This window comes from Mytilus trossulus, chromosome 5, assembly GCF_036588685.1.
Source record: "Mytilus trossulus isolate FHL-02 chromosome 5, PNRI_Mtr1.1.1.hap1, whole genome shotgun sequence".
Taxonomy (NCBI): domain Eukaryota; kingdom Metazoa; phylum Mollusca; class Bivalvia; order Mytilida; family Mytilidae; genus Mytilus; species Mytilus trossulus.
The window spans coordinates 79,889,309-79,959,207 of record NC_086377.1 but is presented as its reverse complement, the minus strand read 5'-3'; the positions used below and the strand labels follow the sequence as shown (position 1 = coordinate 79,959,207).

The 69,899-nt window shown below is 33.6% G+C and overlaps 5 protein-coding genes across 12 annotated transcripts in view; 1 reads left to right on the top strand and 4 right to left on the bottom strand.

Moving 5' to 3' along the window:
* The window catches only part of LOC134719190 (basic salivary proline-rich protein 4-like), a 21,118-nt gene extending 18,618 nt beyond the window's left edge, over positions 1–2,500 (bottom strand). For 6 of the 8 annotated variants that reach the window (XM_063582163.1, XM_063582165.1, XM_063582164.1 and 3 more), the window contains exons 1-2: positions 2,273–2,499; positions 1,431–1,448 (exon numbers count right to left, since the gene is read on the bottom strand). In XM_063582163.1, the coding sequence (XP_063438233.1) occupies positions 1,431–1,448; positions 2,273–2,315 (61 nt within the window). In that variant the 5' untranslated portion in view covers positions 2,316–2,499. Of the gene's footprint in view, positions 1–1,430; positions 1,449–2,272 lie in introns of all 8 variants that reach the window. The other 2 variants (XM_063582166.1, XM_063582170.1) reach the window with 1 other exon arrangement.
* Positions 2,501–5,428: 2,928 nt separating this feature from the next.
* Positions 5,429–6,592, bottom strand: LOC134718344 (uncharacterized). The gene has a single exon (XM_063580840.1). It carries the CDS (start codon positions 6,590–6,592, stop codon positions 5,429–5,431), a length of 1,164 nt encoding a protein of 387 aa, XP_063436910.1.
* Positions 6,593–7,397: 805 nt separating this feature from the next.
* LOC134718343 (uncharacterized) lies at positions 7,398–14,085 on the bottom strand. Its single transcript, XM_063580839.1, has 6 exons — positions 13,896–14,085; positions 11,890–11,916; positions 10,505–10,594; positions 9,982–10,071; positions 7,812–8,675; positions 7,398–7,429 (listed from the first exon to the last, which is right to left on the bottom strand). The coding sequence occupies exons 2-6, from the start codon at positions 11,894–11,896 to the stop codon at positions 7,398–7,400; spliced, it is 1,083 nt and encodes a 360-aa protein (XP_063436909.1). The 5' UTR covers positions 11,897–11,916; positions 13,896–14,085.
* A 5,759-nt stretch (positions 14,086–19,844) lies between these two features.
* LOC134719189 (uncharacterized) lies at positions 19,845–25,856 on the top strand. Its single transcript, XM_063582161.1, has 3 exons — positions 19,845–19,892; positions 20,386–20,475; positions 22,346–25,856. The coding sequence occupies exons 2-3, from the start codon at positions 20,460–20,462 to the stop codon at positions 23,659–23,661; spliced, it is 1,332 nt and encodes a 443-aa protein (XP_063438231.1). The 5' UTR covers positions 19,845–19,892; positions 20,386–20,459; the 3' UTR covers positions 23,662–25,856.
* Positions 25,857–40,536: 14,680 nt separating this feature from the next.
* Positions 40,537–55,791, bottom strand: LOC134719188 (uncharacterized). The gene is made up of 13 exons (XM_063582160.1): positions 55,638–55,791; positions 52,725–52,778; positions 51,877–51,973; positions 51,350–51,438; positions 50,219–50,312; positions 49,386–49,456; positions 48,626–48,830; positions 48,123–48,193; positions 47,305–47,392; positions 44,670–44,755; positions 43,779–43,866; positions 41,867–42,722; positions 40,537–41,272 (listed from the first exon to the last, which is right to left on the bottom strand). Exons 1-12 carry the CDS (start codon positions 55,669–55,671, stop codon positions 41,870–41,872), a joined length of 1,830 nt encoding a protein of 609 aa, XP_063438230.1. The 5' UTR covers positions 55,672–55,791; the 3' UTR covers positions 40,537–41,272; positions 41,867–41,869.
* Positions 55,792–69,899: the final 14,108 nt, after the last annotated feature.

Below are 69,899 nucleotides of genomic sequence, written 5' to 3'. Positions count from 1 at the left end.
ACCTAAATTGTCGTCATGACTTCTATTTTTTTGCAAGTGTCTCATCCTGCCTTTTTTTTTACTCAAAACTCCTGTCCTGCCTATTTTTTTCAAATTTCATCCTAGCCCCCCCCCCCCCCCCCCCCCCTGCCCCCCATAAAAATCAAATGGTAGCTCCCTAAGGACTGATAGAAGTGATTGAAAATTAGAATTCTTATGATGTTATAACATACCAAACACCTTATAATCGATTTTGGCATGATAGAAAAAAAACCTGTTTAATGAGCATTCTACAAAGGAGTGTCGTAAACTGTAAGGACGAGCGAACTTAAGGCCCCTTCAGTGTGAATAAGGATATATTTATTTAAGATTACCTATATTCTAAAGAATAAATAGTATATCTTCCGAAAAACCAGTATTTTGAAGCAAACACAGACTTGCTTTGTAACTTCTTATCATGCATGACTTTATGGATTGCTGAATATCAATCAATTCATTCTAACATTACAACAACATGAAAGACTTAATAGTATATAATTTTAGCAAGTTTTATGTCGTTCGGTTACAAAAATGCGGAAACTTATTCAGCATTCCAAAAGATTCCAAAAAGCCATTAAATTAAAGGGTGCACAAATTTATCCGACAGGGTTCCTGTTCGGCTTTACCGGAAGTGAACCAAAAATATGAATAAGAACATGAATATTTACACTATGTGCCAAACTTATGTCTTGGTACTAAACGAGAAATAAAACCGTCAATTGTTTTATGGCCTTTTGTGATTAAGTAACCCATTATTCACAACCTTCTGACATATTCTATTTCTGTCGATTTGCATAAGAACTTGATCTACCAATTCGAACATGCACTGCAAAAGTTTTATATTTTTTTTATTGTACTGTACTTGATTAAACTGAATTTGTATCCCTAATTATATTATAATTTTATATAATGGCATCCATATAGCAAAACAAAAAAAACGTAACTCCTTATAAACACAACAGTAAAAAAATACAAGTTTAACATACAACAACAAAAAAACAAAGTCTTAGGGAAATAATATCTGACTGTACGTTGTGTGTTTTGCTCATTGCTGAAGGTCGTATAGTGACCTAGAATTGTTAATTTCTGTGTTATTTTATCATATGTAGAGATATTTTTCATACGGAATCCTACCATATCTTCTTTTTTATAAATAGTTTTAAAAGGTTTATCGTAAAAAAAAATGAAACGTGCAAAGTAAAGGGGTATCACCAGGAACAAAAAATACACAGTACTATAAGTGATCAACTATGAAACAGAAGATATGAGGTCACGAGGCTGATTAAGAAAAAGAAGTCACGGTGAAAACAACTAGTTTGTGAAATATTACATGTCACCTGCAAACAAAATAATATTTCTCTCACATTTACGAAAACATAAAATTCTTTGACGTATAATAAAATGTCACTTACCTTCAACTGATGCGATGACTGTAAAATAGAGAAAACACAACTATTTATAACAACTATAAAGTTATGTAATTCCAAGGCTTAGAATTACAAAAAAAGGCAGAAAAGTAATGTCATAATAGTCTTTTTATGAAAAAAAATATACACCAATATTTTAGTCCTATCTCATAAGAGTTCGTTTTTTTCACAGATTTAATCGTTCATATGAATATTCGAACCCAAATTTATATTTGCTATTGTAATTTTCTTAAAGAATAACATGCCGTGATTTCTAAAAGGACGATAGCATCATCACCTCTGTCCGAAGACAAGAAAAGCTTAAAACATTAGTTGTAGTAAATGCTTTCCTGGAACTTCATAGAACCAAGGAAACATGTCCGTATTGGGAAATTAAGATATTATATATCGTAACACAAACAAATTAAACATTCTAACAGACTTGTAAGTTATATTCCCGAATCTAATACAAATAAAAGTTTATTTGAATACAAAAAAAAACAAAAAAAGTCATGTTGAATGTCCTTTAATTGATACGTCAAGCTCAACATCGTCTGGAGTCTACTAAAAAAATATGAATAATTTAAACAGAAATTAACAGAGATCTGCTCTCAAAACATAACGATCTAAATAATCTAAAATAGACAACCACGGACCAGGTTCCTAATTTGGAACAAAAATATATGCTGCGGAGTTAAATTTGCGTTTTCCAGGAAATAGTACATACAATTTTATACATTAAGTTAGATTAATTCAGATACTGTACAATTTATTTAACTTTCCTAAGAATAAGAATAATAAAAAAACGAATTAAAAAAAATATATATAAAAAATTATAGTAGACTTACCTAGAAGGACTAAGCTAAAAATTGCAATTTTAAATTCCGCCATTCTGTTTTTTTAATGTTGAGTCCCTGATACAGAAAATAGTCTAGTATTTCATTTGTCCTGATTCAACCAAATACACGGATTATACCACGTGACAATATGACAAATTTTATGATGAAAAATGTATGATTTTTGTTACGAACTGGTCTTAGCTGTCGTGGTGAGACAGTTTAATGCTCAATCAAAAAGATCACATATAGTAACCACGGGTTTTATGTACCTTAACTGACGGCTATTTTTAGTAGAGATCATGTTAGATATAATGAAAACATTGTTCGTTATTCGTCATGAGAAATATCTGGGTGCTCGTGACGCAACACCTTATTTGGCACAACGTTTTGGAATTTGGAATCCTCAATGCTCTTCAACTTCGTACTTGTTTGGCTTTATACATATTTTGATATGAGCGTCACTGATGAGTCTCATGTAGACGAAACGCGCGTCTGGCGTACTAAATTATAATCCTGGTACCTTTGATAACTAAATTCAACTTAAATTACTTATTTGGTTCAAACTCGTAGTATAAGATCTTTCCTTTATTCATTATAAGACATGTTTGACATTCCTTTACATTTTGATGAACTGTTAAAAGTCGAGTTTCCCTTATTTGGGACAGACATGATATAAAATGTTTTAGGATATGGACCCAATAAAGATAAAATTGAGAATAAAAGTTAGGGAATATCCAAAAGAGACAACAACCTGACCAAAGAGCAGAAAACAGTCGAAGGTCACGAAAGGGTCTTCAACACAGCGAACAAATCCCGCATCCAGAGGTGTTTTTCGGCTGCCCCCTAAACAAAACTGTACTAGTTCAGTGATACTAGACGTCATACTAAACTCTAAAATATTTTAATGAACTAAAATTAAAATCATACAAAACTAACAAAGGCCAGAGACACTTGACTTAGGATAGTCTAAAACATGTACATGTAATCCCGGATATATTGTAATGACCGATACATGTATGGTTAAAAGTCAATTACTATTATTATGTATTAATACATGTGTTGAGGTCAGTTTGTGACAGCTTGACTCATAAAAAACGTTTATATAGAATTGAGAAAAAGGAAAAGTGACGGACTGTTAATTATTTATATCCTAAAACCTAACTAAATGAAATTATTTTCTGATCTCAAATCCGCATTTAAAGCCTTGAGTAACATAGTGTTGTGAGAATATTACATTACGAAAACTGCGTTCTTATGTTGTACTGTTATACCACTGTCCCAGGTTAGGGGAGGGTTGGGATCCCGCTAACATGTTTAACCCCGCGACATTATTTATGTATGTGCCTGTCCCAAGTCAGGAGCCTGTTAATTCAGTGGTTGTCGTTTGTTTTTGTGTTACATATTTGTTTTTCGTTCATTTTTTTACATAAATAAGGCCGTTAGTTTTCTCGTTTGAATTGATTTACATTGTTTTATCGGGACCTTTTATAGCTGACTATGCGGTATGGGCTTTTCTCATTACTGAAGGCCGTACGGTGACCTATATGTGTTAATGTCTGTGTCATTTTGGTCTGTTGTTGATAGTTGTCTCATTGGCAATCAAACCCCATCTTCTCTTTTACATTACTAATGGATTTAAGACTTTACACATCACCTGCATGGGAACTCAACATATCCTCAAAACAGAGGATTAACATAGGTCATGGACCTTATGCAGAAAGCTAAAGTTAAGATTTGTTCCGAACGGACGGATGTTTCTGTCAAACGAACATAATATAATAGTACTACGACTGCATTTCTTAATTTAAGTGGTTTTATAAATACAATGTACATTACTTTTGTGTAAGTCATAAGTCTAAGGTGCGCGGATACACCGGACTGCAACGTAAGTAAATAGTTGGGCGCTCGCAATCACGTAAAAAGTCGTTTAACCCTACCATGCACATGTGCCTATATGGAGTCATGAAATTGGTAGCCAGTGGTTGGCCAAATATGGGAAATAATGGGGTTGCAGTTATTAATTAACTCTTGAACTTATCAATTTTATTGTTTTTTTGTCCTTTCGGAAGGCTAAAACAATAACAAGACCGATTTTGTTTGTGTTACTGTGTTGATATGACGAAATCAGACAAATCGCGATATCACGGGCCGCGCGAACCCCGGGGACCTCACTTCATATTTGGCCAATTTCCATTAAAAAAAATTACATCATCAGATAATATTTGTTTTATTCAAGTCAAATTTGTATCAGATTGAAATAATTTTTGCTCTGTATCCATGGCAGTGGTTTTGATTCAAACTCTGCTATTTCGTAGTACAAAATCTTTCCTTTATTAAAAATAAGCTATTTTTAGAAAGCATGCGCAAAAATCACTGGACATAGGAGGAACTCTCAGAACAGGGGTTTCCCTAATTTTGGACACATATTACACAAAATCTAAAGAATGAAACCATACAAATAGAAAATTTTATTAAATAAAAGTATGTAATGATTTTGTTCACATAATATTATACAATTATTGGTTTAATCTGTTGAATGAAGTGAAGTCATAAGTCTAAGGTGCGCGGATACAATAAATAAAAGTGTGTAATGATTTTGTGCGCGGATACACCGGACTGCACCGTAAGTAAATAGTTGGGCGCTCGCAATCACGTTTAACCCTACATGTGCCTGTTTTGAGTCATTGACTTGTTATCCAGTGGTTGTATTCGGTTTCTGTCTGTCGTACTTGTGTTTAAAAAAAAAAAGAGATGTGGTATGACTTTCAATGAGACAACTCCCCACCGAAGAAAAAATGTGAAAGAAGTTAACAACTTTAGGTCACCGTTTCAGTAATGCGCAGAACCCGTTAGCATGAACCAGGCGTTCCATTTTCTAGTTAAAATTATTTCACATTTTCTCGTTAGATTCATTTCACATTTTCTCATGCCGGGACCTTTTTATAGCTTACTATAAGGTATATGCTTTGCTCATTGCTGAATCCCGTACGGTGACTATTTGTTGTCTTTGTGATTCCGTTCATTTACAACCGAAAAAATTGTTAAAGATGCCTTAAACTATACAAAATTAAACCCATGGCGTGACGCTATTTTCATTTTCGGGTACAAACAATGAAATTACCCATGATGATTGGTTGTTTCGATATGTGTTTGCTTTAGATGTCCTTAGCTAACGTGTTCCGAACCGTGTAATGGTGACGTGTCCGTGTATTTCTGTGTTCCGAACAGTGTGATGGTGACGTGTCCGTGTATTTCTGTGTTCCGAACAGTGTAATGGTGACGTGGCTGTGTATTTCTGTGTTCCGAACCTTGTAATGGTGACGTGTCTGTGTATTTCTTTGTTCCGAACAGTATAATGGTGACGTGTCCGTGTATTTCTGTGTTCCGAACCGTGTAATGGTGACGTGTCTGTGTATTTCTGTGTCCCAAACCGTGTGATGGTAACGTGTCCGTGTATTTCTGTGTTCCGAACCGTGTAATGGTGACGTGTCTGTGTATTTCTGTGTTCCGAACAGTGTTATGGTGACGTGTCCATGTATTTCTGTGTTCCGAACCGTGTAATGTTGACGTGTCTGTATATTTCTGTGTTCCGAACCGTGTAATGGTGACGTGTCCGTGTATTTCTGTGTTCCGAACCGTGTAATGGTGACGTGTATGTGTATTTCTGTGTTCCGAACCGTGTAATGGTGACGTGTCTGTGTATTTCTGTGTTCCGAACCGTGTAATGGTGACGTGTCTGTGTATTTCTGTGTTCCGAACCGTGTAATGGTGACGTGTCTGTGTTCCGAACAGTGTAATGGTGACGTGTCCGTGTATTTCTGTGTTCCGAACCGTGTAATGGTGACGTGTCTGTGTATTTCTGTGTTCCGAACAGTGTAATGGTGACGTGTCCATGTATTTCTGTGTTCCGAACCGTGTAATGTTGACGTGTCTGTGTATTTCTGTGTTCCGAACCGTGTAATGGTGACGTGTCCGTGTATTTCTGTGTTCTGAACAGTGTAATGGTGACGTGTCTGCATTTCTGTGGTCCGAACACAGTAATGGTGACGTGTCCGTGTATTTCTGTGTTCCGAACAGTGTAATGGTGACGTGTCTGTGTATTTCTGTGTTCCGAACAGTGTATTGGTGACGTGTCCATGTATTTCTGTGTTCCGAACCATGTAATGTTGACGTGGCTGTGTATTTCTGTGTTCCGAACCGTGTAATGGTGACGTGTCCGTGTATTTCTGTGTTCCGAACAGTGTAATGGTGACGTGTCCGTGTATTTCTGTGTTCCGAACTGTGTGATGGTGACGTGTCCGTGTATTTCTGTGTCCCGAACAGTGTCATGGTGACGTTTCTGTGTATTTCTGTGTCCCGAACAGTGTAATGCTGACGTGTATGTGTATATCTGTGTCCCGAACAGTGTAACGGTCGCTGTTTTATAGTTTGAGCTTTACTGATTGGTTGGTTGGTGATTTTACGCTGTATCTTTTACGCTGTATCAACCAAAAAAGGCTATATTTCGGCAAAATTAATTTCAAATATTATATTAAACTAAGACAGTTTTAAACAACAGACAAAAACACTTTCGATGTACTTAAACTTTAATTAAAGGCGAAATTACATAAAATTATAAACTCACCAATAAGATAAAATAAAATAATTCTTAAGTTTTAACTGCAACTTGTTCATACTCTGAAATATATTCTAATTTATTTTGAACATGAATACTGTTTAATAAATCATACAAATTATTTATTCTAAAATGTTCTCTCCGAATATCGAAAAACACTATAACATTCTGTTAAAACACGTTCAATGATATATTTGTTTTAAAAAGAAGAATGGGAGAGGGCTAGCTGGGCTGATATGCATAAAACTTCTTAAGTTAAGATATTCAATTGTAGTACTGATTTATCGTAGGACATGGAGAAAAATCCGTCCGTTCGGAACAAATCTTAACTTTAGAACTTTTGATACGGCCAATGGCATATACTTAACCACGGTCAACCCTTGGGGTATCTGTCATAGACGTAACGACTTCGTTTGTCTCAGTTATATTTTCTAACTTTTTAAAACTAGTATCGGTTTTCCCATGGTCGAATGCTTGAATAACAAAATGGACAAGATAGAATTATGATTACTACAATGGTTATATCATATCTAGATGTAAGGTTGTACACTCTGTAACAGAAATTGAAAACCTGCATAATGATTGAAGAACAAGGGTCCGTAATAAAATATACAATATTCCCAACCAATCGAAATAGAGACGATATCAATCTATAATTGTAAGCGTTTCTACATGAGACTTGCATATTATCTACTGACACGTGATCGAGAACGATAAACTGGCCTTTCACATCGTTGCCATGGAGTTGTTTCTCAGGCGAAAAAATGAAAGTGTCTTGCCCTTCAATTTCGTCGGTCGATATTTTAACCGTTATCATATTTACTTCAAAATTGTAGCTTAGATCAAGTGTGAGATGACTGCCATACACCACACTCGGTTGTAACTTAGTGTCGTCAGTGTAAAAACAAAAACGTGATACTACAGATTGTATACCCTGATCAATCGGACAAACTTCAGCAGTAAAGTGGCCAACAACTCTGTACTCTGTGTCAATTTGTCCTATATTTAGTTCAAATAGATCCTCGGTAATTTCAACATTTTGATGGTAGTCTATATCTAAGTCAACAATGTGATGTAAATGTTTCGTATTTTCACTATACTTTAGAACACCATACGGCGATTTTGTTTTCTTTACATCCGCAAATAATTCTACAGGTGTGTTCGATACGATCTTATTGTCAGGTGATAATTCAAGATGGCGATGAAGTGTTGAGCCATTGAAACTGAGAAAGTCTATTACGGAGTTTATTGTCATTGAAATTGCGATAACATCCGGTTCATATAAGGCAAAAACTGGAGTAACCCTATTTTCTGTCTGAGGTTGATCACTATGATGACAGTCTACAGAGAGGTCTACATTGGTATTAATTAAACTTCCACTAACACTGTATGAATGCCTTACAATATTTGGCGGGAAATCATTCCTTTCGTGGAAACATATCCCATGTTCGTTTTCACAAACATATGCTGAAACCGACCAAATCTTTCCATCATACATGTCTCGCATATATTTTGAACTTATGGAACTCTCTGTCAACCCTATTTCAAACAATATTTTGTTTTTATAATATTTCTTATCTCTAAATTTCTTTCTCAATTCAACTTTAACATCAAAGTTATGGCGTTTATCAGAACAATCAAAAGTTTTGTTTGCATAAACTCCTTTGTATTTAAACATATTTTGTGCTGAACCACAAATAGTAACTTCCGGCATGGGATCCATTGACACTGTCTGGTGGTCAGCTGACCTGCAGTTGAACTGACCATTTGTTGAAGAAAGAAATTCATATTCTGGAACTGAAAGCAATTTTGCCATTGTAATACTAATGCATTAAAGTAATATAAACAAGTAGTATACAAAGGCAATTAGTTATTATGGTTCCAAGAGAGTTCTAATAACAGTATCGTCATGCATCTAAATGTTCGTGGTTTATTTCCAGGCTGCACTCACGTTTTTTTATTGTCATAATTACGCATTGGTGATTTTTCACTACTTAGAATAATACAGTCAATACATGCTTAGTTTCTCGTTTTTATATAGATTAGACCGTTGGTTTTCCCATTTAAATTGTTTTTCACTTTTGATATTTTGGGCCCTTTATAGCTTGTTGTTCGGCGTGAGACAAGGCTCCGTGTTGAAAGCCGTACCTTGACGCATAATGGTTTACTATTATAGATTGTTACTTGAAAGAAGAGTTTTCTCATTGGCACTCATACTACATCTTCCTATATCTATTAGTTTTCTTGTTTGAATTGTTTTGAATTTGTGATTTCGGTGCCTTTTGTAGCTGACTATGCGGTATTGGCTTTGCTTATTGTTGAAGGTCTTCCGTTGACCTACAGTTAGTAATTTATGTGTCAATTGGCTATCTAAGTTGTTTGAACAAGTTAGCTAAGTCGTTAAAAGAAGTTAGCTAATTTGTTTTACAAGATAAATATGCTAAGTCGTTATAACAATTTAGCTAAGTCGTTATAACAAGTTAGCTAAGTCGTTATAACAATTTAGCTAAGTCGTTATAACAAGTTAGCTAAGTCGTTATAACGACTTAAAAATAAAAGTCCAACTTGACACTAACCGGCCTCCGTACATTTCAAGTTCTGTCTTTTCTAAGCATTTGAACAAAAAGAGATTTGTGATACATGTAAATAAGTCAGACAATACAACGAGGCTACATGTTCAGAAAACGAAATTATTTTTGCCAAATTGTAATAACCTCGTCCCAAGTCAGGTGCCTGTAATTCAGTGGATGTCAGTAATATCTGTTGTTCGTTTTTTGTTTCCGTATAAACATGGCCTTTGGTTTCCTAAATGAATTGTTTCGCATTTTTACATGTCAGAGCCATTTGATATAGCTAACGGTTTCTGTTTTGTTCAATGTTAATGGCTATACGGTGACACAAACCCACGTCATTTGGTTTCATTGGCAATTATACCTCTTCTCCTTATTTTATTGCACCTTTCTCTTTAACTACATCCTTGCATCTGCTTTACAAAGTTTTAAAGAAAAAAAAGGCAAGTAAACAAAGCTGTGGTGAAATATCTCATGTACAAACCACATCGGTACACGGACACGTGAAGTAATGTCAGATTTGTCATACTTACATGATTTGTAAAACATTAATATATTCACTGGCACCAACAGTATAACAGCGATGATAAGAAGAAAAGCGTTTACCAGAGACTTATGTTTACCTGCAAAAATATCATCACTTTATATTGTAAAAAACTTACATGTAAACGAATCGCGAAAAACTTATATAATCAAAATCGTTTTAGAAAAAAAATCAAAGTTACAACCTTTACATCATTCAGATGTACTGTATACCTGTGATCTTTTCAGATACACATTCATTATTTTAATGGTGGTTCCTTCGATGCAAGATGTTCAAAGATTAATGTTGTTTTAAAATAAATGCATGGGAGCCAATTCTTCTCTCTGGGTTTCAAAAGTCGTATATCTTATTATGAACACGTCTGAACTTAACATTTAGAATGAACTGCATCCTTGTATTCACCAAATAAGAGGGAGAAATGCAATCACAAAGCTGTGTGTAAAATATCATACAAAACATATCGTAAAATGCATACATGAAGTAATTTAAGATATTGCAATATTCCTACTTACATGATTTGTAAAATGAAAGCATGTGTACTGGCATCAGAAGTATAATAATGATGACGGACAGGCCGGTAAGTACAAGTAATTTGCATATACCTGCAAAAGATTGCTGAAAGTTAGCAAATCAAGACTTATAATAAATCATATTAGAAAATGTAATAAAATTTCAATACTTTTAAGAAGCTGCTGCTAATATTTGGTCAACAGTTTAAAATCATTTAAATGTTGATTCCTTCGATGTGAGATTTTATTTTAAAAAAAATAATGTTGTTGTAAAACACGTGGTGCATAACATGTACTTTTCTATATATTTTGTCAAGATCAGAGTTATTAGTTCAGTTTACTTGTGTTTTTTTATATGTTTTTTGTTTGATCATTTCTTTTTTTAATATTTAAACCCGCTGCATGTATATGCTCCTGTCCTAAGTCAGGAATCTGTTGTTCAGAGATTTTTGTGTGTTTCTTAAATGTTTCTCGTTTCCCGTTTTTTATATAGATTAGAAAGTTGGTTTTCTTTCTTAAATTGTTAAATACTACAAGTTTACAAGTAATTGTTTTTGGCCATTTGTAGTTTGTTGTTCGGTGTGAGCCAAGGCTTCGTGCTGATGGTCGTACTTTGGTATATACTTGTTTACTTTAACACATTGTTACTTGGATGGAGAGTTGTCTCACTGGCACTCATACCAAATCTTATTATTCATATCAGACTCGATATGCCTTGTAGGTTTAGCGGATATGTTTTAAAAAGGGCAAAAAAAAGTCATCTTTAACAAACGTTAATCAAATTGTATATAAAACAAGAATGTGTCACCAGTACACGAATGCCCCACTCGCACTATAATGTTCTATGTTCAGTGGACCGTGACATTGGGATAAAAACTATAATTTGGCATTCAAATTAGAAAGATCATATCATAGGAAACATGTGAAGTCGATTTGACTTCAACTTCATCAAAAACTACCTTGACCAAAAACTTTAACTTGAAGCAGGACAGACGGACCAAAGAACGAACGGACGCACTGACCAGAAAACATAATGCCCCTCTACTATCGTAGGTTGGGCATAACAAGTCACAAATTTATGTAAGTTAGTATTGATCGAATATGTATTAAGTTATTGCTTTTGGGGAAGATAATCATTCTAGCTGCATATTAAAATAATATTTAGAACATTCATCATTTGAAAAAAAATGGTTTTTAAACGTTAGGTAATATTTGATAACATCCGCCAAAAAGTAAGTTAGTACCTTAAAGTAAAACATGTGATTGATTGGAGGGTGCGAAACGTCAAGTGGCCAACATTTCAAGCTTGTTTAGGACAAACACACGCTTGGACTAATAAAAAAATTCTAGTAAGAAACTGAATTAAACACATTATAAAATTAACTTGCCTGCCATGGAAACACGACTTGATTAATCTATATAAAAAAAAAATATATGGTAAGACATTTCGTTAGAAATAAGAAACATGTGTTTGCGTGTCGTGTGGTCTGACAACTGATCAAGGCCAAATTCGGTTTTGGAGTAACCACTGTGTAGCTCACTGACGGATACAGGTTACCCGAAGCAGTGGAAACAAGAATGTGTACAAGAAGTACACAAATGCCCCTTCCGCACTATCATTTTCTCAGTGGACCCTGAAAATGGGATAAAATCTATAATTTGGCATAAAATCAGAAAGTAACATGTTTACTAAGTTTCAAGTTGATTGGACTGAAACTTCATCAAAAACTACCTCGACCAAAAACTTTAACCTGAAGCGAGACGGACGAACGGACGAACGGACGCACAGACCAGAAAACATAATGCCCATAAATGGGGCATAAAAACAAAAGGTATGGTCAAATACTTCTTATTTTCGTCATATCATTGGTGACAGGTATGTGATACTGAATCCGAATAGTGTAGCTACTATTTAGGGCTGATTGTTATCGCTAATTGGCTGCCTCTTTCTTCAAATTACCGGAATACTAGTGGAATAGAATGGTACCTATTCACCGAAGCATGCGACGAGTCCGAAAACACATTTATTCATTAGATGTTTCCGTAGAACAAAGGTATATCCCATTAAGCTTGAGCAACACTGTATTTCGTATATCTGTACGGGGATTAATTTAAATGTTAAAAGTAACAAAAAGTATATGCTTGTATAAAAAGCTGACAATCAACATCAAAATAGGTATTTTTTGCTATCATTGTTCGTTGGTTCGGGGTTCACAGTGGTAACTAGAGATGCGGCAGGCATATTCAACCGACTTTCAGTCTTCTTTTTATTTAGTACTGATGTGTCACTGTCCCAGGTTAAAGAGAGAATTTGATCACAGAAAACATGGTAATCAAGGACCCGCCACAAGATGTATGTACAATTGAGAATTTAAATGGGAAATGTGTAGAAGAGACAACAACCCGGCAATAGAGCACAAAACAGCCAAAAGCCACCAAAGGATCTTCATCACAGCAAGAAAATCCCGCATCAAGAGGCAGGCTTCTGCTGGCACTTAAATAAAAATGTGTTCAGTGAGAATTTGTGCCTATCACAAGTAACAAATTCGTAATTCAATTGATGCCGATTTGTGCTGTTTTAACATATTTTTTTTTTCGTTTATTGTTTTGTACATACATAAGGTCGTTAGTTTTATCAATTGAATAGCTTAACATTATAAGTAGTCATTTTGGGGCCTTTAAATAAGTTTTATTGTTTATTATGCGGTATGATTTTGCTCATTGCTGAAGGCCGTGCCGTGACGTATAGTTGTTAACTTAATCTACGTTATTTGATCTCTGATGGAAAGTTGTACTGATGGCAATCATCATGATCATACCACGTCTTCCTAATTCTATATAAATAACAATGACATTTGTAACGCTCCTCCATCAAAGATTTTGTTAGGCAAAACCGATTTTTGCCACCGAAATTTATGAAATAAAATAGACATCCATGTAAATCTTTCTCAGGATGATGTTTGTGTTTAAACAAACTGACGGTTAACGTATATAAAAACTTTTAATCAAATTAATGAAAACTTTTCACAACGTTACACAATATATATATATATATGACATATATCTCATATACTTTTTCTGACGGGCCTCGATGACCGGTGCCTCGATGGTCGAGTTTTATAAGAAGTCGAACTATTATATCACTAGCCGAAAACACTTGAACCCTTCGAGTTAACTTTAATTACTCGGGTTTCAACAACACGAGTTTACTTGGACCCCTCGAGTTAACCCTATGTACCCTAGTTCCTATTCTCACCGAGCCAGATTTAAACTCGACAAACCATTGAATGATGTGAAACCAATGAAATGATTATATTTTTGTGAGTTCAAATTTCGCACATGGCAGATGCGCACCACTGCAATCTTACTTAAATAGGATTGTAAGTTTTCATACCGAAGGTCGGTGATTTCTCCTGGCACTCCGTCTTCCTCCACCAATAAAAAACTGACCATCACGAAATAGCACAATAATACCGAAAGTGGCGTTTAAGACCAATCAAGCAATCAATCAGTCAATATGTTTACTGTAACGAGACAAATATTACTGCATTTAAAAAAAAAACCTACATCTTTAAGTGTCACAACTCTCCTTACTAACCAATATTTTACGTAAATCGATAATTGAAAAAGGAAGTAAAACTACAAAAATATATATTTAGCGCTGACGTTAAATGTATATACTTACATCTGGGAAGTTTGCAAATTTTCCATTTTTTGTTTGTAACTACATGTATATTTATACAATAATGAATATTGATTTATTTAAACCGACACTATCTATATCATGTAGATACATTTTTGTACAAGACACTTTTAAAGACATATTTTTATCACCATTTTTCTAATCACTTCGTTTTCAGTTTATATAGAATCAGTTGAATGTTTGCAACTAATTTCTTGAATGACTTGAAGCTAAAAATCTTCACATTGTGTAAAGTGGCTGATATTTTACGATATCTGTATGAAGAAAATCCGATTATCTATAACAGTTTATCGATTTATTACTGGTATTTTCCCTCCCTACGACAGTTTCACTCTTGACGAACGCAAGCTTTATAACGTCTCCTCTCACTTTGTGATGTCGCTGATAATGCATGCGCAAAAATCTCAAAGGCGAAAATTACGGAGCATAGACACAATATGCATCTGATGTACAGTAGATGTCGTTTGTTTATGTAATTTATACGTGTTTCTCGTTTTTTTATATAGATTAGACTGTTGGTTTTCCCGTTTGAATGGTTTTACACTCGTAATTTTGGGACCCTTTATAGCTTGTTGTTCGGTGTGAGCCAAGGCTCCGTGTTGAAGGCCGTACATTGACCTATAATGGTTTACTTTTTTAAATTGTTATTTGGATGGAGAGTTGTCTCATTGGCATGCACCCACACCACATCTTCGTATATCTATATGCACCATTCAAGAACAACAACCCTAAAATGAAATTAAGAATGAAAACGGGTAATGTGTCAGAGAGACGACAACCCGTCCAAATAACAGAGAACACCCATAAACTACCATAGAGAATATGTATAAAAAGGCATGTAAAAAAATCGAGAATGAAAAAGAGAGACAACAACCCGACCATAGATCAGAAAACAGCTGAAGGCAAACTATGGGTCTTCAATGTAGCGAGAAACTCCCGCACCCGGATGCGTGCTTCTGCTGGCCCCTTAATAAAAATGTAAATACTAGTTTAGTGATAATGGACATCATATTAAACTCCGAAATATACGCAAGAAACTAAAACTAAACATCATACAAGACTAACAAAGGCCAGAGGCTCCTAACTTTGGTCAGACGAGTAATTAATATTCATAAAGAACAGAGAATAATGGGTAACATTTTAAAGGAGTAGAGAAAAATGGCCGAAAGAGTACTGAAATAAAGATTTATACCCTCATATTCCACGCAATACAGTTACGTATTTGGAATGAAATCGTGATTGCGTATATTATTTCTGTCACATTGGCTTATAACTGCCTTATGACATAATTAATAGCCGTTTTATATTGTATTTTTTTTGTTGAAGTGCCAAGTGCCAAAATCTAAACTTTCTGCTGATAAGTTAATATGAGAATAAAATAAAGTGATAAGAAATCTCGTGATAAAAATTACAGACAGACAGACAAGACAAGACAAGACAACATTTTATTTAAGTCTCACCTCTTCATTATATAAAACATACAAACAGTTTATAAAACAACATCATAAAACATACAAGAGCCGCTCTAAAAAGAGTTATGAGAGACTATCTAAAATGTAAATACAGTATTTACACTAAAATTAGCTATATAAAATACATTTTCTTTTCAATAAAATGTCATTACAGATTTTGACAGTATAAAAGTACATATTTTCATCTGTGAATAAAAATATAAATTTATCGTCATCAGACATTTGCATAAAATTAACATTAAATAGAGATGCTTAATAAAACCAATAACAACGCAAATCTTCATACACAGGACAATTCATTAATTTATGTTTTTCATCTTCAATTAAAAGATTTTCATTACAAACACTGTTAAAACAAATTCTGTTTTCAACTAAAAGACCTTCACACTTTCCAGTCTCAATTTTCAAAGGAGAGGTACCACTTCTAAATTTGGCATAGGCTCTCCTATATTTACCAAGTATAATTTTTAATAAATAATTTTCTTCACCAAATTCATTTTGAACAGTCTGTAAGTACGTAGTTTACTAAGCTCGTTTGACATTAAATCAATAGACCATTGCTCTTTAAATCTATTGAAACAGATATTCTCAATATTTTTTATAACATGTTTATCAATAATCAAATTAGTATTACAAAAATGTTCCATATCAAGTTTTTTAAACTTTGTGTGTACTCTGAAATTTCAATTTTGCAGTTTATTATTGCATATATTATTTGCCCATATAAAAACTTTTTTGTTTATTCTATTATCACAAATTTTCATAAATCTACTATAAGTTCTAAAAATACATGTCCATTGTTTTACAATACATGGCATCAAGCCCATATCACCATATAGGGCTAAATTAGGCGTGTACTTTCCAACACCCATGAAAAAACGCATTGCCCTATTTTTTACAGCATTTATACAAGAGTATTCTTTACTTCCCCATATCGCAGCACCATATTCAATTACAGACATAACAAGAGTGTCAAAAAGCTGTGTAAAAATAGAAAATTCAAAACCACCATTTGCTTTGCATTTAGCAACTAGTAAACCTAGTGATCTGCTGGCTGATTTTGCTACAATTTTCGCCATCTCGTTATAATCCAAAAACTCATTTAATAATAAACCAAGATACATATATTTTGTTACAATATCTTACTGGTTTCCGTTCAACATACATACAAAATTTGTTTGTGTCACAGATTGTGTTCTAAAATGAACAATTTTTGACTTGTCCATATCCACAAATAAGTCATTTACATTACACCATATACTTAAAACATCTAATATTCTTTGAAGTTGGCTAATAAAACTACATCGTCTGCATATAACAATATACCTTTAAAGGTGTCATGTACACTGTATAGGTTTAAATTAATCAATTAAAACTATTTAACAAGTAGTCATAACAAAAGACTTATAAGTACGTAGACACAAATTAAATCATTTCTATTTATGGCTTATTAACTTCCTTGTATTTATTCTGTTGTGTCAGCTCTTCGCTATAGAAAGTGGTAAGTTATAGCAGGTCCATCTAATGAGTTGGAATATAAAAGTCTCCGGCCACGTCCACTCGGTGTAGTACTTCTATGTGTATCCATCGCATGAGTGAACACTTTTTCAACTGATTTTTATAGTTCTTTCTGACGTTGTACTGTTACACTACTGTCCCAGGTTAGGAGAGGGTTGGATTTCCCTTACATGTTTAACCCCGCCACATTCTGTATGTGTGTACCTGCCCCTAGTCAGAAGCCTGCAATTCAGTGGTCGTCGTTTGTTTAGGTGTTACATGTTTGTTTTCGTTTATTTTTTGTACCCAAATTAGGGCGCTAGTCATACCACATTTTACACAAACACACGTATATGATTCTTATATTTGATGAAATGTCTTACCATATTTGAAAATAAAATGATTTATTTTACAGATTCATCAAGTCGTATCTCCATGGCAGGCAAGTTGAAACTTCATTATGTATCTGACTAAAAAAAATATAAGCAAGAGTTTCACTCTTTTTTATGGTGTTACCTAATATTCTATAGGGAGATAACTCAGTAAAATCAGCTTAACGTTTTAATCACGTTGTATTGTGAAGGAAATGTTAATCTTCTCAATGTTCAAGATTTGCTATTTTTTTCAATGAAATTGTCAGAAAAAGTGATTGGTTATTTTTTTTGAATTTTATATATTTGTCAATAAACTTATGATAGATATTGTACCAGGACTAACTTTTATATATACGCAAGACGCGCGTTTCGTCTACAAGAGACTCATCAGTGACGCTCGAATTCAAAACAGTTAAAAAAAAAAGCCAAATAAAGTACAAAGTTCAAAGTAAATATTTTGTCAAAATTTTATGAAAATCTAACGAGCCAAATGCATTTTAGTTATGGTGTTTGGTACCACCTTAATTTAATTTCTCATCTCAATTTATTGAAATTTCCAGTACTAGGACCAAGTGTGTATTGGTCCTTAACATGCATGCAATAATGAACAATGGACGTTCGGAATTAAAAACAATCAATATAAAAAAGAAGATGTGGTATGATTGCCAATGAGACAACTATCCACAAAAGACCAAAATGACACAAACATTAACAACTATAGGTCACCGTACGGCCTTCAACAATGAGCAAATCCCATTGTTTGTACATGTTTGTACGTTAAGGTTCTCTCAAACGCTCTTGTCTATACTTTTATTTGATTGGTTTAAAAAAAAAACCATTGAAATTTAATCGTATGTGCATGTAGATTGTTAATCAATGAAAACCAAATTACAAAATTGCAATCAGACGTGAACATTTAGGAGATAGCTGTATTGTATTTTGAGTTCCGACGGCATCAATTGGGGATCGATGGTCGCAAATTAAGTTTACTGGCGACGCGTTAGCGGAGACAGTGAACGGGTATTTGCGACCATCAAATTTCCAATTGATGTCGTCGGTGCTTAAAATACAATACCTATCTCTATATATTTTCTAATGAAACTGACAAAAAATAACGTTAGAACATGTATTTAAAATCTGTCATATGCCGTCCGCGCTTGCGCGTATGTCCCATAGCATCAATTGTCAATTGATGACATGTCAAAAAATCATCCGATCTAAATGAACGTTAAAAACAATGTTGCATTAGAATACTTGTTTTATACATCGGCACTTAAGGTAAATCATCGAGAGACGTTAACCACCGAGGGTTGGAATTTAGACACGCCCATTGCAGCTATGTACGCCTACTTTTCGAGCTCTTTAGTATAAACATAAGAAAAGTATACAGAATTGCTAAGTACATGTTAAGTGCATCAAAGGTTTTACAACAACATTATCCTTTTATAAAAAAAATTGCATCAAAGGAACCAACAATATTTAATGGGAGAGTTTCAATGATTTCACACTGTTGACTAATATTACATTTGTAAAAGAAGTTTAAGGCATATATCCTAAATCAGGAGCCTGCTGTTTAGTGTTTGTCGTTTGTTGTTGTGGTGTCACCAAACACTGATAAACTGGCTCCTGACTTAGAAAAGATGCCTTAATCATACACATGTAAACAAAAACATGTAAACATACACTGAACGAACAACTCTGATCTTGACAATATATATATACGTACATGTTATATACATCAAAGGTTTTTATAACAACAATAATCTTTTAAGTATGTCCATCAAAGAAACCAACATTTATTATTGGGAAACTTTAGCCTGTTTATCAGATTTTAAAGCAGCTTTCAAAAGAGATGCGAAAGTTACCAGAGGGACATTCAAACTCATAAATCGAAAATAAACTGAAAACTGAGACTAAAAAAGAAAAGACAAATAGAAACACAGTAGTACACAAAACCCAACATAGAAAAAAAGACTAAGGAACATTAAACCCTTCCAAAAACTTGGGTTGCTCTCAGGTGCTCCGGAAGGCTAAGCAGATCCTGCTGCCCATGTAAGCAGACCCTGCTGGCCATGTAAGCAGACCATGCTGGCCATGTAAGCAGATCCTGTAGTGATACTCATGTTAGTACAAACCCTGACTCTAGTTCGGTAGACCACATGGGAAATATCAACTTTACCAACTCTTGGTTTAATAACTCCCAATCGTTTATAACATTTTCTAGAATGATGTATATTAAAGCTTTTGATTTGCTCACTTTCGGCAATATTTTGTAGGTATATGCAAATTACTTGGACTTATCTGCCTGATCGTAATTTGGTATATAGTGCCAGTAAAAAAATCATGTAAGTAGGAGTGTTGCGATATATAACATACAATGTAACTTCACGTGTGCATTTTCCCGTTTGTTTTGCATAATATTTTTCAACACAGCTTTGTGACTTGCATTTTTTTCTCTATAATATTAAATCTTCATTTTGTAAATACAAGAACGAGGTTCAAAAGTGTTTACAATAAGATATACGACTTTTGAAACACATAGAGATGACTCATCTCCCATTCATTTATTTAATAGCAACATAAATCTTTGAACATCTTGTGTTCAGCATCAAACGGCAAACATGCACTGAATTAAAGATTCCAAATTTGTGATAAGCACACATTCTCATTGAACTCGTACACATTTTTGTTTAGGAGCAAACTGAAGCACCCTCCTGTGTATGTATTATTAAAAGGTTGTAATCTTAAATATTTTCTGGAACGATTTGAGTACATACCGTGATTCCTTTACATGTACTTATAAGCTTTCAACGATATATGGTGACTTCTTTTTTGCAGGTTATCATAATTCACTTGTACTCGGCTTTCTTTTTATCATCGCTGTAATACTGTTTGTACCAGTAAACAAAATAATGTTTTACAAATCATGTAAGTATTATTTATAATGACATATAACCGCACGTGTGTGTGTGAACCGATGTGTTTTTGCACAAGATATTTCACTACAGCTTCTTTTTTGGTAAATGCAAAGATAAATAGAAAGGCTAAACAAGAATATTCTAAATTTGACATACAACTCATCTCCTGGGATAGATTTTCATTAGAAGCTTTTTTTTATTTTATTTGATTCAACTAACAGTATCGTATCTTTATCTGTGTGCTTTGGTATGAACACAATGAGATGAGGTGTGATTGCTAATGAAATTAATATCCTCTAGGGACCCAATGACGTGGTTTTTGTCACCGTACCTTCCACATTAATAATAAACAAAACGTTATACCTATAGCATGTTTAGCTATATTAGATCTGAAATAAATTTAAAAAAAAAATGCCAGCATTTCATTTCAGAAAAAAACCGGATAACAAATACTACTGACAACCACTTAATTACAGGTTCCTTACTTGGGACGAGGTAATAACAAAATAATGTTGTTTTTCTGAACATGTAGTCTTGATGATTTGTATGACTCATTTTACATGTTTATAAAAAAAAAAAAATTGTTCAACATTTTAAATGCTTTGAAATTGCAGAATTTCGAATATCTGAGTATCATGAATGAGAAGGATATTGGTTTTTAGCCGGATGTTAGTAGATATAGGAAGATGTGGTATGAGTGCCAATGAGACAACTCTCCATCAAAGTCACAATTTAAAAAAAATTAAACCATTATAGGTCAATGTACGGCCTTCAACACGAAGCCCTGGCGGCTCAACACCGAACAACAAGCTATAAAGGGCCCCAAAATTACTAGTGTAAAACCATTCAAACGGGAAAACCAACGGCATGTTTGGACTTTTGGATTGTTAGAAGTGAAAAACAAACTGCAATGTATGATTATGACAATCAAAAACTTGTGTGCGAACATTAAGATGTGTGGCAATAATGTTACTAGAATTCTTCGGGATCCATGCTATAAGACAAGATAAGATAAGATATTTTTATTCCAATTCAAGTCAATGAAGAGCAAAGTAATTTATTACAACTATTTGACAATTGACACAAAATCAAATACAAATATGAATATAATCGATGCTTAAGGTGGCTCGGGTGTCTTCCTCCATCTTGGATTTTAAATAAGCAGATATCTTTGGTCTATATATTTGATGAAATGTGCAAATTTTGAGAGTTGTATGTAAATTATGTAAAAGACTTTTGATATAAATATAGAAAATTGTGTGTTTTAACATAACTTCAGTTGTAATTTTGTAAAAACGCCTTGTTTGTGTTTGATTAGATTTTTTCAAACTTTGCCAAATAAGGGGAGATAACTCCGATAAAGTAAATTTTACAATAGAAAGTGTTATGAATTTACCTATTTTGATATTTAGCAAGAAAACAAGTTCGGTGACCCCATTTTTTCTTTTGTTTATTTGAAAGCATGTTATAAGAGCAATATTCTCACATTTTATCTTAAAGTTCTTATAGTATGTTTTCGTTTTATCACACAAAATTTAATTTTCCATGAATAATCTATACAAAATCTGACAATTTTGCGCAACCTGTAGCGTGAAAAAAAAACCCGGTGACCCATACTTTTTAATACAGTTTTGAAAAAAGCATGATAAAAGCTTTATCTTGACAAGTTATCAAAAAATTCTGTCAGTTTTAATTAAGACGCCCCAGCCACCTTAACCACATTCAGATCATATTAGTACAAAAAAACCAATTATAACTTATACTTACAGGCAAATATTCTCAACGGTTAAATAAATATTATCAATAACTTATTGCCTTTGTCTGCATATTGTTTATATTACTTTACTGCATTAGCATTGTATTGGCAAAATTCCTTTCAGTTCCAGAATATGAATTTCTATCTTCAACAAATGGTCAGTTTAAATGCAGATCAGCTGACCACCAGGCAGTGTCAATGGATCCAATGCCGGAAGTTACTATTTGTGGTTCAGCACAAAATATGTATAAATACAAAGGCGTTTATGCGAACAAAACATTCAATATTCCGGAGAAAAATCTTAACTTTGATGTTAAAGTTGAATTGAGAAAGAAATATAAGGATAAAAACAAATATCCTAAAAATAAAATATTATTTGAAATAGGGTTGACGCAGAGCTCCATAAGCTCAAATTATATGGAAAACTCGTATAATGGAAAGATATGGTCGATTACAGCGTATGTCTGTGTAAACGAACATGGTATTTGTTTCGATGAAAGGAATGATTTCCCGCCAAATCTTATCAATTATAAATACAGTGTTGATGGAAGGTTGATCAATACAAATGTTAACTTCTCTGTGGAGAGCTCTCAAATCAGAGCATTTCATCAACCTCAGACAGAATATAGTGTTACTCCAGTGTTTGCATTGTATGAATCAGATAGTGTCGTTAGTTCAATGACTATAAATTCCGTAATAGACTTTCTCGGTTTTAATGGCTCAACGCTCCATCGCCATCTTGAATTATCACCTGACAATAAGACCGTGTCAAACACACCTATAGAAGTATTTGCGGATGTAAAGAAGACGAAATCGCCGTATGGTGTTCTAAAGTATACGGAAAATACAAAATATTTGCACCACATTATTGATTTAGATATAGTTTACCCACAACATTTTCAAATTGCAGAAGAAAATTTACTGTTTGAGTTAAAAATAGGACAAATTGACACAAAGTACAGAGTTGTAGGCCACTTCACTGCTGAAGTTTGTCCGATTGATCAGGGAATACAATCTGTCTTATCACGTTTTTGTTTTTACACTGATGACACTAAGTTACAACCTAGCGTGGTAAATGGTAGCCATCTCACACTCGACCTCCGCTATAATTTTGAAATGAATATGGTAACGGTAAAAATAATGGCCGACGAAATTGAAGGGCAAGCCACTTTCATTTTTTCGCCTGAGAAACAACTCCATGGCAACGATGTGATTGGCCAGTTTATCTTCCTTGATATCGTTTCGTTAGGTAATATACAAGTTTCATGTAGAAACGCAAACAGTTATAGATTACTTTCACCTCTATTTCGATCAGTCTGGAAATACTTATATTTAACCACTGAAAAATATACTTCATGGCTAATTGAACTTTTGTATATAATTATATTTCCAGAGGCCGGTTGTTGCAAAGATTTTGATTGGGATACTTTTTTTGATTAAGGAGTTTCGCTACCCAGTTTCAAAATAATAAGTTTTTCGTAACACTAGTATAAATTGATAGGGGATTTTTAAAGATACCAAAACTGCCCTAAAAAATATAGGTCAATGTGATTGTTTTCGAGATATTAGCCATTGAAATTTGACGGGTAAATGTTCTCTCTTGATTTTTCATTGCTTTATCATTGACAATTTAATTAAGTGGTCAAAAACTATTAAAGAATAACAAGGATTTTATAAGACTTTTACAGATGGCTTAACATTATACATGTAAAAGGTTCATAAAAAGAAAAAGGGTGTCAATTGGCAATTTTTTTGAAAGCATTCAAATGGATAAAACCAGAGATTTTCAAAAATCTGACAAAAATTCCAAAAACATGACAAGCGAACATCCTTAATTATTAAAGCATTATATTTCTATTTTACCCGTTTTCTATTGGTCAGAGTTTGGCCATGGGATCACCACAATAAGTTTGAAAAAGTAAAAAAAAAAAACAATACAGTAAGATAAACTTAAGTCGTTGACAAATATTTATTGATTTATTTGACTTGACTGTGCGGGGTTATACCGATTAGCTTATTTGATACCAGTCCATTTTTAGACAGGTGCTTCGGGATGAACTCATCAATGAAGTGTCCGGTTATTCGTCCCTAATAATAGATCATCATACGCTCAGTTCATTTGTATATCAGTTTTTTATGGCACTGTTCGGTGATTAGAAATCACTTATAATTATAACGGTCAACATCCTTATCACACACATCTTCAAATAGAATATGTCCTTTTGCAATAAAAAACGTAGGCTCCGCTCGATCAGTTGTATAACATTGGTTGACTTTTGGCTACTCCCTTTCTTCTGTTAAACTCATACTTCATGTGGACGGATGAGTGGCTGTTTAAAGTTCAGTGGCAATTTAATTAATAAATGCATGTTCAGAGCTAGAATTAATGCCGTATAGTTGTCTATAATAAATTATGCTTACATCCATGTCTGGTTAACTGGTTAACGAAATTATGGTAAATTTTAAGTTACTGAATAGCTACCAAAAGATGTGATAAAAATAATTGATAAAAATCAGTCGACCTAAACATGTTGTTTACCTGAATCTGAACCCTACAGTAACAATAGTTTAAGGGGGTAGACCTTGGTCCAGGGAGATAACTCTTTAATTCAGTGATGCGTTTGTAATAGTCAAGTTTTATTAATGTATTTTAAGCATCTACCTGAAACAGACTGAAAATAATCTATGTATCCTAGAAGCTTAGAACCTATTTATGAAAATGGCTGACACAAACGTACTGATGATTTTAAGAGTTATTTCCCCTAACCTAGGTCTACCACCTTAAACCATAATCTTATAATGAACAGTTAACATTGTGAATCTATAAAATCTAATAGTTTGAGACCAAGCCAAGGAAGTTAAATCTTGGAGTAGATCTTTCAAAATTGGAAATTCGAAACAGAGATTTTGATTTAACAGTTTTGTGTGTGTGTGTATTCATCTTAAAAATGTGTTAAAAATTCCCCTGTATTTGGTCCTTGTATATTATTTTGTTTTACTTTTGATGCTCAGTCTATTTTTTTTATTATGTACAGCTGATGACGTGGCTGGGTATTTATACATCCCGATATTGTGTTATTGTGCAATGATCCATTTTGAGTTCTTGTCTTTCAATTTTTCTTATGTGCTTAATTTATCAGACATTTTGTGTTACTTTTTTGAAACAGTTATTTGTTTGTATAGTGATTTAGATTATATTACAATGTTGTCAAAATAATAGACTTTGATCCGAATGTCATACAAGTGAGAGGTTTTGCTAGCTATAAAACCAGGTTTTTATTTTTATTTTGTTTTTGTAGTTTTTTTTTTATAACTTCTCTGTTGTTTTTTGTTGTTTTTTGTAATTTTACTTTTTGATAATTACTATACAATACGTTTTATTGATGGTTGTATTATATTAATTCATCCACCGATTACGGTTTGCATTATAGACCATTACGTCAGCAACAAATTAACAACCAAATAACAACCTTGAGCTTATTACTGATAATAAGAATATGACAGTTGTTTTCCATTTGTTAGAAGTGTTTGAGCTTTTTATTTTAATTTTGTTTTTGTACTTTTTTATAACTCTTCTGTTGTATTTTTGTTATTTTACTTTTTGATAATCCATTGATATTTTACAATAAAATATGTTTTCGTGGTGGTTGGTTTTATTATATTAATTTATCAAAGGATTAACTAGTTTGCTTAACAGATCACTACGTCAGCAACAAATTGTAAATAATAAATGTAAAACAATTCAAACGAAAAAAAGAACGGTCTTATTTATGTGCAAAAAAGGAACGAAAAACAAATATGTAACACATCTACAAACGACATCCACTGAATTACAGGCTCATGACTTGGGACAGGCACATACATACAGAAGGGTGAAACATGTTAAGGGGATCCCAACTCTCTTCCTAACCGGGGACAGTGGTGTAACAGTACAATATAAGAACAAACAATAAATATAATTTGAAATATATAGTCTAGTTTTGATCAAGTACAGTAATGAACCGTTATTTTTTAACAGTTGAGTCTGGCGTGCTACCAAAATGATGTTTCTTACTTTCAAGTTGCCAATTTTCACGTCAAGCTGAAAAAAGTGAAATCGAAAAAAAGTTAAAAGCGAGCATTTTAAAAAGCAAGATGGGTGTGTTTTGGAAATTCAAATAAAACAGCACAAACATGTTAAAGCATAATATCCAAAAGACTGATTCACAATTAAAAATTGTACAACATACACATGATACACTTAACAGACTAAAAAAGCACACAAGAACAAAGGAAAGAGTGGCAAATAATACCAAAAATAGTTATCAAAAGTACCAGGATTATAATTTTATACGCCAGACGCGCGTTTCGTCTACATAAGACTCATCAGTGACGCTCAGATCGAAATAGTTAAAAAGCCAAATAAATACAAAGTTGAAGAGCATTGAGGATCCAAAATTCCAAAAAGTTGTGCCAAATACGGCTAAGGTAATCTACTCCTGGGGTAAGAAAATCCTTAGTTTTTCGAAAAAATCAAAGTTTTGTAAACAGAAAATTTATAAAAATGACCATATAATTGATATTGATGTCAACACCGAAGTGCTGACTACTGGGCTGGTGATACCCTCGGGGACGAAACGTCCACCAGCAAAAAGATATTCATGTCAACACCGAAGTGCTGACTACTGGGCTGGTGATACCCTCGGGGACGAAACGTCCACCAGCAAAAAGATATTCATGTCAACACCGAAGTGCTGACTACTGGGCTGGTGATACCCTCGGGGACGAAACGTCCACCAGCAAAAAGATATTCATGTCAACACCGAAGTGCTGACTACTGGGCTGGTGATACCCTCGGGGACGAAACGTCCACCAGCAAAAAGATATTCATGTCAACACCGAAGTGCTGACTACTGGGCTGGTGATACCCTCGGGGACGAAACGTCCACCAGCAAAAAGATATTCATGTCAACACCGAAGTGCTGACTACTGGGCTGGTGATACCCTCGGGGACGAAACGTCCACCAGCAAAAAGATATTCATGTCAACACCGAAGTGCTGACTACTGGGCTGGTGATACCCTCGGGGACGAAACGTCCACCAGCAAAAAGATATTCATGTCAACACCGAAGTGCTGACTACTGGGCTGGTGATACCCTCGGGGACGAAACGTCCACCAGCAAAAAGATATTCATGTCAACACCGAAGTGCTGACTACTGGGCTGGTGATACCCTCGGGGACGAAACGTCCACCAGCAAAAAGATATTCATGTCAACACCGAAGTGCTGACTACTGGGCTGGTGATACCCTCGGGGACGAAACGTCCACCAGCAAAAAGATATTCATGTCAACACCGAAGTGCTGACTACTGGGCTGGTGATACCCTCGGGGACGAAACGTCCACCAGCAAAAAGATATTCATGTCAACACCGAAGTGCTGACTACTGGGCTGGTGATACCCTCGGGGACGAAACGTCCACCAGCAAAAAGATATTCATGTCAACACCGAAGTGCTGACTACTGGGCTGGTGATACCCTCGGGGACGAAACGTCCACCAGCAAAAAGATATTCATGTCAACACCGAAGTGCTGACTACTGGGCTGGTGATACCCTCGGGGACGAAACGTCCACCAGCAAAAAGATATTCATGTCAACACCGAAGTGCTGACTACTGGGCTGGTGATACCCTCGGGGACGAAACGTCCACCAGCAAAAAGATATTCATGTCAACACCGAAGTGCTGACTACTGGGCTGGTGATACCCTCGGGGACGAAACGTCCACCAGCAAAAAGATATTCATGTCAACACCGAAGTGCTGACTACTGGGCTGGTGATACCCTCGGGGACGAAACGTCCACCAGCAAAAAGATATTCATGTCAACACCGAAGTGCTGACTACTGGGCTGGTGATACCCTCGGGGACGAAACGTCCACCAGCAAAAAGATATTCATGTCAACACCGAAGTGCTGACTACTGGGCTGGTGATACCCTCGGGGACGAAACGTCCACCAGCAAAAAGATATTCATGTCAACACCGAAGTGCTGACTACTGGGCTGGTGATACCCTCGGGGACGAAACGTCCACCAGCAAAAAGATATTCATGTCAACACCGAAGTGCTGACTACTGGGCTGGTGATACCCTCGGGGACGAAACGTCCACCAGCAAAAAGATATTCATGTCAACACCGAAGTGCTGACTACTGGGCTGGTGATACCCTCGGGGACGAAACGTCCACCAGCAAAAAGATATTCATGTCAACACCGAAGTGCTGACTACTGGGCTGGTGATACCCTCGGGGACGAAACGTCCACCAGCAAAAAGATATTCATGTCAACACCGAAGTGCTGACTACTGGGCTGGTGATACCCTCGGGGACGAAACGTCCACCAGCAAAAAGATATTCATGTCAACACCGAAGTGCTGACTACTGGGCTGGTGATACCCTCGGGGACGAAACGTCCACCAGCAAAAAGATATTCATGTCAACACCGAAGTGCTGACTACTGGGCTGGTGATACCCTCGGGGACGAAACGTCCACCAGCAAAAAGATATTCATGTCAACACCGAAGTGCTGACTACTGGGCTGGTGATACCCTCGGGGACGAAACGTCCACCAGCAAAAAGATATTCATGTCAACACCGAAGTGCTGACTACTGGGCTGGTGATACCCTCGGGGACGAAACGTCCACCAGCAAAAAGATATTCATGTCAACACCGAAGTGCTGACTACTGGGCTGGTGATACCCTCGGGGACGAAACGTCCACCAGCAAAAAGATATTCATGTCAACACCGAAGTGCTGACTACTGGGCTGGTGAAACCCTCGGGGACGAAACGTCCACCAGCAAAAAGATATTCATGTCAACACCGAAGTGCTGACTACTGGGCTGGTGATACCCTCGGGGACGAAACGTCCACCAGCAAAAAGATATTCATGTCAACACCGAAGTGCTGACTACTGGGCTGGTGATACCCTCGGGGACGAAACGTCCACCAGCAAAAAGATATTCATGTCAACACCGAAGTGCTGACTACTGGGCTGGTGATACCCTCGGGGACGAAACGTCCACCAGCAAAAAGATATTCATGTCAACACCGAAGTGCTGACTACTGGGCTGGTGATACCCTCGGGGACGAAACGTCCACCAGCAAAAAGATATTCATGTCAACACCGAAGTGCTGACTACTGGGCTGGTGATACCCTCGGGGACGAAACGTCCACCAGCAAAAAGATATTCATGTCAACACCGAAGTGCTGACTACTGGGCTGGTGATACCCTCGGGGACGAAACGTCCACCAGCAAAAAGATATTCATGTCAACACCGAAGTGCTGACTACTGGGCTGGTGATACCCTCGGGGACGAAACGTCCACCAGCAAAAAGATATTCATGTCAACACCGAAGTGCTGACTACTGGGCTGGTGATACCCTCGGGGACGAAACGTCCACCAGCAAAAAGATATTCAAACCAATTAGTCGAACAGAAAATGACAAAACAATGGGAAAAATGACAAAACAATGGGAAAAATGACAAAACAATGGGAAAAATGAAAAAGACCAAAAGACATATACGTTTGATGTGGAGCAGGATCTGCTTACCCTTCCGGAGCACCTGAGATAACCCCTAGTTTTTGGTGGGGTTCGTGTTGTTTATTCTTTAGTTTTCTATGTTGTGTCATGTGTACTATTGTTTTTCTGTTTGTCTTTTTCATTTTTAGCCATGGCGTTGTCAGTTTATTTTAGATTTACGAGTTTGACTGTCCCTTTGGTGTCTTTCGTCCCTCTTTTGAAACAACAGAATACAAAACTAAGAATTGAGCAACACAAACCCAACCACACACCAGAATTATGTGATATAAGGTGCTTTGGAAGGGTAAGCAGATCCTGCTCCACACTTAGAAATGAAATTTAGCGGTCCTGCGTTTTCATATAATTTGTTTTGTAGTTATATATGAAGTACAAAATGACCGTTTAAATTCGAAATGCGTATGTATAACAGTTATTCACATTTTGACTTCATTACAATTACTTTTGTAAGTTTGTTCATGATAAAAACCTTACTTTATATCAAATGATCACGTGTTTTCAGATATTGGTTGTGCAAAACAATATTTTCAGTGCGTACATCTTATTTTATTTTCATGGAATTTGAATTTATGATCACTGACCGCAACCAGTTTTGAGTTGACAATTTTTGACAGAATTTCAAACTACATTGAAAAGTTACAGATAGTTTATTCTCATAAAACCGTGCAAGTACAAAGGTTACAGAGAAGTTTAAAAATAATATACATATAAAACAAATTATGCATTTAAAATTTCAAACTCACACGGAATAAGCAAGGACACTTATAAAACACACAGCGTTATGTTATAATAGATGTTTTGCATTATGAAGTAAACAACGAGACTATGTCATGAGCCAATGTTGAAAAATCTCTTGAGTACTACTAGTATTATAGAAGATCACTACGTATGAATGTTATGCATATGTAGTGGTTGAAATTACAATACCGTATAGCGGGTTATTTTCGCGATGTGCAAATTTTCGCTTATTTTCGCGGATAGAACAAAATCGCCAAAATAAATTCCGCCAAATTAAAGGTGTACATACAAAGAAATGGATAAAAGATTTTAATCCGCCAAAATAATAACCGCCAAAATATTTCGTATACCTTGTTCAATGAAAATCGCGAAATTTTACACCCGCGAAAATAACCCGCTATACGGTATATGTCAAAATAATTAGGTTTAAACTGAAATCAATAGATTTCATTTTTAATTTGTCAAACTGAAAGTGTAGTTTGAATTATGTTTATTTTTTCAAATATAATAATAAAAAGAGTGGACCCCAGTTTTTTGAAGCTATGAATTGTATAAAAGAGGGACGAAAGATACCAAAGGGACAATCAAACTCATAAATCTAAAATAAACTGACAACGCCATGGCTAAAAATGAAAAAGACAAACAGACAAACAATAGTACACATGACACAACATAGAAAACTAAAGAATAAACAACACGAACCCCACCAAAAACTAGGGGTGATCTCAGGTGCTCCGGAAGGGTAAGCAGATCCAGCTCCACATGTGGCACCCGTCGTGTTGCTTATGTGATAACAAATCCGGTAAATAGTCTAATTCGGTAGGCCGCATTCATGAAAGGGAAGGGGATTGTAGTTACGACGTAAGGAACATATCCGATATCATTTGTGAAACGGTTATTCCATAACGGTCAACCAACTTGTGATGGCGTCCGTAAAATTTACGATGGGATGATTTGTCAGAGTTTGTATAGACTATACACGATAAACCAAATATTGTGTGATAAAATAATACTAAACTATAAAATATGAGAAGTTAGCTATTATTATGTACTTTCTGATTAAAGATAAAAGACGGAATCATGGTTACGATCTCGTTTGCTTGCTACAAAACAAAAGAGGCAAATTCCAACACATCCGTTCAAAAAACACATTATTTATCAGGGTAACTTTCCCTTATACGACAAAGTTGAAAAAATTAAATCAAATAAGAATTTATCTTAATTTTCAAAATTCAGTCCTTTTCATAGACAAAATAAATTATTTTCTGACTAAATGAAATGCAAAGCCGTACTGCGACCTAGTTTCTTACTTGTACGTAATTTTTCTCTGGTTAACAGTTGTGATAGTTGTCTCAATGGCATGCATTCAGCATCTCCTTATTTTATAGAACGAATACAATTTCAATCTGACATTTTAATTTGTACCAATGCACTGTTATTATTTAATATAATAAAGCAAGTTGTAAAATTGACATACACTCCTATCATAGGGTTATTTATGTCAGAATAAAACACAGAGTTTATTTTTCTGAATTTGAAGTGTCTCAAGTATTTGAAAGACTTCATATAATGTCATCGGATGAAACTCGTCAGCATATTGTAAGTTAAGTAACATGACGGGTGTTTATTATAGAGCAGGAACAGCTGACTATTCATGAGCACCTGTAATCACCCCGTATAACCCCGATACAAATGAATCCGGACGTTGACGCGTTCGAAGCGATAATCAGGACAACATTTGGGATGACAATAACTTTGAATGCCTCTCTAGAACTTATTTGAGTATATATAAATATGTCAATGAGCATGTTAGTATCTTTATTCAATTATACAGTTGTTGTAAGTTTTAGATATTGTATAAAACGTTTGATTAAACTGCTAGATGCAAAACGCACAGACATGGTGCAATTTCATACGGTTTACGATGTAAACAATGCTGAATATCTTTTCGTGCATACACCTTTGAGTATTAATACCTTAAGCAATATTAAATAACTATACATTGAATTACTACGTGCCTTCAAATGTGCCCTAAAACTTAGAATAAACGCAATATCATACAAAACAAATTTTCTCAGACTGTATTGTTCGTTCCACCAAATGTGTCGCGTTCGTTGTGCGTTTTGAAATAATCACTGTACAGTTCGTTGACAAAAACCGTGACAAACACTTTCTTGTCAAGGTTTTCGAGATGGTGTCGGCGACCCTTTTTCTGTATTTTATTGTAAATGTTTATCTGTTTACTTAGTCAAAGTAGTTGAACTTAAAATATCTGTCATACAAAGCCAAAATTGAAATATGTAACTCGCGTACATCTGCTTGGAATGTTTCTATTGAAAATTGAGACTTTCAATGTTTTTCCAGATGAAATGAACAGTTTATAAATATATTCCAGAGGAAAGAAAGTTTCCAAAAGTATAGTATAGTCATTAAAACTTTAATGACTTCCTTTTCACAATTTGAGGCTCTTCCAAATTCGCCTAGACGAAAGCAGAAATACACGAAGGAGCTCGTTGAACTTAATTTGCCGAATGCCATAGATGGCATTCCAACTGCTTTAATTTTTTTATTACTTTTTTTTACATGCGGAGCTTTGTAGATGTGGTGTGATGGCCAGTGAGACAACTGTCCATCAATGTTTAAATGAAGTTGGCGTATAAACTATTATAGGCCAATGTACAACATTTAACAATGAGGAAAACCTATACCATACAGTCGCCTAAAAAAGGGCCCGATATAAAAAAATATATGAAAAAAACGATTAAACTTACGGTTAATAATTTATAACTTATGAAATGACAGATCTATATAACCAATGTACTGCAGGATTCTGACGTTGGACCGACAAAACAAAGTGCGGCAGGTTTAAACATGTGAGCCCCCAACTATAACACTGGTGTAACAGCACAACATGATAAAAAAGTTCAGTTGCAATTGGCTAAAATCAAAATGTCGGTACAAGGCACAAAAACTATATACATAAAATATCGGCAAAGGAGTAATTGTAGTAACTGATAGTTATTTCAAAGCGAATTACAACTAAGAAGTAAATCGTGTTACCAAAGTGTTTTAATCAGTATATCCTACGCTTTTAGGTTAAGACGTAATAAAACGCACGAACTTGTGCAATGCCAAATATGAACAGTATCGAGAGGATGTACGGTATTATGAGTTCTCATAAGTGTGCATAAATTGTGATGTTTTGATTTAACAGGTAGAGCAAAACTTTCTATATTGTGGCCAATTGTTTTTTTTATTTATGAAAGAATTTGGTGAAGGGTGACTTGGAGATGTACTATAAGTTATGATCACTTTGGTCTTTTTCCGATCGGCAGTAAAAACTGACTGAAGTTGGCCACCCATTTAGTTGTGTGGGATGTAACAGTACACAGTCACGTCCTGTCCGAATGGGAATATACAATCCAATGTCTCGTGTAAAGAGAGTACCACGCTAACTACACAGTGCGAACCCCTGCAAAAACTTCAAGAGAGGTCTATAAGTAGCCTGTTGAAAGGCACCATTTGTGTCCTTATAAAATATACATCATTTTATCCAGTGGCAATCCAAACGTCCCTGACGTAATTCCGGAGGGTCTCCTCATAGGACTTACATGTATGTGTTGCTACTTTGTGCTTATCCTGAACATGCATGGCATATTTGCAAGTGATCGTTAAGCAACCAACAATCAGCCATTACGTACGCGTGTCATAAACAAATAGAATCACATTCAAAACAGTGTGGTCCTGGCCATAGATTGACGACCTAAATTATCCCATTGACTGGGACAGATTAGGTGAACGTTTGTCGGTAACAATCACTGCTCACTATGTACTTGTTCAAAACACTGAATCTGTGGGGTTACCAAAGGTTCTCAACACCTAAATAAAGTAATTCGAAAAACGAATCCTGAATAATACGATGAGTTGATTTATATCAATAATATAAATCAAAACATAAAGGTTATTCCTGAATAATTATTCGAATTATTTTATTATTGAAGGCGTTAAGAACCTTTCGTGACCCCACAGTTTAAATTCTATAATAAGTAAGAAGTGAGCAATGGTCGTTACAGACAAACGTTCACCTAATCTGTCCCAGTCAATGGGATAATTTAGGTCGTAAATCAATGGCCAGGACCACACTGTTTTGAATATGATTCTAAAAGGGTCCATATATTGTTAAGTACCAACAGTAAAGAAGAAACACAGCAGATGTATAAGGTTAGGTTGGTGATTGATGCTTTGCTTACCCATAATTTACCAATGACGCCAAGGGTAACTGGGGAATATAAATATGGTCCATGTGGTCTTCTGTGAAATAAATCAAAATTTGAATGAAATGCATATGGGTGAGTATAGACTTTAAAGGTGTTTATTATAACCAGAATGACCTGACCAATCATTTAGATTTTCTCACCACTGTAGAAAGACTGTAATGTTGAGGAATTTAAGCATAATCTTTATACCATACAATTAAACAAACACAAAAACATAATTAAAGAAAGCAAACCAGTTAATATTGAGTGTTGTCTCTTCATCTTTATATCTTCACATTAAAGTAACTGTATTACTATTGATGGCTATCAGTTATATGTTCCTTGCATACACCTATTCTTGAGCCTTAATGTAACTCTATGGTAATCTATGACCCCCTTGGACCCGCCTCTGAGATTCAGGCCAAAAGGCTTAACCTATAATCCATTGATTATATTTGATTACTTTCTATATCAAATAGAAGATGCGGTATTGAAACAGCTCTTCGCAAGAGACCAAACGAAACAAAAATGAACAACTATAGGTCACCGTACGCAAACGAAACAAAAATGAACAACTATAGGTCACCGTACGCAAACGAAACAAAAATGAACAACTATAGGTCACCGCACGGCCTTTAACAATGAAAAAGCCCACACCGCTATTAAGCACACCGAAATAACAAATGTAGTCAGTGCATACAAAAAACTAACGGCTCAGTTTTTGCACAAAAGTGTGAACAAAAAAATATACACAACCACTGAATTACCGGCTCCTGGCTTTGGACAGGCACATACAGAATATGTCGGGATTAAACATGTTAGCGGGCACCCAACCCACCACCTAAATATAACCGTACATTGACTGTTGTATGGTAAACACTTTCAAATATGCTATAAAATTAGAAATCGGACGTGTGTATCTGTATGCTTTGTCATAGTTGCATCTGTTGAGTTATTGTATTTTCCTACCAATTCACATACATGAGGATTTTTTTAAATGTAAAAATTTCCTCCAAGTATGGGTTGCTGTCTGCATGTTATGATGGTAAATTATTATTTTCAAACATGCATATTGGTTATAATCATATCAAAGCATATTCTAATACATGCAAAATTCATTGACAAACGCAATATTTTGTCAACGAAGCGTACAGTATAAAAAGGTGTAATGACAACGAAGAGTACACAACATGAAAATAGAGACATTTTAAAACGTGTGTTTTTTTGTTTCTAGATACAACATAAACAAACGATCTTTATAAGTATGTTAATTTATACTATGAAGTTTTCAAAAATGTATGTTTTAAAATCTATGAGGTACGAGAAACATTAAGTTTTGAATGTTTAAAAATACCAAGCACGTTTTATCATTGATATCGTCGTGCGTTTTTTGATGTTTGTATAAAAAAATGTCACATTTTTGAAAAACCTTTTAGTAACTCATGAGTATTATGGCAAAGAATATATTGGCGCAAAATATAAGAAAAATAGATATGGGATTGTCTTTAAAAGTACGAATTCCTTACTGTAGTGGGAGATATTATAGACATACTTGTGCAAATCGTGATACAAGCATGAAATTTGGTATAAAGGTTAACTAAATGATACTTATAAAAAATCCGCTGCTGGCCAGAAAAAAAAATCATTTTTACAAGATGGCCACCACACATTTTGAAAATGGCGTAATAACAAATTAGCCATTATTTGTTAATCCTTTGAAAGGTGTGTTATATGTAAAATCCATTGTTAAATTTGATAAAAAGAAAATGGCAGTTCATAAATAACGACTAGACAATACATTAATGAAACTTTAGGTGACTTCCGGTTTCAAAATGTCGGCTAACGAGTCAAAATTTCGATTTTTTTTTACTTTCAAGCAATTTTACAAGGGATTTTAATCCTTGAAAGATGTGTCATGTATAATCCAATGTAAGATATGATAAAACGTTAAAAACAGCTACTTAGTACGACAAAACAGCACATAAATGAAAAAAAATAGTGGTTTCCGGTTCCAAATTATAGGCAAATACTTAAAAAATATTTTAATAATTTTCATCAACTTAAAAAGTAATAACACAAGCATGAAATACAAGCATGAAATTTGGCATACAGGTGGACTAAACGATAATTAAAAGAAATAAGTGTGCTGGCCATCAAAAATTTCCATTTTTTCAAGATGGCCACCGATCATTTTGCAAATGGCGTCATATCCAGAAGTAAATCTTTGAAAGTTGTGTTATAGGTATAATACAATGTAAGGTTTTATTAAGCGTAAATTACAGTTCTTAAAGTACGAAAAAACAACACATAAATGACAAAAAAGAGTGATTTCCGGTTTCAAAATGGCGGCAAAATTTTGGAAAACGTATTTTTTTTTTATAATTTTCATCATTAAACTTAACAAGTGATATCACATTCTTTGTTAAGATTAAATGCCTAGTTTTGTTAGAAAGACAGGTTCGGTATCTTAAAATTATCGGACAGTAGCCAATATCAAAACTCGCACAAGGAAGGACAGAACGGTAGCATTTACAGTCACCAACACAATAGGATATTTCGCCTCCTCATTTCAAAAGTTTCCGACAGGAGGATGAAACTTTAACGGCAGCCGAAGAAGTCCTCGATTTTTTTCTTTCATCCAACCCCAGTGTTCATGAATTGGTACATAAATCAGGCTGAGTCCAAACTTATCCTCCTTGATACGCGGCTCTTTGGATGTCCTCCGAAAAAAACCTCTTGTAGGCGGAACTACATCACAATGCCGCTGCTTCCTTGGTAAAAATTTACATCGTGCCTCGTTAACAGCAAATATTGATGTTGTTCTGTCATACATGATGCAAACAAATGCTTATTTTGTGTCCTTGTATGTTTCTTTATACTTCAGCAAAGAAATAAGTACGTCCCTTACATGTTGAAATACTTCCCATGTCATCCAATTTTACCTATTCCCTTAGTGTCACATGCACTGAATGTATGAATGAAAGGAAGAGTAGCTACACGAGGACCAAACGCATTTGATATATCACGTACAGGAAGCCATTAAATTTCTTCATTCCTGCCAAAACCTATTCACAGTTTGTTCCACCATATTTTTGGAGTGCTGCAATTTTTAATACTACTACATCTGTGTCGGTGCTACCTAAAATTACCGTCCTACAACAATTTTCATTATCAGGCCGAACATGGACAACAATTCGTATATCTGCTTCTCCATGCTTACAAGGGATAGATGGAAAGTATCCTTATTTGTCTCTACATAAGCATTTCTGTCGGCAAGACACTTCAAAAATTTCGTTTCGTTGTCATCTTCATAGAGAAAACTACTCCAAAACCCAACTTTTGTCTTCTCACATCTAGCCTTTCAATGATCCATTTAGTAAATCTAACACAATATCTACTCTTGAATACTTATCGATGCAATATTTTATTTAAGGCCGTATAACACAATTGCAAAATCATCCAATATTGTTCCCTACAAGGTGGCCTGGAATTACCCATTGCTGCTCTATCAACGATAAATGCGTCAGAATTTGGATCTGAAAATTGCTTTGAAAAAGTTTATCCATTTGCACCGATTTAATACCACTGTTAAAATGACATCCGAAGACAAAAAAGGAGGAGCAGTTTGTCTTTATAGATTAAGAAATATTCCAAATCAATTTGTCCACTGCGACAAGAAATAAAAGTCTAGAAAAGATATCTAAGGTTCTCTAGCTTTGTTTTTTACAAAAACGTTTACAGTTTTATTTTACCGACATAATAGGAAGTTGTTCTTTTTGATCTGGTTATAAGAAACCGGTTCTCCTTCGTTTTGTATTTGCTTCAAACGATCTACAAATTATTTGCCTTTGATCTTTTTAAAGAAATCCTTTTGTGTTCATTAAGTCGTCATCTATTGTAGAATGCCTCAAACCACTAGATCTTGCAAATTCATCTGATAGTCTACTGACTTCTGGTCTAGCTATCATCAATACGTCTAAAGGAGGTCTTCGGTTAAACCTTTGACAACACATCGCCCTTTACAATTGCATTATTCTGTTTTTGTCTGATCAATTTGTCTGTGTTATAAGAAAAAATATTTTCTGGTCTTACGTACAATAAAATTATCATTTTCAAAATCAATTGCCACCTGTGGGTGACTTAAGAGAAGGAAAGCCATATCTCGGAGAAGGTCGGTCGCGATCGAGAATATGTTACACGATCAAGACCTAAATGAATACAGTATCATACTTTATATGGACTGTTTGTACAAAATCGGACTCATGAAATGAGCATACTACCAAATTCACAAGAAGTTCTTATTTGTAATTGAACGCCAGGAATTGAACTGTGATAGAGATGACTATATTTTCTTACGCCAGTCTATCAAATCATTGAACGTCACAGAGTCATGACATGATTATAATTTCTGTGTTTAGCTTTCTTAAGCCGATATATACCTTTCAAGCTAAAACACATAGAGTTATCTGATGCGCGTGTCTAGTCCTAGGGTCATTTGAACATACATACAAGAATATCCCGTTATATGTGTTGCAATAATGGTTTTAGTGAGGACACATGTGTCCATCTTCCTTCACGTAATATATCACCCAGAATTTTATAACAAGTCATTTCAATGTGAAATCCACCTTACATGACGATAAACGTATCTTCTCTGTACAAATTAGGCAATTCCCACTGAATATCCATTACCAAAAGTGGCTGATCTGCCGTTACTATTGATGTGTTTCTCGTTTTAACCACATTTTCCGTCTTATCCATCAAATACCTGATCATTGCAACTGAATGGGCTTGTTTTTAAACAGTGGCATCATAGATTTTACACTTACTTGCTTTTTAGAGTAATGAGATGAACTACGATTTATACCAGTTTGCCCTGGTAGTGCATACAAATCACTCATTATGTCTATAAATAGTTTGCACATGCGCAAAATTGTTAAATCATATCTGTCATAACCTTGAAAAATGTTATCAAACCAAATCATAATATCATTGAAAATCCCAAATCACTTATTTTATATTAAATAGTTGAAATATTTTTAAAAGAATTTTGTTACATTTTCGCGCATGCGCAAACCCTGTATGTGTCAAATATTCATGTCTAGTGAATTATTCACATGTAAGGAAGGTAGCTACCAAACCTGACAGTAGTTTTTCACTAAATGAAGGTAAACGAAAAGTTTTCCAGAAAAAATCGGTATTTTCTAACTAAAAAAACAGCCATTTTAGAAAACGGCGGTGGCCATCTTGAAAAAATGATTTTTTTTAATGGCCAGCAGTTTTTTTTTTAAAAGTATATAATAATGATGCTTTGTGGTAATTTTCATGCTTGTATCATCATTTGCACAATTCCCTCGATTTTGCCTGCTAATATCTTCCACTACTGTCTGAACTCAGTGCTATACGGTGTGCTCGACTCGAACGCGTCAACGTCCGGTTTCATCTGTATCGGGGTTATACAGGGTGGTAATAATACTATTTTGTTTTTTGAACATATTGAAGTGGGTGTTGCTAAATTGTTTACTTTGTTTTGTATCAGTTGTCTCCCATGGATTGTTACCCATGTTGCTAAATTGTTTACTTTAATGAAGGGATTTGTGGATTATTTTTTGTCTTTTTGCCTTTTTGTTGATGGTGTAATCTTTCTTGTTCTCATTCGATTTATGGTTTTTGAGTATCCCATTTTATTTTATTTGTCTTTGTTTTAAGCTTCAAACTTTACGATTTTATACAGTATATCAACTACATTAACTAATAGAAATTTAATTAAATAGTATAGTTTTATTTACAAATAAACGTGAAAAATGAGACAACGTCAAGTGCAACAAGTACAACGTATAGCGCAATAATTACAACGTATAACGCAATAATTACAACATATACCACAATAATTACAACGAATAGTGCAATAATTACAACGTATAGCACAATAATTACAACGTACAACGTAAAAATCATAACGTATAGCGCAATAATTACAAAGGTTATAAATTACTAAAACCTTACAGTTGATAGGACATTACAAAATGACAAAATTGTTGAAACATAGTTTTTGTTTGCTTTTTTGCAAAATTATCATTTGTAAACGGATTTTTATTTGAGAAAAAGAGGTGGACTTGATTAGTCCAGCTAAATACGAATCTGACGGATAAAGAAAAACAAAATAATGTAATAAATTTACAAATAGGTCATAACATAATACACATTCAAACAGTATAAATCCAAGTTTTGTAATTTGGAATCTGCATTTGTTTTGCACACTTTGGTCTAGTTGTGTGCTATCACGTGATAGGTTTGTACAAATAATCATGTGATAAAGAGCTGTCCAATTATCGATTATCGAAAAGACATACAAGATAGCATAAGACTGAAGTACAAAACTGCCGAAACAACATTTAACATGACCTAGACTCCTGGACGAAACAACATTCAACACTCTTTGGATTTCTTGGTTTGTAGAATAAATATTGTTATATTCCAGTTCTGAAATTAAAACAAAACATGTATTCATTATTGAGTCACGACTGTATGAATAAAAGAGACAAAAATGTAAGAATTTATTGAGACACACGTGTCTAGGTTATTGAGACACACGTATCTAGGTTAATCTACGTTTTAAAGAACTGAATTAACCTTTTTGATAAGAATAATAACAAGACGCATTTCGTTAGAAATAAACAAAACAACATGAAAATACGTATCTCGTCAGTAAATTTCATGCGATTTTGCTTAAAAGTCCGAGAATTATTTTTTACAGGGGTGACGAAAATAATTGAAATGTTAATAACATCAAAACCATGAGGTGGATTTCATTTCTCTCTAATTCTGTTCTTGAGGTATCAAATGCGAAACGGTTCTAATATGTTGAGTTTTCATTTGAATGTTGCATGTACCCTATAACAAAATAACTTTGTCTCCTGCGGGAGTCGAAACTGGTACTACTATATTACAAGAAAACACTCTAACAGACTGACTCAACCGGTTATGGCAGATTAATTATCTACGGCATCTACATTGTACTAAGGGAAGTAATCCCGTCACACTTGTGTTTGTAATATTTAACAAAATTTAACATACTTTTCATCGCTGTGTGAATCTAAATCCTCCTATAGGTACCCCTGGTCTAAAATTAGAACCTTTGTTGAGAGAATCAAGAGGGATAGCAATTGATCTGAACAAATCCATTGGTGACGGTTCTCTGTTCTCGGCGTCACTCGTCAAGGATTTTGACTGTTTTTTGTTTCCGGTATTTCTAGTAATGGGTTTTGACGGTTCTACGTTTCCGGCATTTCTACTCAAGGGTCTTGATGGTTCTCTAGTTCTGGAACTTCTAGTAACGGGTTTCGGTCCACTTTGAGAAGTTTTCACTTTGTCATTTCCCCAAGTTTTTGATGGTATTTGTTGTTTATTTTCATCAATTTGTTTCGGTATATTTATTTCTTCTGTTTTCCTTTCAGGAACAATTCTTGGTGATTTTATTATTGTGTTTCTGTTTATATTCGTTGCATGTAGAGTTTGTGATGACGTCACCAAAGGTCTTGCGGTATCGGCAGTTTGTTTAGAGATTAGATTGATATTGTTTTGGGTTGCCTCCCTTTGTTTTGTATCAGTTGTCTCCCATGGATTGTTACCCATTGGATTAGAGTTTACGGAACTTGAGACTATTTTTGAATTTGAAGGAACCTCAAGTCCTAGATTTCCAAATAAGGCATCGATTTCCATTTGTTTCTTAGCCTCGGTCATTGCCTCGTCCGCTTTGGTCGATGGTTTTGGTACACCGGTCGATGCAGAAGTTATACGGGATGGAGAATCTTCCACTTGAATGAGTTCTTTTGGCTTCTTAGTTTCATATGTAGTCCACCATCCTTCACACGCAACAATTTCATTCTTTGTGTTCACGTATTCAGCGTAACAACCTCCACAATTATTTATTCTGGAAAATAATAATAAAAGTTTAATGTTGGACGTTTCGTGCCCGAGGGTATCACAAGCCCAGTAGTCAACATTTCGGTGTTGACATGAATTTCAATAATGGGGTCAATTTTATAAATTTCCTGTTTACAAAACTTTGATTTTTTGGAAAATCTAAGGATTTTCTTATCCCATGCAAAGATTACCTTAGCCGTATTTGGCACAACTTGTTTGAATTTTGGATCCTCAATGCTCTTCAACTTTTTACTTGTTTGGCTTTATAAATATTTTGATATGAGCGTCACTGATGAGTCTTATGTAAACGAAACGAGCGTCTGGCGTACTAAATTATAATCCTCGTGCTTTTGATAACTATTTATATTGAGTTTTCAACCTTGGGTATAAAATTACTTCTAATTATTAATTGAAATCTTTATGAATTTTATTAATAAAATGATTTGAACATGACCGTATTATAGATATCATCATAAAATTCGAGCGTAGTGTCCAGTGTATAAGAGAGTAACCATTTAACTTCAAAGGGGGTATAATATTTCTGTTGAGTCTGAAATTTATTTGGTTTTACAATGCTATTAATCAAACTATTTTGTACAACATTTAACACTGTGAATTATGCGGACAATCTGGATTCAGAATAATTGTTGTTGTCCGCTGAACGAACAATTTTATGAATCAGAATATTTTTAAGAAAAAAACATAATATATTAGATTCTTCCAAGATTAAAAATATAAGAAATAAAAAAGTACCACTTAAGAATTGAATGCTTCTTTTTGTAACTTCATTGGGGTGTAAAAGTGCGGAAGCGCCTCATTCTAAAAATGTACGCACGGTAAGCACTTTAACAACCCCAATTACACTTTTTTGCTATAGGATCATAAAAACACGAATTTTATATTTTTTCATTTAATTCACCTGTGCACTTAATTGTGGGACCTCGTGTTATCATGAATGCTTAGTTTTATTGATTGATGCAATTGCTTAAGGAAGGTAGCAAATCAGAACAACTTATTTTGATAAAACATCTAATGTAATTATTGAACATTAAAAAACACGAACCTGCAAAAAGTGTCAGCATCGGTTAAACATCTCTTGAACCGGCAAGTGTTTCTTGGACATTGCTGTTGTTTAAGACCGTTTGGACATTCTGTAAAAAAGCAATAGAGAACATTTTAATACAAGAGTATAACTAAACATTTAAACATAAGCAACACGACGGGTACCACATGTGGAGCAAGATCTGCTTTACCCGTCCGGAACACCTGAGATCACCCCTAGGATTTGGCGGGGTTCGTGTTGTTTATGTTTTAGTTTTCTATGTTGTGTGATATGTGCTATTATTTGTTTATTTGTCTTTCTTCATTTTTAGCCATGATGCTGTCAGTTTGTTTAAGATTTATGAGTTTGACTGTCCCTTTGGTATCTTTCGTCCTTCTTTTAAATCCTTTTCGATATATTATAAGCGAGATGTTTAGCTATCAGTATACCCAGGGTTTGAGCCACTATTTTTTTTATATAAGTAAATATAGCTAAGAACATGCCAGTTATGATTGTTTGATGTGTGTAAGATTTTGATTTTGCTATTTGATTACAGACTTTACGGTTTGAATTTCCCCAAATTTTGTACCAGACTGATACGTTGGATTTTAATGTACTATACTACAGGGCAACGATTTACAGCGATACAAGTTTCGGGACCATGCACATTTTTTGTCAGTCTCTGAGACGAAAAGGCTTTCTGCATTTTTGAGGAAAAGCAAGAACCTTCAATTTTGAATTTTTTTTTTGACCCAGCTTGTGATTGAACCTCTCGCATTCGAGTTGACCACACCTATCACATGACTAAAGAGGTTGTCCATTTGTATGTAAATCTTATCTCACGAAAGGGCATGTAGATTGGAATAATCGTAAACTATGGATTACTGGACAGATAACAATAATTTAACTTACGATAATTGTCGGGCATTCTGGAGAAACAGTTAACCTGTTTTTCATTGACAAACCACTCAGGGTGACAGTATCCACAGCTACTTGGTCTAAAAATAGAACAAAACAGAACTATTTATATCAATTCAGCATAACATGTAGCATTTGTCAATAATACAACAATCAAAAGTAAAAACACAAAAATACTAAACTCAAAAAAGGAAAATCAAAAATCAAAAGGCAAAATCAGAAGTCAAAACACATAAAACGAATGGATAACAACTGTCATATTCCTGACTTGGTACAGGCATTTTCTAATGTAGGAAATGGTGGATTGAACCTGGTTTTATAGCTAGCTAAACCCCTCACTTTTATGACAGTCGCATCATATTCCATTGCATTGTCAACGATCGATGAATGAACAAAACAAACATACTCAAACGACACAACATTATATATGAAACTCAAAATATTTTTTTTAACCAAAAAAACGGTATATTTACAACGCACATATTTCACGATAAGCTATCTTAAGGTGGTACCTAACACTACAGGGAGATAACCCTGTAAAATCATCAAACCGTTTTAATTACGTTGTGTTTTTCAGGGAATGATAAGCTTCTCAATGATCAAAAGTGTTTGTCAAACTGCTATATAACCAGTGTAATTTTTTTGAATGGTGTCTTTCGCTTCTCTTTAACAGAGACTCATAATGAAATCTTAGCAACACAAAATGTAAAGCGAATCAGGAGTATGGGCATATAGTTTAATTTTGAATGTATCACGTCTTCTGATTGGCTGACGTTTTTTTGTTATGAGCCCATAGACATAATTTTTTCATGTGACCGTGACGTTATCAACGTTTCCTAATGGTTTTCTATGGTTTGAAATTGAATTTAGAATTAAATTTTAAGAAATGACTGTAATATTTTTTCTGTCTATTGGAAATAACATAAAAAATGTGGTGCACACTGTTAAAAAACCCGCTACGTGCGTTATTCAGTGTGCACCACATTTTTTATGTTATTTCTTCATAGACAGAAAAAATATTACAGTCATTCCTTAATTGTTTTTGATTTGTACCGTTGATTAATAGTATACGATTTTGTCAGTTTTTATAGATTTCCCCTATTTTCAGTTCTCGTGGAGTTCTCGTGGAGTTCTTGTGGAGTTCGGTAATTTTGCTTTTTACTTTTTTGTTGTTGCTTTAACAACAAATCTAAACAAAATTAAAAACCAATTGTTCAGAGAACAATTGAAGGTCTTTCCATCAAAACAATGTATTTTGATATGAAAAGTTGTGAAACTAAGTTTAAAATGTCATTTCAATCGTCAAATGATAGCTCCTAGTAAGCTGATTCCAAAAATATATTGTTTCCATACATTTTTTTTAAATAAGGGAGATAATTTGTTACTTCCGGTTTGAAAAATATTACTTCCGATTATATTTGAATATTTACTTGACACTGATTCCAAAAATATCTGGTTCCATATACTTTTATATTAATAAAGTACAAAAAAATAGCTACTTCCGGTTTACAAAAGGTCACTTCCGGTTGTTTTTTTCAAGGTTAAATGGTTTGATATCTTTTTCTAAAAGTTGTATATCTTTATCATGTATACATATAGAATAAAAGCAAAGGTCAAAATCTAGAACGTCAAATTAAGCTATGACCTTGAGATCAATTTCAAGGTCATAAACCAAGGACCTCAAATCAAAAGACCATAGGTCTTAATTATATTTAGTTAATGAGTTAAATCACCAAACGCGTATTTTTAAATACAAGAGGGGAGAAAACTCCCTTTTACATTCAACGTACGCTTGCAATCAAAATTTACATCTTACGACATGTCGCAACTAACAATTTAGTAAAAATAATTTGTTGATATCTTATACAGTCTTTGGATATAAGTTAAAATAAGCCAAATTCAAATATTAGAATATGACCTTGACCTTTGACCTTGACCTAATTTTCATTTTTTGGGACCAAGGACCTCAAATCAAAAGAGCCTAGGTCTCTATTATTTATGGTTTATAAGATAGAAATTCATATCACTTATATCAGATGCATAAGGGGAAATAACTCTCATATGGAGCGGTCATATCGCTTCGGTCAAATAGGACAAATCATGCGAAGGATATAACGAGCAATTTTGTAAAATAAATTTGTCATAATCTTTTACGGTTGCGAAGAAGATGCGCTAACAAGGAAAACAGTGTTTGGGGAGATAACTCCTACAAAGAAAAGTATTCGTTTACGCAGGGTAAATTTCAAAAGCGCATAAACTGTTCAAAATCATATACAAAATATCTAAGCGACATATTGCGAAACAAATGTTTATCGCAAGAACAAAATTAGACGGAAGAAAAAAAAAAAAAAAAAAAAATAATCAGAAGAAAAACAATAGGTCTTTCCACAGAAAAGTGGAAAGACCTAATAAAACCAATACGAAAGACAAAGAAAAATACGGACAAGATAATTTCATTGATTTTATAATGACCACCTGTTATCATTGACGCAAGGACAATCTAAAAAGCTGTAAGATAGCATAATATTATAGAAATAAAAGTATGCACAAAAAAGGCTTACTCACATTGATAATATTACTGATATTTTTGTTTGAAGTATCATAAAGATATAAAGGTCAAGTAACTTACCGGCATTCAGCCGCTGGAAATAACGGACAGGTAGCATATTTACATGGATCGTCAGGACAATGCATTTCCAATACATTACGGCGACATTCTAAAAATAAACATTATGAAACAAATGATTTCAACTCTCTTATTCATGCATAACTTGTGTGTTTTGATTATAGACTAAATTTAGTATATACGCCAGACGCACGTTTCGTCTACAAAAGACTCATCAGTGACGCTGGAATCCAAAAAAAGTTAAAAAGGCCAAACAAAGTACGAAGTTGAAGAGCATTGAAGATCAAAATTCCTAAAAGTTTTGCAGCTAAGGTAATCTATGCCTGAGGTCGACAAGCCTTAGTTTTTCTATGTTTAATGTCTTATGTCCCCTGTCTTGAAATATCTTTGACTTTCCGTGCGTTGGTCATGCGCACATTTATGATATGAAATAAGTGTTCCAAACACTAGTATCTCGGTAAATTGTTTTACATCCAAATGAAAAATGAACATCAACTACATTTTAACGTTTTGCTACCATTTGTAAATGTCGAGGTTCTTCAATATCTACCTTTCATCGCCATATAAGGGACGACATCAAAAGATCGATGTAGGATAAAAAACTTAAATCAAATAGTTTGGGGGGGGGGGGGGGGGGTCAACATTGCTGCAAGTTTTGTTAATATAAAATCGATTCTACATATATCCCTATTGGTAAATCAATTTTTCCCAAATTAAGTTAAGAGGGGGGGTGTGGGGGTCAGTGACATTTTAACGTTTTGCTACCATTTGTAATACCGAGGTTCCTCAATATCTACCTTTCATCGCCATATTTTACTTACTATTTGATTGACAGTTCACTAGTTGACCTCTGAAGTAAAACTCCGCCTTACATCCTTGACACTTGTTTACCCTGAAAATATTTATAACAATTTTTTTATCATTGGTTCAAAGAAAAACAAACAATTAACATACGTTATAGGTTTATCAAAATAAATACATGATTTATTTTTTGGTTTTACCCTGTATTTATTCTGATATTGTTACGTTTGTTTTGTGGAGCGTCAGAGGAATATACTTATGTAATGTATCTATAATTTGAAATTAGAAATAAGTAGGCTAAATACATTAATCTGTAATGTTTTAAGGGTTGATTCGCTTGTTGTATTTCTGTTGCTTTTCAATGTACATTTTCTTTTAAAATAAATAAATAAGTTTTTAGATGTAAAGAGTCAAAATATATAAATATTTCTTCTTTTATATTTTAGCTGTCTCTCTGTCATTTCATGATATTTACAATTTTTTTTCTTGTTATCAAAGAACATTACTTATTTTGAATACTTACACACATTGTGCAGTTGTAAATTGTGGACACTCGGAGCGTGCGCACACGTTTGCTGGACATTCCGGTTCCGGTGATCCATCTGGGCATGAGCCTAGAGCTAATGGACTAGAACTTCCTGTTCTCCTTCTATTATTTGTGGGAAATTGTATCATTGCTCTTTGAATCTCAGGTAACAGTAATGCAGCATCTCCTTGAAGTTTAACATCTAAAAACAGAAAATTAAACATCCACTTTAAACTAATAAAACAATATAGTTATTTAAGTATACGTTTTTATATTTTAAAGACTTCTTCTCTTTAATGGATGTACTTAGGAGAAACTAATAAAAATCTAGAATATGAAATTGATACTTTAAGTTAAGTCAGAAGAGCTTTCGTTAAGGAACACAATAAGATAAAATAAAATCATTGATATGTTATAGAACTTCTTTTCGAGAAGTATTTCAAATGGCGGGAAAAGGCTGACTCGGACTTTAACTTACATTTGCATTGGTAGTATTTGAGTCTTAAATCAATAGAAAAGAAATTTAGAATCATCTTAAATTTTGGTAAATGATCTATGGAGTTTTATACATAAAGGAAACATAGGCGTTATGGGGCAAGATATTGTAACCAGTATCGTAGGAAAAAAGCCAGGAGTGCGAACATTTGACAGAATTCCTAAACCTCACCTAAGTACATCCTGCATGTACGATTATGTATTTTCTCCTTAAATAGAAAACTGAGATCGAGTTAAAAAGATAAAGTTCAAGATTTCTTACCAGGATTTGGACACTGTTGCCATCTGCCTTCAACGTAGTATTCTGCTAAGCATGCTCCACAATAATAACCTCTGAAAGTCAAAGTTACAACAAATTAGTATAATTTTATATTATGTACAGTGAAACCTTTCTTAACCGAACCTCTTGTGAACTTTCTGTTCGGGGTTTGGAGATATTTGGTTTAATCAGGTTAACAACTCGTACAGTTTGATATGACTGGACTTACAATACAATAGATATAGGAAAATGTGGTGTGAATGCCAATGAGACAACTCTCCATCCAAATAACAATTAAAAAAGTAAACCATTATTATAGGTCAATGTACGGCCTTCAACTCACACCGAACAACAAGCCTCAAAATTACTAGTGTAAAACCATTGAAACGTGAAAACCAACGGTCTCGACTATATAAAAAAAACGAGAAACGAGAAACATGTATAAATTACATAAACAAACGACAACTACTGTACATCAGATTCCTGACTTAGGACAGTTGCAAACATTTGAAGCGGGATTAAACGTTTTAACGGTACCAAACCTTCTCCCTTTTCTGAAACTATTCGGATTGAGCAGGTTTTACTGTATATCAAATTGATATCAAGACAAATAAAATTGAAGTATGTAATAATTGTTTGTTGGAAGTATAAGATGTTGTAAATTAACAGTAGATTTTTCACGATTGTCAAGAAGATATTGATCATCATCTAAGAATAACGGAAATTTTTTATCAAAACTTCATGGATAAAACAAGAGGATTCCGAATATAAGTGGGAAGTAACAAAACAAGAGTAGCGAACATCATAAAGATTAATATAGTGGTTATAAGACTTACCGACACCTAGCTCCTTGAAACTTTGGCTCCAAACATTCAGTACTGACACAGGGGTCAATAGAACAACGTTGAAGAGGTAACCCTTCCGGACATTCTATAAAAAAAACACATTAATTTTAGAGATTTATCTTGTAGTAAGCTCTGCAGCATTAAAACATTTTGCTAAATTCAGTGAAAAGGGAACACGACAGTTGCCAGGAACTGCATACCCTGTCGAGGATCTGCATTTTTTGGGCGGGGTTCATGTACCCAATCTTTAGTTTTCTGTGATATCTCGTGTGTTCTTATGCTTTTTCTTTTGTCGATTTTCATTAAAGCATTTTGTGTTCTGTTTTTATTCGATTTATAGATTTTGATCCTGCTTGATATATTCCTCTCTTTTATTCAGAAATAAAACACAGAATTGTTAGGTTTTTACACATTGGGTCAGACCAATAGACCGCTAGGCTGTGTAAGATTACACATTAGCAATGAATTTACATAAACCTTGCGTGTTTATGCGATAAATTGTGTATTTCGTGATGTCATTTTTGTTGTAACTGAATGACATAATCCATTAAATAATTATGTTTTTTTTTCAAATTGGTTAATGACGTTGTAAATTGATTTATTAGAATCAAATCATCTCTTGAATACAAATTGGAATTTCCCGCGTGGGGAATCATTTATCAAGAATTCGTACAAAATAAAAACATAACAAACCAGAAATCAAAATAAAAGAAAAAAACCAAAACAAGACAAGACAAAACAAAACAAAAGGAATATAGAAAGAATAGTGAAATTAGAATTAAAATTAAAATCGAAATTAAAATTAAAATTAAAATCAAAACAGAAATCAAAATAACAATTAAGATTAAACTTGAAATTAAGACCAAATTCAAATTCAAATTCAAATTCAAATTCAAAAATAAAAAAAATAAAATTAAAATTAAAATCAAACTTAAAATTAAAATAAAAATAAAAATTAATATCTTAATTACAATTAAATTAAAATTATTTAAAAAATTAAAATTCAAATTCAAAATAATTGAAAAACTAAAAATTAATTGAAAAAATAAAAATTAATTGAAATGATTCAAAACATAAAAGTAAATGTCCTTGAAAGAATCAGCACATATAACAGTATCTTACCGAAGTTTGTATGACACAAATGATCAACTCGTCTTCCATTCAATGAGAACGTGGCTCTACAATGCTTACAATCATCCGTTACTTCTTTACTGTGAAAATGGCGAAATAAAAATTGTTTAAATATGCAAAATAAATATCATTTTACATAATATCCCATTTTCTATAAATTAGGCTGTTAGTTTTTATCTCAATTGAATTGTCCATACTTTGCATGTTGGGGCCTTTTGAAGCACACTTTTGGGTATTGGTTTTTGTCATGGTTGACGCATGCCTTTAATAGCTTACTTCATAACTTTTTTGAATAGTTGTTTCATTGGCGATCATCCCACATCTTCTTATCATTATATATAAATAATAACCGAAACATGATGTTAAAACTAAAGGGTTCTAAAGAAAAATCAAACATATTAAAAACAAAAGTCACCATTTGGTCGCAAATAGGCGCAAAATTTAACTGTTGAAAAGTCACATATTTGAATTAATTTATTAAAAAGAAAATTACATATTAATGATAAAACGAAAATTACCTGCATGTTGCCATCTTGCCAAACGCTGGACAATTCGAAAATACACATGGGTCAGTAATACAACTCAACCATATTTGAAAACCATAACCACTACAACCTAAAATAATAAAAAAAATCTCTGAATACAATGTCTTGATTAACCATTGGCGGATCTAAAATCTGGAATGTTGCTACTTAGAAATGGAAAGTTCACAATTGGAAAGCTGAAATCAGCTCTTTTGTCGTAAAGTTTTGTCTTAAACCGACCCTCATTGTCAATTTCTAGATGTAAGTCAAGATATGAAGCCGACTTAACTGTATCTGTAGTATCCTTTATCTCCAATTCAATGGGATAGATGCGATCCACATATAGTCACCAAATTTTGAATTGTTTAGTGAAAGAACGTCATCTATATAGCGGAAAGTAGAGTTAAAGGATATTGCTTACATCTTATCTTTCTTCCTAAGAAGTTCCTGCATGAAGTCAGCCTCATAATAATAAAGAAACAAGTCAGCAAGTAGAGGGGTGATATGGGGAATGAAGTGGGTCTGTTTTTCTAATTTAATTTGATTTTTTTTTAAATTATGTAAACGTTTCATTGTGTTCCGGGGGTTGAAACTCCCAACCACTTCCCTCTTTCAAAATGTCTAGATCTGCGCCTGTTAACGGTTATCTAAAAATATATTTTCATTCTAATTCAATATGGCAGATAAAGTTAAAATTTTGCTTCCGTTGGGAAATCATGAATTCTGTAACTTGCTGTTCTTTTTATTTGTGTTCCTTCTGTAAGATACGAATTTTCAAGGGTAAAACATTATTTTAAATCTTGTTTCAATTTTCATGGTAGGATCGTTACATGCATATTTACCTTTCTTCTTTGTTGTTGTGCTGACTTGCGCCACAGAAACTGATATAACTGTAACTACAAAGTAAAAAAAAAAATTCATATAAGAGGTTTATAAAGGGGGATAACAAGCTTTAAATAGTCTTTTGCATCAGTGCCAATTAAAACATTGGAAACAACAAAATAATATGTTTTAGCCTTAGTTTAAACATATTGATTTATAGTGGATCGGGAAACAAGTTTTTCAACTTATATTAATCCCTTTCCACTTTGCGGGTGCGAGTGCTGCCTTGTAGCGGCATTAGCCTACTCTTTTTCGAAATCTACAAGGGTGTCTTTAACGTGCAAGATATATGGCTCTCTCTTAACACGGGTCAACCATTTATCGTCCCCTTCCGACGGACTATCATCGTTTCCTCAAGACCATACTCGCAAATGATGTCAAGGGAGAGCCGAAAATTGAGGTCCTGAAATTTTCATCCAAAACGGGAATCGAACCAGGAACCTTTGTGACAGTAGTCCGATGCACTAACCACTACACCACGGCTCTCATGTTTAAGGGTGTTCTTTATATTTCTCAAATTCTTACTCGATGCTTTTTCTAACCTGTTAATTTCTTGTATTCAATTAACTTGATTGATCTCCGCTTTTCATTGGTCAAAATTCAATTAAGACGTCAAATCTTGCTTTCCTCTAAATGCCCTATTATTATGTCATGAAACTGATTCCACCACCAAAGCTCGTGTAAAACGAGACTCGCGTTTCAAATTTGAGATCTGAACTGTCTTTAGTGGATAAATAGCGTATCACCCTGGATGCAGTGGTAGAATCGTTATTTATATATTTGTATTTAAACTACTCATAATCCTTTCTTTTTTATTCTTTTTGCTTATTCTCTCTTCTTTATTCCCCCCTTATTTTCTATACTATGTAAGTTCCAATCACTGCACCCATATATAAGGGTTCACAGGTATTTCTGAGTTATTTCACTAGCATGAAATATATCCTTTTAATGGCAGGCAAACACAAAAAAAACAACAAAATATAAATTGATATTCTATACTCCTTTCTTAAACAGAAAGCATTAGTTTGATAAATGTATAGAAATCCTGAGGGCATCACTAACATGATAGTCCAAAACATGATGAATAATAGTAATACAAAGAACAAATCGGCCAGGTATTTTTGTTTTTGTACTTTTATGCAGACTACAGGTAAAATTTTTTTTAAAAGGGAGACAATAGACACCAAATGGACAGTAAAAAAGCTAAGTCAAAGAAAACCCGAGGAAATAGGAAATACCAGTCAAATACTCATGACAGTGATAGTCAAAGACTGGGTATTAAGAGCCCAACCTAAATTGGGGAGGATTATCAATTAAACGTGCACTTTTGTGTGGCAGAGTTGGTGAGGGAACCGCAGTAATAAAAAACCTCAAATGTCTGTTTAATTGAAAAAATGATTTTTCTTAAGGTGCATCATGTTTATTTGTTTATAGAAAAAAGATAATAATGACAAGGAAGTTAAGGCATATGATTTGAAATCAGGCAGATTCGGGAAGGGTGAGGTAGACTATTTTGACTGGTAAATATTTAGTCCAAAAATTGTTTAATCTCGCTAATCAAGGCTGCCGTTCTTTACTTTTTTTTTATTACGCCCCCTTTTTTGGAAATCTTGATCAGACCCTGCATACACCTTAAATGAGACACACTGTTCCCAAAATATATGTTAATATATTAGTTAAAAACAAATAAATCATTTACAAATAAAACAGACATCATAAACATCATCAGTATGTCGTCAAATTGTTAGTATATTACAGACGTCAGCGTTATAATTTAACAAATATAGAACAATAGGTGACAATATTAAATGTAATTGCCCGGAGGGTAATAATCCATCATTCCATACGACAAGGAAACAGACGATATCAACCAATAACATTTTCCCGCGGAAAGTAATTATGATTAAGTACGATCAGGTGCGGGGTTTTCAATTCGCTTTGTAATGTTCCTTATTTTTAAATATTTTTTTATATTTATCACACAACGTTGTTAGATTGTTTGACACATGTAAGGGATTGTCGGGGCCACATACTATTTTGAGTCAAAAATATAATATGGATACATGTAAAAACTAATATGAAATATATATACATATGATTGCAATAAATTAATTTATAATACATACACATATTTATATATGTAGTCTATTCAATGCTTTCTATCATATTTTTCAATAGTTATAAAATGATTTATTTGGCTTAATTAAATGTGTGTTTCAAAGGTGATACTTTAACTTTGATGCTTTTTTGTTACTTATTTTTGTTTTTTATTTGTCATTTATGAACAGTTCCTAACTGAAATCCAAACCAAAAGACGGAACATTTAGGATTTAGCTTTTCACAAATAGATCATATAAACACAATGTGTATCTATCAAAATTCCAGAAAACACATTATTATCATACTCATATTTACGCCATTTATTACTTTTCATTAGTTCAGTTTGTTAATTTAATAGAAGTCTTATTCTATTATTTCTCTCATTCCTTTTTAAATTCTTCTTGGAGTTTGGTTGGAGTTTGGTATTTTTGTTTTAATTCATTAATAAAATTATAAACAATTACCAAAGGTATACAGCAAGGTTGTCCGCTTTTATTTCTTCTTTAAAAAAAAATATTCATCGGAAATCTCTTGCTTAGAGATTATTATATATATAAATGCAAAATATTGTTCAATCATGTAATTATAATTAGTTACTGGAAGTAATGATATTAAATATGATCAGAAGTAATTAACGTAGGCATACAGCAAGGTTGAACGTCAATGTGTTGCTTTCAAAAATGTTTAATAATTTATTTCGTCGTATTTGCTTATACATTTGTACGATATAAACATGCTAGATAATTTACAATCAACAAATAATAATTACTTACTTAAAATACTGATAAATAAACTATAGTTCCTCATTTTGTAATCCAATATATCAACAACTTTTAACACCAATACTTGAAATTATTTATTTATTCTGCCTTTTGTGTGTTAAGGTCTTATTTTTATCCTAGATGTCACGGTTGACTGATTGTAAGGTGTATATGACGTTATTACGACATAACATACATTTGTTTATTGTTATGAGATCAAGCTAGTTTAACAAATGGGAAGATCGTATTTAGTGTTTCCTCAATACGTCAATAAGTCGAGGCCTACCTCAAACACATTCCATTCAAATGGTGGAGGAAATTGATTTTTATGTAAATTGTAAATGTTTATGTAAGGTTGATGAAATTAATTGAATGATTTATTGAATGGATTTACTTATGTCAGAAAAAAACCACGAAGCTCCTATGGGTAACACCACACAAGTATCAAATTTGGTACTGTAAAAGGCAGGTATCTGAATCCTCTCAAATATGTCATTACACTTTATCTTTTAGAGGAAATTGATTTTTTATGTAAATTGTAAATGTTTATGTAAGGCTGGTGAAACTAATTGAATGATTTACTGAATGTAAAAATAACTAATCCTAAAGCTCCATTTACATTTATAGACTGGGTTAGTTCAAACATATTACACGGTGCAAAACAGTTTTTTTTAAGTCTTTCAATTTTATCAAACATATCATTACACTTATTACGTTAATTGGTAATGTCTGTTTCTGAAAGGTTGATGAAATCATTTGATTGATTTATTAAGTGGATTTACTTATGTCAAAAATAAAACTACGAAGCTCCTATGGGTTTCAAATTCTGTTTCGAAAAAAATCTGTTTTCAGGAAATTGATTTTTTTATAATTATAAAAGTTTATGTAACATTGATAAAATCATTTGATTTTTTCAGTGAAGGAATATATGTATTTCTGAAGAAGAAAAACCATGATCTTCATGTGGGTAAAATGACACAAGTATCAAATTCTGTGCTGTAAAATTCTGTTTTCAGGAAATTGATTTTTATGTAAAAAGTAAAATCTAAAAAATTGTAAGTTGATGAAATTAACTGATTTCTGCAGTGAATGAATATACTTATGTTAAAAAAATCTAATCTTGAAGCTCCATTTACATGACACTGAGTCAGCACAAAAATATTACACTGTAAAAAGAACAGTTTTTCTTTGGTCTTTGATTCTTCTCAAACATTCCGTTATACTTTATACGGAAATTGATTTTTATGTAAATTGTAAATGTTTATGTAAGGTTGATGAACTAATTAGAATGATTAAGGAATGGATATACTTATTTGAATAAACCCAGTTATATAACACAAGTACAAAATTTTGTACTGTTAAATTCTGTTTTCAGGAAATCAATTTTTTATTTAAATTGTAAATGTTATTTAAGGTTGATAACATTATTTGATTTATCTATTTTATGAATAAACTGCTATTAAAAAACTAATTTTGAAGCTCAAGTTCCAGCACACCAATATCGCTGTTCAAGCGGTTTGTCTTAGGTCTCTGAATCTTTGCAAGCATTCCATTATACCTTATGAGGAAATTGATTTTTATGTTAACTGTAAATGTTTATGTAAGGTTGATGAAGTAATTAAAATGATTTAATACTGAATGAATATACTTCTGTAAGAAACTAATCTTCAAGCTCCATTTACATGTCACCTGTATCAACATCTTACACTGTACAAAACAGTTTTTCGTAGGTCTCTGAATCTTTTCAAACATTCCTTTTTCACATTTTGAGGAAATTGATTTTTATGTAAATTGTTAATGTTTATCTAAGATTGGTGAAATGATTTGAATGATTTACTAAATGAATATGGTTCTATAAAAACATCTGATCTTAAAAGAGGACGAAAGATACCAACAGGGACAGTCAAACTCATAAGTCTAAAATAAACTGACAACGCCATGGCTAAAAATAAAAAAAAAAGACAAACAGGCAAACAATAGTACACATGACACAACATAGAAAACTTAAGAATAAACAACACGAACCCCACCAAAACTAGGGGTGATCTCAGGTGCTCCGGAAGGGTAAGCTTCAATTACATGACTACATTAAAAAAATCTAATGCTGTACAAAACATTTTTTTTTCGGTCTCCCAATCTTCTTAAACATTCAATGATAATTATTATGTAATGTGATATAACTGGATGAATATATACTTATGTCAGAAAATCACGCTCCTTTCGGTTATATGATACAAGTATCAAAAAACTTACAAGCACAAAGTAAAATCACAAAAATACTGAACTTCGAGAAAAGTTCAAAACGGAAAGTTTCTACTCTTATGGCAAATAGTTATCAAAGGTACCAGGATTATAATTTAGTACGCCAGACGCGCGTTTCGTCTACATAAGACTCATCAGTGACGCTCATATCAAAATATTTATAAAGCCAAATAAGTACAAAGTTGAAGAGCATTGAGGATCCAAAATTCCAAAAAGTTGTGTCAAATACGGCTAAGGTAATCTATGCCTGGAATAAGAAAATCCTTAGTTTTCGAAAAATTCAAAGTTTTGTAAACAGGAAATTTATAAAAATGACCACATTATTGATATTCATGTCAACACCGAAGTGTTGACTACTAGGCTGGTGATACCCTCGGGGACGAAACGTCCACCAGCAGTGGCATCAGAAAATCAGAAACTCAAAGATATCAAACGAATGAATAACAAATCTCATATTAATGACTTAGTAGGATAACAACTCTCATATAAATGACTTAGTAGGATAACAAATCTCATATTACTGACTTAGTAGGATAACAAATCTCATATTACTGACTTAGCAGGATAACAACTCTCATATTACTGACTAAGTAGGATAACAAATCTCATGTTAATGACTTAGTAAGATAACAAATCTCATATTACTGACTTAGTAAGATAACAAATCTCATATTAATGACTTAGTAGGATAACAAATCTCATATTAATGACTTAGTAGGATAACAAATCTCATATTACTGACCTAGTAGGATAACAAATCTCATATTAATCAATTAGTAGGATAACAAATCTCATATTACTGACCTAGTAGGATAACAAATATCATATTACTGACTTAGTAGGATAACAAATCTCATATTACTGACTTAGTAGGATAACAAATCTCATATTACTGACCTAGTAGGATAACAACTCTCATATTACTGACTTAGTAGGATAACAAATCTCATATTACTGACTTAGTAGGATAACAACTCTCATATTACTGACTTAGTAGGATAACAAATCTCATATTAATGACTTAGTAGGATAACAACTCTCATATTACTGACTTAGTAGGATAACAACTCTCATATTACTGACTTAGTAGGATAACAAATCTCATATTACTGACTTAGTAGGATAACAACTCTCATATTAATCAATTAGTAGGATAACAAATCTCATATTACTGACCTAGTAGGATAACAAATATCATATTACTGACTTAGTAGGATAACAAATCTCATATTACTGACTTAGTAGGATAACAAATCTCATATTACTGACCTAGTAGGATAACAAATCTCATATTACTGACTTAGTAGGATAACAAATCTCATATTACTGACTTAGTAGGATAACAACTCTCATATTACTGACTTAGTAGGATAACAAATCTCATATTAATGACTTAGTAGGATAACAACTCTCATATTACTGACTTAGTAGGATAACAACTCTCATATTACTGACTTAGTAGGATAACAAATCTCATATTACTGACTTAGTAGGATAACAACTCTCATATTACTGACTTAGTAAGATAACAAATCTCATATTACTGACTTAGTAGGATAACAACTCTCATATTACTGACTTAGTAGGATAACAAATCTCATATTAATGACTTAGTAGGATAACAACTCTCATATTAATGACTAAGTAGGATAACAAATCTCATATTAATGACTTAGTAGGATAACAAATCTCATATTAATGACTTAGTAGGATAACAAATCTCATATTAATGACTTAGTAGGATAACAACTCTCATATTAATGACTTAGTAGGATAACAAATCTCATATTAATGACTTAGTAGGATAACAAATCTCATATTAATGACTTAGTAGGATAACAAATCTCATATTAATGACTTAGTAGGATAACAACTCTCATATTACTGACTTAGTAGGATAACAAATCTCATATTACTGACTTAGTAGGATAACAACTCTCATATTACTGACTTAGTAGGATAACAAATCTCATATTAATGACTTAGTAGGATAACAACTCTCATATTACTGACTTAGTAGGATAACAACTCTCATATTACTGACTTAGTAGGATAACAAATCTCATATTACTGACTTAGTAGGATAACAACTCTCATATTACTGACTTAGTAAGATAACAACTCTCATATTAATGACTTAGTAAGATAACAAATCTCATATTAATGACTTAGTAGGATAACAACTCTCATATTAATGACTTAGTAGGATAACAACTCTCATATTAATGACTAAGTAGGATAACAAATCTCATATTAATGACTTAGTAGGATAACAAATCTCATATTAATGACTTAGTAGGATAACAAATCTCATATTAATGACTTAGTAGGATAACAACTCTCATATTAATGACTTAGTAGGATAACAAATCTCATATTAATGACTTAGTAGGATAACAAATCTCATATTAATGACTTAGTAGGATAACAAATCTCATATTAATGACTTAGTAGGATAACAAATCTCATATTACTGACTTAGTAGGATAACAAATCTCATATTAATGACTTAGTAGGATAACAAATCTCATATTAATGACTTAGTAGGATAACATCTCTCATATTACTGACTAAGTAGGATAACAACTCTCATATTAATGACTTAGTAGGATAACAACTCTCATATTACTGACTTAGTAGGATAACAACTCTCATATTACTGACTTATTACAGCCATTTTCCTTTATACAATGCTGTTTGTTTCTTAGGTCTCAGAAACGTTTGCACTTTATCCTCAATTAATATTGTTTTCGGAAATGGGTAGTAAGCATCAGTACTCGCATTTTTCGGAATTCAAAATAAAAACCTGGACTAAACAACTATGTTTGACGCTAAAACTTTATTGTTCTATTTTGAAAATTAAAATTCAATGATGGCATGGTCATCTTCGAACGGATCCTGTTTACTGTCATTTTACATCAGATCTATGAGAATGTGGAGGCCTTTTTAAAGAAATCATTAGAAAATATTTCCCTGTGTTTCAAAATGTATATTGTAAATATACACACATCAATTATTCATAGATATTTGTTTATAAATATAATAGCATACCCTCATATCCAACCACAACACCCTTTGGTTGACCTCCTTCAACTCTCTTTGGTATCCACAGGCAACCTCTAGGCGGGAAAATGAAAACTTTTATACTTATATCAGTCTACGACTATTTCTGACATTATAGTATCGGCATTTGTAGAATCTAAAGCATCATGGGTAATTTCATTGTCCATACCCCAAAATAAAAATAACGTCACGTCATTGGTTAAATTTCCATTGTTTATGACATTTTTAACCAATCAGGATGTTTTGGTGTGCACTTTTGAAAATATTACCCAGGATGCATTAGATTCTGAAACGGCGAATTGAAAAGATATACTTTCCAACACAAATTGAGATGCTGTCTCCTTGTACTTATTTTATTACATACTTAAATAAATAGGATGCCATCGTTTTAAATGTTATTGGTTTCATACCCCGTATGTTGTTTTACATAATTAATTCATTATGAGAATTATCTGTCTGTTATTTAAATGAATTTTATGTTCGACGTTCAACCTTTCCTAAACAAAACATACATGATCATTATCGTAATTTTAATGGTAATTTAAGTAGTACTATCGTATCAAATTATAACATGATCAACATGTTACGTCGAGAAGAAAAACGTGAAAGAGGTTAAAAAAGTTTCTAATAAGTATGAAGATTTATGTGGGGTTGGAGGTTGGGAGGTCATTTTCTACAGCGGAACAATTTGGACTTATTTCATAAACATTTATTGTTCTATCATTTATTTTCTAAATTATTTACGGCCGCCATTGTCAGATGTTAAAAAAGAAATATACTTGATTCAACAATTAATTCTTCTTTTAAACATCAATAATTGTGTTTTGTTATACCATCAATAATTCTAGTGATCTTAATTTACTTTTGTATAGCTCCCTATTTTTCTTAATTTTTTTTTAATATTAAACATATTTTAGTTTTTTTACCTTTATCATACAGATTTCCTTTTTTTCTTCAAATTACCACAAATAGTTTAACTAAGTCACTTGTTTCGAAGTAAAACATATCCAATATCACTGCACAGGCATGATTTTGTTTGAGCTTTGTTTGACAACTATTTAGTTCCTCAATTTGCGGTACATTGAGATTATTGATTAAGGTACAACTATTTTTAGGTTCCTTATGTAAAAGTCAATAACCAGTTCTTAGTTCAATAAAAATAGCTAAAGAAAATATGAACCGTTATTGAGGTAACATTATAACGTAAACACAATGGTAAATTTCGTAACAACTAGATCATATGGAGTTGTATGTATTATACTAAGATTTCTTTCATACTTTTAGATATAAAAGATTTTGATATTTCAATTATATGGACTGTAATGCTTCTCGTTAACGATTTTTTTCTGCATAAATCCGTACGCATCAATTTCAATGATAAACTTTGTAACCCCAGGGAAGTGGGGGGGAGGGGGCGTTGATGATGGGGAATGTGTGAGAGGGGTTTGTCCCTATAGATATTAGTTGAAAAAGTTATCAAATATACCAGGATTATAATTTAATACGCCATACGCGTGTTTCGTCTACATATGATTATCAGTGACGCTCAGATCTAAATAGTTATCAAGCCAAACACGTACAAAATTGAAGAGCATTAATCTTGGACATTAGGCGTTTTAACTAATATATCATTTTTTTATGTGCACAACCTCAAAATAAAATAACGATTAAAAATTAAAAATGCACGAAGATAAACGATGCTTTTTTGATGTCATTCAAAATCGAAATAATTAGAATTCACCATTAATTGGTCAAACATGCTTATCATAAAACTGCTTTATTTTATTACAAAAGTTTATTGTGGTTATCATGGTTAACATATAACAGGTGTGTGCCTATACACATAACACGCTATAAACAAATAAAACGTAGACTAGTAAGATTTCACTGTTGTAATATATCTAGTCTACCATTTGATCGTGATAAGGAAGTCAATAAATCGGATATACAACATGATTGGTTGAATTCCCATTGTTTATGACGTTTTTAACCAATCACGACGTTTGAGTGTTCACTTTTGAAAATATTACCCATAATGCAAATAATTGGATTGACAACTATTATACTGTAAACTGACAGAGTGATAAGGCAAAAAATGTTAACAAAGCTATTGTATTTTTAAATTACTATTTAAAGACAACCATATCTGTGCGAGGCGTACATAATAAATTTGAAGAACACGACGAAATCACAAAAAGAAAAGAAAAGCGGATTAAACCACTCGCAGAACTAACAATGTCATTAAAACAAACAGTTCACAGCTATCCGTCAATGGGGTTGAGAGAAAGAAAATCAGACACATCAGGCTTGTAAACGGAAACACTTTTCTGCAATGACCAATCAGTGATGCTTAAATGAAAAAAAAATATAAGGCTGATAAAGTGGAAAGTTGAAGAGCTTTGAGGCCACAAATAACAATATGATTTTACCATGTAAAGTTAATATGAAGTCTTCAATATTTCTTAAATTCCATTCCAGACCCTACACTATTCACATTATACTTTAATAAAATTTGAATATCTGAAAGTTTTGCATAATTCTTAGTTCATGTATTAATGCAATTGACCCATAATATTATGGCATTTACAGCAGAGTGTAGGATTTGATTCCTTCATGATTTGAATGGGAAAAATTTTGAAAAAAGTAAAATCACAAAATTATTGTATTCGAAAAAAATTCAACACTGAAGGTCCGTTTTCAAAAGGCAAAATAAAAGGACAAAACATATAAAGCAAATGGACAACAACTGACAGCTTCCTGACTTTGTACAGGCATTTTCAAATGAAGAAAGTGGTGGATTGAACTTGGTTTTAAATAATTATCTGAAACGCATTATCTTATTTGAGGCCAAAAGAAGTTTTAGTTTAAACTTATTTATTTATAGTGGATTGGTAAACAAGTTTTGCAACTTATATTAATCCCTTTCCACTTTGCGGGTGCGAGTGCTGCCTTGTAGCGGCATTAGCCTACACTATTTTTCGAAATCTACAAGGGTGTCTTTAACGTACAAGAGATAGGGGTCTCTCTTAACACGGAACAGACATTTATCGTCCCCTTCCGACGGACTATCATCGTTTCCTGAAGACCATACTCGCGAATGGTGTCAAGGGAGAGCCGAAAATTGAGTTCCTGAAATTTTCATCCCGAACTGGAATCGAACCAAGAACCTTTGTGTTAGTAGTCCGATGCACTAACCACTACACCACGGCTCTCTCTTAACTTTTAACACATTACAGCTTATGTTTTGGTCCTCATTTGAAAATTAAGGTGGTACCTAACACTACAGGGAGATAACTCTGTAAAGTCAGCTAAACGTTTTAATTACGTTGTGTTGTAAAAGGAATATTAAGCTTCTCAATGAACAAAATTGTTTTTTGTCAAAGTGCAATATAACCAGTGTAATTTTTCTGACAAAACGGTTGGTTCAAAATTTTCAAAATTTTTATATTTTTGTTTAAGGGTCAAAGTTAATACTTCGACAAAATTTTATGAAAATTGAACGAGCCAAATTAATGTTAGTGAAAGTGTTGGATACCACCTTAATGTCCAGGTTTTAGTTGCAGTTAAAAAAGTTTTATAAATATGTGGGCAGTTGTTTTCATAAAATTTAAAAATATCATTTATATTTGCTTATCGCTCATTTTTGATCTGAGCGTCACTGATGAGTCTTATGTAGACGAAACGCGCGTCTGACGTATAAAATTAAAATCCTGGTACTTTTGATAACTATTGACCATTTGTAACTTTACAGATATTTGAAAAAGCGATCTCTTGGTTTTTTGAGAGTTGATAATAAAGCAAAATCACAAAAAATAATGACCTCTGATGAAAATTTAGTCGGAAAGTCTAGAATCACATGGTAAAATCAATTGCCAAAACACATAGAAAAACCTGTCATATTCCTGACTTGGCATAGGCATTTTCAAATGTATAATGTGGTGGATTGAACCTGGTTTTACTGCTCTGAACCTCGTATTACACGAGATATGGTGATGGAATCGGTTTCTCTAATGATCTTCAATTCGCAGGCAAAATTGATTCCTTCTATTCGAATTATAAGCAAAAAGATTTGTATTTTTTGTATTTTCTATGAGTCGTCATCAGGCATTGTCGCCTTTTTCGTGCCGGCACAAAAGAAGGAAAGCCAGAAAATTCGACGTCATAATCGAATTTTAACCAATGCAGAAGTGAGATCAAACGAACCAGAAGTTGCTTAATTTTTTTTTATACAATTAGTGCAGAAAGGTATAATCAACGAAGAACTAGATACATATATTCTAAGGATGTCATAACCCATCATGTGACACTAAAATGTACACTGCAATTTAAAATATAAACTCAGTGCACTCAAGATAAACGTGGGCAATTTATGACTCCATAAGCTTATTTTATTAGGCGTTTTCACTTATATATCAATAGCTTTACACAAGAATTATAGAAATAACAACTAAATGTATTTATTCATATCATTCAACATCGTAATGCACTATTAACTGATAAAACATGCATTTCACAAAACAACTATATTTATTTAAAAAAAATCACTGATCATCGTCCATTGGCCAAAATTGCATCACATAAAATTCTCATATTGTATTATCCGCAAGACATGCCAGATATTTGTAGTGAACATATAATAGGTGTGTAATTATTTACACAGCACATTGTAAATAAATAAATCGTAGACTAGAAAGGTATAACCGTTGTCAAATATCTAATCTGTCCTTTGATCGTGATGAGGAAGTCAATAAATCGGATATACAACGTGATTGGTTGAATTCTCATTGTTTATGACGTTTTTAACCAATCACGACGTTTGAAATTTTAAAGAGTGACTTGACATAAAATGTGAACGAGTGTTAGTGTATTTTTTAAATTACAGTGTACTTTTTAAAGAAATTGATTTCTGATAGAGGCGCACATTCCTACAACAAGCTATGTTTTTTTTTAAAAATATGATGAAATGACAAAACGAAGAATTACATAAAAGGATAAGATATGTCATAATAAAAAATAAACCGACCAAAACAGTACACAGAACACACTTTAGAAAGGTAGACACCTAGCAACAAGAACCCCGCCAAAACCAGGGATGATTATTGGTGCTTTGGAAGGGGAAGTTATTACTTTTAACACAATTGCGATTGTTTAAAAACAGTTAGGAAATTAACTAATAGTCAAGTAATCGTATATTGTATCGGCAAACAAAATCTCATCAAAGATATCAGGCTTGTAAACTATATGTGGAACGCTCATATAGTCTGTGACGTTAAACTCGACAAAGTTAGAAGGCGAAAATACAAATCTTTTAGGACTTAAAATTTCCGGAAGGATTTTGTTAAGTATGGCTAAGGTTATCTTTTCATAGGTAACAGTATCAAAGGATTTCCAAACAATTCAACGTTTTGTTAACAGTTAATTTAAAAACATGGCCGCATCAATGATAATGCATAGATATCCATATGTATTAGTTTTATAGATTGACTTTGTAACCCGTTCCCTGACGTTATATATTATTGATATTTGTTTAATCTTGGACATTAGGCGTTTTCACTAATTCGTCTTTTTTTTTATGTGCACCACAATTCAGAATAACAATTAACACACTGAAATGCACTAAGTTAAACGATTGTTTTATTGATGTCGAAATAACTTGAATGCTCCATTAATTGGTCAAACATGCATAACAAAAATCTGATTTAGTCTATTACAAAACATATTAAAGATGTTTGTGGTATTCATGGTTAACATATAACAGGTGTGAGCTTATACACACAACATACTATAAGATGTGAGACTATACACACAACACACTATAAACAAATAAAAAGTAGTCTAGTGAGATTTTACTGTTGTCAAATATCGTGTCTACCATTTGATCGTGATGAGGAAATAAAGAACCTATATTGACAACTATTATATTTTACATCTATATCAACCAATCATGGTCTTTATGACCGTAATATCAAATTGTATTCGTTAGGGAACCTGATAAAACCGAATATCGGCCAAAACCGAACAAAATGTTATCAGATGACGATGTTTAAGTTAATAATAGTGGGGATGTTAAACACGTGTCACGCATGGTTGAGCCGTTTGAGCAGAGGGGCAAGAGCTACAAATTACATACAGACAAACAACACCGTGATGGCTTTTATATATCTTATGTGACATTAACGATGACCATGACCATAACATGTAGAAGTCGAAATGGTCGAAGTATGATGTAGTAAGATCGCAAGAAGAGTTTGACAAGAACGGTATGAGCGTGCTAGAATCGTAATTTGGTCTGTAGCGTGATATAAACGTTTTATGTTCATAGTACAAGCAAAACGTGGTTTGAACGCGAGGAAAACGTGATTGTCGTAGTACCGTCTCTTCGAGATCGTAGCGCAGTCTTGCCGACTAGAGTCTTTATTTTGCTACGCTCTCGCTACGCTCTCGGTACGATGGCATAGCGACCTTTTGCGTTTTGATCATGACCTTCCTGCGTTCTGACTACACTTCTTCTTAAATCGATCTTGACAATCGTATTACTATCGTCACAAATTGTAGTTTTATCGTCTGATGTGACTGGGGAATAAACTATCAGAATAAAAATTTTGTACGCCTAACGTGCGATAAGTTAAATAGACTCATAAGGGAGGCCGGAATAAAAATGGTGAAAAGGCATAATGAAATAAGAAGCTGAAGAGCTTTGAGAACCAACAAAAATAAGATGTAATAACTAAACTTCTCTTAAATTACATTTATTTCATTCCTTCTTTTTTATAAAAATGTCTCCGATTTAAACTACACACGAAAATCAATACTAGTGATAATGCGTTTTCATAAACAACAAAAAAAAACATAAGGCTTAAAGATGTACACCTCTGAGGAGCCAAAAATTTTCTAGAAATTAAACTCTTTTTCTTACCCAGATTTTTTGGTTTATAAGATTGTAATAAATTAATTGGTGAAGAAAAATTCATATGGTGGTGCAGTTCTTTTTGGCTTCGGCCTTTTGTAAGTGCCCAATTTTGATGATTTTCCCATTTTTTATTGATTTTTATCTTTTTTGAGCTATTATCCCGAAAAAAATAACAGTTCCACAAATTAACTTTTTTTCATACTCTCTATAAAAGAGGGACCAAAGATACCAAAGGGACAGTCAAACTCGTAAATCTAAAACAAACTGACAACGCCATGGCTAAAAAAAAAAAGACAAACAGAAAAACAATAGTACACATGACACAGCATAGAAAACTAAAGAATAAACAACACGAACCCCACCAAAAACTAGGGGTGATCTCATGTGCACCGGAAGGGTAAGCAGATCCTGCTCCACATGCGGCACCCGTCGTCTTGCTTATGTGATTACAAATCCGGTAAAAAGTCCAATTCGGTAGGTCAAATTCATGAAAGGGAAGGGGATTGTAGTTTCGACGTAAGGAACATATCCGATATCATTTGTGAAACAGTTATTCCATAACGGTCAACCAACTCATGATAGCGTCCGTAAAATTTACGAAGGAATGATTTCAACTTCACCATTTGGAACTCTTGGTTTATTAGCTTCCTTGTGAGCAGTAACCCTCTATCAAGAAAATCATGATAGGAAATGCAAGCACGGGAATATCGTATCAATTTGGAGATATATACCCCGTATGCAGGTGCTGCTGGAATGTTGCTACTTAGAAATGGAAAGTTCACAATTGGAAGGCTGAAATCGTCTCTTTTGTCGTAAAGTTTTGTCTTCAACCGACCCTCATTGTCAATTTCTAGATGTAAGTCAAGATATAAAGCCGACTTAACTGTATCTGTAGTATCCTTTATCTCCAATAAAGATGAAGTGGACCAATCTTAATAAATTTTCCATAAAAAAATTATAGGTAGGTGTTAATATAAGAAAGTTTTATCATATTTTGACGCTTTTTTGTGTAAAATTTACCATGCTGTCAATTCTGTATTTTCGTGATTTTTCTCAATTTTAAGAACAAAATGTATATAAAAACAGTTGTTGGCATGACACGGGTTATGTTCTTCTCATATATGTTATGATGGTATGATACTAAACCCCTAACGGGTAGGATTGTGCCTGATGTTCATATAATGATATCATAATCATTCAGTCAGTTTAATTGAAGTCTGGAGCTGGCATGTCAGTTAACTGCTAGCAGTCTGTTGTTATTTGTGTATTATTGTCATTTTGTTTATTTTCTTTGGTTACATCTTCTGACATCAGACTCGGACTTCTCTTGAACTGAATTTTAATGTGCGTATTGTTATGCGTTTACTTTTCTACATTGGTTAGAGGTATAGGGGGAGGGTTGCGATCTCACAAACATGTTTAACCCCGCCGCATTTTGGCGCCTGTCCAAAGTCAGGAGCCTCTGGCCTTTGTTAGTCTTGTATTATTTTAATTTTAGATTCTTGTGTACAATTTGGAAATTAGTATGGCGTTCATTATCACTGAACTAGTATATATTTTTTTAGGGGCCAGCTGAAGGACGCCTCCGGGTGCGGGAATTTCTCGCTACATTGAAGACCTGTTAGTGACCTTCTGTTGTTGTTTTATTAGTGTACTGAAGCCCCATTTGCATTCTATAATTATTTAAAACCAATAATCGTGTCCCTCTCTTTATGTAGGTGGGATTAAAATTGTGAAAATGTACCAAGGTAGGAACATGACAGTTCTTAACCATTTGTTTGAAGTCTTTGGATAGGACTGACCCATTCGAGTCTTTTGTAGACGAAATCTGGCGTAAATACAAAATTTAATCCTAGTATCTATGATAAGTGGAACTTTCCGTTTTGGATTTTCCTCGGAGTTCAGTATTTTTGTGATCTTGATTTTGATTTTTGTTTCAGATAGATAATTGTAGACTGACTTCTTTCTAGACTTATAATGCACTCGGCTAAAACAGGAGGAAAAAGAAGTAGACAAATTTTATCTTTTTTAAAAGTTTT

What these genes read in the sequence shown, in the direction of transcription:
- LOC134719188 (XM_063582160.1), bottom strand. Translation starts at nt 55,671, where the DNA reads ATGAGGAACTATAGTTTATTTATCAGTATTTTAA. An exon ending in AGTGAACTGTCAATCAAATA is followed by an intron (nt 47,393 to 48,122) that starts GTAAGTAAAATA and finishes GTTTATTTTTAG; the next exon opens with AATGTCGCCGTAATGTATTG. An exon ending in TTTCCAGCGGCTGAATGCCG is followed by an intron (nt 44,756 to 47,304) that starts GTAAGTTACTTG and finishes TTCTATTTTTAG; the next exon opens with ACCAAGTAGCTGTGGATACT.
- LOC134718343 (XM_063580839.1), bottom strand. An exon ending in GCTTTCATTTTACAAATCAT is followed by an intron (nt 10,072 to 10,504) that starts GTAAGTAGGAAT and finishes ATATTTTTGCAG; the next exon opens with GTAAACATAAGTCTCTGGTA. An exon ending in AGTTTGTCCGATTGATCAGG is followed by an intron (nt 7,430 to 7,811) that starts GTATACAATCTG and finishes TTTCTGTTACAG; the next exon opens with AGTGTACAACCTTACATCTA.
- LOC134718344 (XM_063580840.1), bottom strand. Translation starts at nt 6,592, where the DNA reads ATGACACTGTTCGGGACACAGAAATACACGGACACGTCACCATCACAC.